The sequence below is a fragment of the Trichechus manatus genome, unplaced genomic scaffold, assembly GCF_000243295.1.
Source record: "Trichechus manatus latirostris isolate Lorelei unplaced genomic scaffold, TriManLat1.0 scaffold00184, whole genome shotgun sequence".
Taxonomy (NCBI): domain Eukaryota; kingdom Metazoa; phylum Chordata; class Mammalia; order Sirenia; family Trichechidae; genus Trichechus; species Trichechus manatus.
In genome coordinates, this window is record NW_004444120.1 from 3,761,199 (window position 1) to 3,826,076 (window position 64,878).

General features: G+C 39.7%; 2 protein-coding genes across 2 annotated transcripts; both read right to left on the reverse strand.

Moving 5' to 3' along the window:
• Positions 1-26,653: 26,653 nt before the first annotated feature.
• Positions 26,654-50,175, reverse strand: ERP27 (endoplasmic reticulum protein 27). The gene is made up of 7 exons (XM_023741596.1): positions 49,136-50,175; positions 48,652-48,752; positions 46,531-46,668; positions 34,335-34,451; positions 30,282-30,407; positions 28,277-28,474; positions 26,654-27,424 (listed from the first exon to the last, which is right to left on the reverse strand). The coding sequence occupies exons 1-7, from the start codon at positions 49,227-49,229 to the stop codon at positions 27,377-27,379; spliced, it is 822 nt and encodes a 273-aa protein (XP_023597364.1). The 5' UTR covers positions 49,230-50,175; the 3' UTR covers positions 26,654-27,376.
• A 116-nt stretch (positions 50,176-50,291) lies between these two features.
• On the reverse strand, positions 50,292-60,398 carry ARHGDIB (Rho GDP dissociation inhibitor beta). The gene is made up of 5 exons (XM_004387342.2): positions 59,444-60,398; positions 58,472-58,555; positions 56,208-56,284; positions 52,823-52,886; positions 50,292-50,989 (listed from the first exon to the last, which is right to left on the reverse strand). The coding sequence occupies exons 1-5, from the start codon at positions 59,619-59,621 to the stop codon at positions 50,790-50,792; spliced, it is 603 nt and encodes a 200-aa protein (XP_004387399.1). The 5' UTR covers positions 59,622-60,398; the 3' UTR covers positions 50,292-50,789.
• Between the last annotated feature and the right edge of the window lie 4,480 nt (positions 60,399-64,878).

Below are 64,878 nucleotides of genomic sequence, written 5' to 3' on the forward strand. Positions count from 1 at the left end.
CATTTGCACCACCCAGGGATAAAAAGAAAAAAAAAAACCGTTGCCGTTGAGTCAATTCTGACTCATCCTCCATAATTTTGTGCTTCAAGACTATTTCATCCTTGAAAAGTACAAACAAGGTAGAGAAATTATTATATAATCCTGTGTTTGAAGGAACACTCTGTCCTTAACATCATTTTGCAAGTGGTGCTTGCAGGACTGACTTGTGTTTGGATGGCCACCTCTGGTCCTGCTAAACACTAACAAAATGTCTTGCAAAAGCTCCACCTCAAATCACTGCCTGCCAGTAAGCTTGTCTGCTGTTATTTCCCCATTGGTGTCAAATAGCTTTATTCATTTAAATTGGACTTTGATATGCTTTGAAATTCTTGGACTAAGGCAATCTTTTCACCCAGAGTCTGGTCAGTGAGAGAAAAATCTCCTCTCATGGAAGAGATCTGAAGTTCTCCACAATTCCTCTCCTTTATTTTCATCATATAGGCATTGTAAACCCTGGAAATAGGATGGAATTAAGAAAAAGAAAAGCAAGTGAAGACACAAAGGAAATTTTCCAGGGTAATATTAGGGAGAGTATAGTGTGAGAGACATGGTTTCACAGACCAAGCTAAAAAGTGAACAGGCTGTGAAATAAGAGATTCTTTCCACATCTGATTTCTCCATGACAGAACTGTGATGGAAAAAAATTCACAGAAACATGGGTTGGGCTGACCTGTAGGAATTTAGCTCTGCCCTGCTTACTGGCATGTATTTAAGCTGTCCTATTACCAGTACTTGTTTGAACCTTGGTGGCCTTGCCCCTGACTTGGATTCTCCCAATTTAGCATTGTCTATGTTGCCTGTCTTTCACATAATGCTCCATTATTTATTTCCTGCCACTATGGAATTTTGAAAGAGAATTTTACTTTGTTGAGGGAATAAAAGGATTTTATAATGGGGGCTGTTTATTTTTGACAGATAAATGAGTAGGAGTAAGAATTGGATCCAACGGAAGGGAAGATAAACTGAAGGTAGCCAGATGTAATTTTTGGTTTTGTTTTGTTCTGAGAGAGCAATAGAAGGACAGGTGAAATGGATATGAGTGAGGGTGTGGGGGTAGTAGGCCTGAGCGTCTGACTTGAACACTTGTTTTTCTTGCTTCTCCACCAGACTGAGAGTTCTTTGAGGTTAGCCTCTGGATCTTATTCTTCCTGACTTGTACAACTGCCCATTGCTTACTGAATTAAGCCTATATCCCTCCTACAAGCATTCAAAATTCTCTGGTGACATAATGAGATGGTAGAAAAAAGCTTGGGTTTTGGTCACCAGAACTGAGTATGAATTCTGCTCAATCTGAACACTTATTGATCTCTGCCATTTCTCTAATCCTCATTTTCCTCATCTGAAAAATGGGGATGATAATGGCAATAGCACTGTTTTATTTATTTTTTTATTATTGTGCTTTAGGTGAAAGTTTACAGAACAAATTAGTTTCTCATTAAAGAATTGACACACAAATTGTTTTGTGACATTGGTTGCCAACTCCACGATGTGGCCACACTCTCTCTCCTCTTCTCCCCAGGTTCCCTGTTTCCATTCATTCAGTTTTCCTGTCCCTTCCTGCCTTCTTGTCTTTGCTTTTGGGCTGGTGAGCCCACTTAGTCTTGTATACATGATTGAACTATGAAGCATGTTCCTGACATGTGTTATTGTTGGCCTGGTAGACCTATGTAATCTTTGGCTGAAGGTTGAACCTCGGGAATGACTTCAATACTGAGTTAAAAGGGTGTCCAAGGGCCATGCTCTCGTGGTTTCTCCAGTCTGTCAGACCAGCAAGTCTGGCTTTTTTTTTTTTTTGGGGGGGGATTTGAATTTTGTTCTACATTTTTCTCCCGCTCTGTCTGGGACCTTCTACTGTAATCTGTGATCGTTAAGGTTGTGTGTCAACTTGGTTGATCCCTGTCACAGCCGTCGGTGGTGACAGCTGGCTATCATCTAATTGTTCTGGGCTCAGTCTGGTGGAGGCTGTGGTAGTTGTGGTCCGTTAGTCCTCTGGACTAATCTTTCCCTTGTGTTTTTGGTTTTCTTCATTCTCCTTTGCTCCAGCTGGGATGGGACCAGTAGATATTATATCTTAGATGGCCACTCACAGGCTTTTAAGACCCCAGACGCTACTCGCCACGGTAGGATGTGGAACATTTTCTTTATAAGCTATGTTATGCCAATTGAGCTAGATGTTCCCTGAGACCATGGTCTCCAGCCCTCAGCCCAGTAACTTGGTCCCTCAGGAAGTCTGGATGTGTTTGTGAAGCTTCTGTGACTTTTCCTTGGTGGAGTTGTGCTGACTTCCCTAGTATTGTGTACTGTCTTACCCTTCGAGTTAGTGTTTTTCCCCTCCTCACCTATTCCCTTGTGTTTTAGTTTTAAATATAATACATATCTTCTTCCTCTTTGAATTATAGACATTTCTGTTCTTCATCTTGCCACCCACTCTCTCCCTAGCCATAGATGGTACAATCACTCACTCGTCCCCCCCTCCTCCTTACCCCATACACATTTACCCACTAGACTCTTGATTCATTATCTAGGAAATTTTCATCTCTAAAAAGACTGCTCAATTTGCATATTGAGCTAAATATCTCTGGTATGGTCTCATAGTAACCCTATGGCACTATTTCATAGATCTTACCTCAGTATGTTACAAAATATTGAAATAGTCCACTTACATGACTGTGTCCTACACTGGGTTTTATACTCCTCAAGAGAAGTCAGGGATTATGTTTCATTTATCTTCATAGTCCCAGGACTTTACACAGTGCCTAGCTCATTCACGTTTCTCAAACTGAACTGCTCCGCAAACTTAGTGCATTGCAGGAACACCACAACAGTTCGATGAAGTAGTCTTTGACAATCCATGACAACAGTCTCATAACTTTCACTGCTGCAAATATCCCTCCCTTTTAATTGAAATGGAACCCTGGTGGCACAGCGGTTAAGTGCTACGGTGAGCTATGCTGCTAACCAAAAGGTCAGCAGTTTGAATCCACCAGCCACTCCTTGGAAACCCTATGGAGCAGTTCTACTGTGTCTTATGGGGTTGCTATGAGTTGGAATCGACTTGACAGCAATGGGTTTGGTTTTTTGCTTTGTTTTTTAACTAAAATATAAATTCAATTCCTTGTAAAAGTAGGACGCTGCTGAATTTTAAAATACTGATAATTACACAGTATACTCAAAGGAAGGAAAATATGCTATTTCTCTCATATTTTTTCAAACTTTGGCTTACGTAGGAATCCGACTATTAAATTAACTACTTACTCTCTTTATGAAATAGCAATATTCCTGAAAAGTTTCTAGATAATAACATAGTAAAATTAAATTATAACAAATACATGAAAAAGTTTACTCTCTGTTTTAAGGAAAATCATAGTGAAACCACTTGAATAGCAAGAATTCCTCTGGAGGAGTTAAAAAGAAATGTTTCCTTACTGTGTTTGGAATGTAAATTCTCCTCTTACATGTTTTTCTTTAAGTCTAGGCTTTCACGTATCTGCTAGAGTGGACTAGTGCCTGCAACATACAGTCGTATAAAGAAGCTGACTTTATGTAGAACACCTGACTTCTGTTGATTGGAGCATATAACAAGTTCAATGGAAAGAAAGCAAGAATATGCAGAAGCTTGCCAAAGGGACGTAATTAATTAATTTTATAATTATCTTTTCATGAAATTAATAGGAATAATTAATATTTATTAATTAAGTAGTGTTTCATTTCTTTTTTTTTCTGTATTTTTTTTCTTGGTCCACTAAAACAAGGCTTTCACCCATGCCAAATAGCTTAAAACAAAGCACAATTTAGTTTGAAAAGGAAAAATAATATGAGTGTATAATCTATAAGTAATACACAAAAAGTTAATTCATAAAAAAGCTTCTCCTCTCTCTATATCTGCCATTTTTTAAATTCTCTGAATATTTACTAACTTGTTAAAAAAAAGAAAATTTTATATAATTTTCCCTTTTCCCAGAAGCTGTGCTATATTTGTTGGAATGGATTTCAGTACTTTCTTCCCATCATCAGCTGACAATGACATATGACCTTTCTCATAAGGTCAGCAACCAGAGCTGGAAGATTTCTGGGGATAAGTGTTTTGAAGACAAAGATTCTTGGGAACAAGTAGAAACTCAGAAAGAGATATTGGCTGTTCTCGGGACTGGGGACCCGAGAGAAAAGCAATGTTTAAATACTTCATTTTTGCACCAGAAATAAATCAAATGGATAGTAGTACAAAAGTAAAAATGTTCCTGGAACAGCTGGGGATCAATTTTGACCATAGCTAATCTGGCAACTTTAACTTTCATTTCTCGGCCCCCACGTTTGATCTTCATTTTGTGCTTGGTACCTGGACTCACCGCTTCTGGAGCCAGGCAGAGTCCATCTGGCTGGGATGTAGGCTCAAAGATAACTGAAGAAACTGACTCACTGCCTTTCTTGCCAGAGTGTGTTTCTATTGCCCAGTAAGAAAGCAACAACATAGGCTGCCACGGATAGGTTTGGCAAGCCTGACTTTTAGGAATGGTTTCCATATGGCGTAAGATTAGGAAGAATTACTCAAGCGGAGGGCGGCTGGATAATCCTAACACATTTCATCTGTCCTGAAAGAAAAGATCAAGAAAAGGAAGGGGACCGAAACATTTCAGTGATTCGCTAAATTTACCCTCCCAAGGTAAATCTAGGTCCTCAGGTGGCATAAGGTGAGCTGGTGGTGCAGTGGTTAAGAGCTATGGCTGCTAACTAAAAGGCTGGCCATTCAGATCCTCCAGCCGCTCCTTGGAAACCCTATGAGGCAGTTCTGTTCTGTCCTATAGGGTCGCTATGAGTTGGAATCGACTCGATGGCAAGGGTTTTTTTGGGCTTTAGATGGCATAAATTGTTTGCACTTGGCTACTAGCCTAAAGACTGGCAGTTCAAACTCACCCAGAGGTACCATGGAAGAAAGGCCTGGCAATCTGCTTCTGTAAAGATCACAGCTAAGGAAACCCTATGGAGCAGTTCTGCTCTGTAACACATGAGGTCACCATGAGTTGGAACTGACGTGAAGGCAATGGGTTTGTTTGTTTTGTTTAAGATACATTTAGATCTGCCATGGCATATAGCCTATTACGTCCGTTATCTAGGACTGAAGTGCGGCTTTAGGGAAAGAATTCCCACTCACAGTGTACACTAAAAAAGTTTAATAATAAAACACACGAGTAAAAAAGAGGCAATTCTTACTACTCTTATATCAAAAATAGGCATCTTCAAACAGGGCAAGGAATCAACAGTATGCAAACAACCGAACAGATCTATAAGCAAATTCACATATGCATATGAATACAAGATATAGTTTAAAATATTACCTCAGCTATAGAGAATTTATTTTTAAAATAATCGTCTGGTAGGGGAATGGAGGCTCAGAGACATCAATTGACTTGTCCAAAGCAAACCCAATGGCTTGTGTGCCTTGAGCTTTACCTGGTAAAGAACTGCTTTCTGTGTGCGTATTGAAATGTCTGTGTATGTATCATTTGTACTAGATTACATATAATTCAGATTGGATTGCAGATATGTAAAGAGTGAAGACTGTGCTCAAATTATACTTTTATTTAATGTAACAATGGTATATTGCTTTGCAAGTAGTAAGCACTTAATTATTTATTGAATTGAATTATAAAAACAAAAGTTAATGTTATCAGTGAGTGACAGGGCATTTTCTAAGCATTATAATGATATTTCATTCATTTGCTCGTTTATTTTACAAGAGCTTATGAACTACCTACTGTATTCCAGTTACTGCGTTAATTAGAATTCGTATCTGTCCTAAAGAAACTTTCAGTCTATAGAGAGACAGGAAGACATATAAGCAAATAATTACAAACAGTGTGAGAAAGGCTTTAATCAGTTGTGTAGAAATATTATATTGTAGAAAAACCCTAATATAGTGGTAAGTTTAATGTAAAGGGCCAAACTTATCAATTAAAATACGGACTATCAGAATAGATTTGTCTTGTGGTCTCTAAGAGACACACTTAAGACAAAAACATACAGAAAGTTTTAAAATAAAAGGATGAAAAAATTGTACCATGCAAAAGTGAACCAAAGGAAAGTTGGAATAGCAATCTTGATATCTGACAAAACAGATGTCAAAGAAAAATGTCATAAAGGATAATGGAGTATATTTTATACTGGAGAAAATGATAATATAACAGAAAAACAGAACCATCATGAGCTTGCATGCACCTAACATTTCAACACATATGCAGCTAGCCTTGCAACCTGAGAATATATCAAGCAACACATTACAGAACTTCAGGGATAAATGAATAAATTTAAAAAACTGTGGAGATTTTAAAATCTTTCTTTGAAACTCAGTAACTCTACACCAAACAAAGAATACTCATTCATTCTCTACAACATGTTCAAAACTATTTTATATGAGGTCACAAGGAAGCTTCAATAATATCAAAGTGTCATACCAGAACCAAACCTGTTGCCATTGAGTTGACTCTGACTCATAGATCATATGCTACATTTTCTGAATATAATGAAATAAAATTAGGATTTAACATCAAAAGAATAACTAACAACTCCAAGGTGTTTGGAAATAAAATATTACCAAATAATCCCTAGGATAAGATGAAGTAAAGGATAAAAGGAAATAAAGAAGTAATTAGCTATAAATAATAATCAGAAAAATTTGTGGGAGCCGGCTAAATTAGTGCTGCGAGGGAAATGTATAACTTTACATACATATATCGGGAAACAAAAGAGTTTCAAAGCAAGTGAGCTAAGCATTCAACTCAAGAAGTTGGAAAAAAGAGCAGCATAAGAACTCAACAGAAGAAGGAAAGAAAGAATTACAATAATCAGTGAAATAGAGAACAAGATATAATATAGAAATTATGGAAACTTATTGTTTAAAAATTAATGAGCAATATCTCTGCAAACACAGAAGTATTAAACCCAAAATGGGCACAAGAAGAAATAGAAAATTTCAACAGATTGATAAACATTAAAGAAACTAAAATAGTAGACAAATACCTCTTCTCCAAAATCCCCCAAGTCCAGATGGCTTTACAGTTCAGACCTACAAATCTTTTGAGAAACAGTTCTTATTTTATACCAGCTGTCCCACAAAATTTTTAAAAAGTTAAGGGTGGTTAGCTCATTTTCTGTGACTAGTGAGCTCTTGATTTTTAAACCACATAAGAAGTACTGGAAAAAACCTAAATTATAGGCCTATTTCAATTATGAATGCAGATTCTAGAATCTTAAATAAAATATTAACTAAAAGAATCTGAAAATATATTAAAAATCATACATACTGATGAGGTGGGTTTATTCCAGGAATGGAATAATTTTTTAACATCAGAAAATCTATCAATTTATTCACCACATTCATAGATCAAAAGAAAAAAAATCATAGAATTATCTCCATTGATGCAGAAAAAGCATCGGATGATATACACCATCTTTTTGTTAGCTATTAAAAAAAAAAAGTCTTAACAAATTAGGAATAGAAGGGAAATCCCTTAAATTGGCAAAGGTTATATGCCAAAAACTTACAGCAAAGAAAAACTTCTGCTTAATGGAGACAGTTAAGATGTATTTTCTTTAAGACTAGGAATAAGAAAAGGATACCCACTATTAACTCTATTGTTTACCACAGGACAGAAGTCCTGACTGCTGTTATACAAAGAGAAAAGAAATAAAAGCTGTAAGGAAGGGAAGAGAAAAATAACCAACCAGTTTTGGAGACAATAGGATCTAAATAACCTTAAAAAATGATCACCCAATTAAAAAACCATTAAAATCATTTAGAGAGTTTAGCATAGTTGACTATACAAGACAAACTAGCAAAAACAGTACTATTTTTTTTTTTTTAAAACCAGCAATAACTAACTAGAGAATCTGATGAAAATAGGATACATTTCGCAATACCAACAAAATTATCAAGTGTCTTTAACAAAGAATGCACCGAATCTCTATGGAAAAAACTTTAAAACTTATCTTAATGGTTGGTAATATCTTTCATGCTTGTGGATAGGATGATTTTATATTATAAAGATATTCATTTTTCTGAAATCAACCTATAAATTCAATGAAATTCTAATAAAAATTCCAGGTTTAAATTTTGAAATGTCACAAAGATAATCTCTTAAATGCTTTGCTTTCCATTTTTCACATTTACGTCTTTAATATACCTGGAAATATTTTCATATGATGTGAGGAAGGGACTCATTTTATCTTTTTCCATATAGATAGCTAATTGTTCCAACACTTTAGGGGATAGTCCATTCTTTCCTTATTGATTTTCAACGACCTCAAGCTCCCATGTAAGAGATCCTCCATCGGTAACCATTACTAGTTAATGCTGGATCTTCTAATTTTATTCTTCATGTGTCTTAACATCTCTTTCATTTCTTCATCTCTTTGCTGAATTCTGGCTAGTATGCTAGAATCCTTCTTTGTATTCACTAATTTTCTGTTCTCGTTTTTTTACATCTGTTGATTCATCCTCATCTTTAGTAATTCTGGATATGAGCTTATCTTATCTGGGCCATTATTTGTGAGAATCCTAAACACCAGTTATTACATTATCTTTCCAGAGTTGTTACATCTTTTTGCAGGTGCCAAGGGGACAGAATTTTGTGTTAATTTATGAATTTGGTAGTTACTGGACTGCAAATGTAGTATGAATTCAGACTCCAAATCTATGTGAGGATGAGGCCTAACTTTATGATTTCTCATGGGCAACATTTTTTTCCCCACCTTGATACCAGCACACGCCCATGTAATCTCTCTGTGGTGGTGTGTGAATCTTTTTCTTGTCATTTATTAACTCATTTATTCAACAATGTGCATTGCATATTAACTGTGTGCCACACACTGTGATAGGCGCTATCTGCTTGTGATACAAGGATGCATCTGACACAGACGTCAAGAAGCTTAGAGCATACAATAGCTCAGTTCATCACACAAGTGTTGCGTAGCAAAATTGTAGGAACTCCTGCATCTGTGGGCATTAGAGTCTCCTCAGGAATTAGCCAGACCCCATCTGTGCTGGTCTAAGCAGACTGCACTGCATTCTTCAGATATAAGGACCAGGAGGTTCTCTTTGCTTGTTTGTTTCAACTCTTCTAACTGGAAAGAAAGAAATATCATGAATAACCTTGTTTTGTCTATGCTGCTCATTCTTCTAGCCTCTGAAGATCCCCATACTCAGCCTGGATCAGAATAATGGCCTCAACACTTTTCCTGGGTTACAGGTCTGCCCTGTGGGATTTCAAAGATTTAGGCTGCTTAGAATTCATAAAAATGGTGGAGAAAAAATTAGAGGCTTACTCTTCTTAAAAAAATCCAAACCAAACCCTTTGCCGTTGAGTCTGTTGCTGACTCACAGTGACCCTATAGAACAGTTTTTAAGGAGCAGCTGGTGGATTTGAACTGCCAACCTTTTGGTTAGCAGCCTAAGCTCTTAACCACTGTGCCACCAGGGCCCCAATTACTCTTCATAGAAGTGGTTAAATAGCTTCAGGAAAAAAAAGTCAATCAATTCCTTTTCTTCTCTGTCTACTAGATTTAGTTAGCTTCACTAAGCTTTGGTAATACCATAACGAAAATAATAATAGTCTTACAAAGATATATTCAACAACCGTTATTAAATTATGTAACAACACATCTCACAGTCACTTCCAATGACTAGTGCTCCCACTATAGCTACCTTTCTAGTTATGCATCTGTACTTCCCAATCATACATATTATTCTTAGACACTGACCACCCTCATACACTGATATTGATTTCCAATTGCAGACCTAATATCCTTCTTCTCTATGAGTCAGAATTGACTCAACGGCAACGGGTTTGGTTTGGTTTTTTGGGATACAAATTAACTTTTGGCAGAAGTTATTTCTCTTGAATTAGTTCATTTAAACATTTTTCATTTTAATATGACATTCACTTTCATTAATTCACTTTTCAAACCATATATATTTCTGGCTCCTACTATGTCCAGGCACTGTTCTAGGCACTGAAAACACAGAACTAAGAAAAGCAGGAAAAAACTCTTCCCTCATGGAGCTTAATTCTAGTAGATGGGACAAATAATAAGCTAATAGAGGCAAGTAAATAATTTGTATCAGATCGTGGTAATGCTAAGAAGAAATGGAAAGATTAGAGAAGTTATTCTGAGAGTCTATACCTGTTCTTTGTAATCTGCAGTCCACTTCCTCATATTTGAATGTTTTTTTGGATTAGTCCACCCTACTCACATCCAATGCATGTCCATCAGTGTGTTGTGCTATGCTAAAGAGCAAGATGGATAGATCTCTACCCTTCGGAACTAACAGTTTTGTGGAATGAGATATCATGAAAATACATGGTTATAAGCTTTGATAAATATTAAGAAGGAAATGTACAGAGAGTTAAGAAAGTACACGGACTTAGTTAAGCGTGTTAGGAAACAATTTCTTGAAGAAGGATGTTTGATATGCAAAATGAGATCTAAGCAGGAGTTAAATGAGTAAAAGGGGAAGGTAAGACTAGGAAGGGAAAGAGTCTAATTAGCTGAAGGGCCAGTAACAGCGTAAGCTGTAAGGTGCAACAAGGCTTGGAGTATCAAAAGGCACAAGATGAGGCTGAGCAATTAGGCAGAGCCTCATAAAAATGCAAATGATATGATTTTTTATTTTAAAGATAATGGGGAACTATTGAAAAATGTATTCAATCTGTTTGCTGAGCAAATAATCCGAGAAGCTGGACTTTATGAAGAAGAACGCAGCATCAGAATTGGAGAAAGACTCATGAACAATCTACAATATGCAGATGACACAACCTTGCTTGCTGAAGGTGAAGAGGACTTGAAGTATTTACTAAAGATCAAAGGCTACAGCCTTCAGTATGGGTTATACCTCCATAAAGAAAACAAAAATCCTCGCAACGGGAAGAATAAACAATATCAGGATAAATGGAGAAAAGATTGAAGTTGTCAAAGGTTTCATTTTACTTGAATCCACAATCAATGCCCATGGAAGTAGCAGTTAAGAAATCAAATGATGTATTTCATTGGGCAAATCTGCTGCAAAAGATGTTTTTAAGGTGTTAAAAAGCAAAGACGTCACTTTGAGGTCTAAGGTACGCCTGACCCAAGCCATGATATTTCACATGAGATGCATGTGAAAGCTGGACAATGAATAAGGAAGACTGAAGAATCGATACCTTTGAATTATGGTGTTGGCAAAGAATATTGAATATCCCATGGACTGCCAGAAGAATGAACAAATGTGTCTTGGAAGAAATACAGCCAGAATACTCCTTGGAAGCAAGGATGGAGAGACTTTGTCTCACGTATTTTGGACATACTATCAGGAGGGACCAGTCCCTGGAGAAGGACATCATGCTTGGTAAAGTGGAGGGTCAGTGAAAAAGAGGAAGACCCTCAATGAGATGGACTGACACACTGGCTGCAATGATGGGCTCAAGTATAACAACGATTGTGAGGATGGCACAGGACCAGGCATAGGGTCGCTATGAATCAGAACCGACTTGACGACATCTAACAACAATAACACTGAAAAACTTTAAACATCAGAAGAGAGACATATCAGGTTATGTTTTAAAAAGATGAGCCTGGCTGTGGAATGGAGAATAGATAGAAGATGGGCATGAGTTATGTAATACAGGGAGATCTGTTAGTAGCCCAGGTGAGAGGTGATGGTAGCTTAAAGTAAGATGATGTTGAAGAGGTAGAACAATGAAGAGAGATATGAGAATTATTGAGGAGGTAATGGTGAACAAATGAACGTAGGGGTAAAAGTCTGGTGTCAAGGGTGGCTCATTAGTTTCTGGATGGCATAATTGGTGTTAATCTAGAGGTAAGCATGGTTTACAAGGAGAAATGAAAGTGACTATGCTAAGTTAAGGTGTTTTTGTGGCATCTAGATATAAATATAGGGTTGGGGTTGGAGTTCAGTGTCTGAAACTCAGAGTAATGATCGAGACTGGAAATATAAATCTAGGAGTTATCAACCCATGGAAATAAAATGCTTACATTTATTTTCCAAAATAAATGGAAATGCACCTTTCCCTAAATAGATTCCCACTTATCCATAGAGCCAACTGTTTTGAACTCAGAGATAGATGAAAGGGAGGAGTCCTTAGAAGTAAGTGACTGTCATTTCCTTTTGCTCTTTTTTTTCACTCTTTCAATGAGTGATAATAATAAAACCAAACAATGTATTGTACAAAGTCAGTGAAACTGAGCTGTCTATATAGAGAGAACTTAAACCACGTGAGTTCATTGGGATGAATTGCACAAAGTAGGCGATCAATATATATTTGTTGTTTGACAAGTCACATTAAAAGTGTTACTAAATCACTTTCTTAACGATGGCTTATAATTGAGTTGCTCTAAGAAACATGACAGTGACCATAAATACTTTCAGACTTCTCTCTAAAGGACAAGAGAAAGCCCTTCCCATCTTGGAGAGGTTGACTTTGGCTCCAGAGTCAGTTCAGTGACCTGGTATAACCCCAGACCCAAAGTCTCAGCCTGTCCCTTAGCCTTTGGTGGGCCAGGGGCCTTCTCAGCTAATATAATCTGGCAAACACAAAATGTTTTATGAGACATGCAATGTGGAAAGAGCTCTGTAATTTTGCACAAGATTTTGCCAATGTTTTTAACCATTCACCTTCTCAAATGCTCTTCTTCAGGCAAAATTAATTTACAGGCATCTTGTATTTTCCATGTCCTCTGTTGAGACCAAGACGGACTTGGCACAAATCCTAGTTCTGATAGTCTATTGGGATCAGGCCGAGTAGTCATCTGGAGGGACCACAAATACACACAATTTAAGGGTCAAGGTCAAATATTGTCAAGGAAGGAATTCAAAAGATAGAACCAGAGGAACAATATTGTATGTTGGGTACTAGGGTAGAGTGTGAGGCTGTAGACAGGAAATATGGCAAGAGGTCAAGAATGAGATCAGCAGTAGGTCTCTGATCCTAGTGAAGGGATACAAGAATATGGAAGAAGTTCCAGAATGTAGCTCTGAATACAGCAAGGGTGTCAGGAATATTTGTAATGGGAGTGGGGGTCACCTCAGAGGCCTGTGTTTCCCCTGTTTCACACCACTCCTCTCCTTTGGAATGCTCTATCTCTCCCACTGCTTACCCAAATCCTCTCTATTGTCTGTGACCCAGCTCATGTCCTGTGTTTTGTGTGATCACTGATATAGTATTCAATTGGTCTGAAAACAATTTGCTTCAAAGCAAATTGTTCACTCTGACAATTTGGTCAATATTATAACCTATTTCATAATAAAAATACCAAATCATTGTAGTTTCTTTGTTTTGGGAGATAAATTTTCTAACCCTTTATGTGCCTTTAAACATTCTGTTCCCCTTTCCCTAGAAGTTTTAGAGAACTTTCCACTTCTTTTGTTTTTGAAAAATTTCTAATTGATTATCAGGAACCAATTACTCAAGAAGTTTTAGATGTGTAGTTCTAATTATTGTATTACGTATATATTGCTTATGCACCCACTTGAGGACTTGAGGCTAGGTTAGGAATCATATTTTACTTCTATTGCCTTATATATTTTTGTAAGGTTAATAATAATAATGATAGTAATAACAATACCTATTATTTATTAAGTGCCAATTATACTCTAGATGCTTCACCTATGTTATTTCTAATCTTCATAAAAACCCTCCCAGGTATGTGTGTTCTCTCCATTTTAGGCTTAGAAAGGATAGCCTGCTCAAGGAATCAGTAAACGATGGGGTTGAAATCAGAACTCAGATTTGAGCTCTCCACTACTCCAGCGTGCTTTGGAATGTCTGTTGATTTGATTAATCTGAATTGTTAGTTGCGTAGTTGTGATAATTAAGGTTGTGTGTCAACTTGGCTGGGCCGTGATTCTCAGAGGTTTGGCAGTTATTATGTAGTTTGACAGTCATATGATGATGTGTTCACTTCATGGTGAGATTTGATATAATGTGATCACCTCCATGATGGAATCTGCTGTGAGTAGCCAATCAGTTGAAAGGGAGTTTCCGTAGGGGTGTGGCCTACATCCAGTATAGGTGGACTTTCTGGCAAGGCTCACTGGCTTTTGCTTGCTCTGGGTTCTGCAGCTGACCCCTGTTTGTCTGACCTCCAGTTCTTTGGACTTGAGCTAGCAGCTCACCTACTGCTTTGCCTGCCGATCTTGGGATTTGTCTGTCTTCACAGCCTGTGAGCAAGAACCCTGACATGTGACCTGCTGACCTTGGGTTTGCCAGCCCTGGTGGCTATGTGAATCAGGAGAAGTCTCTATCCTGACCCACAGACTTGGGACATTTCAGCCTCTACAACCGTGTGAACCATTTCCTTGATATAAATCTCTCTAAATAGATATTTATATGCTTTATTGGTTTTGCTTTTCTAGAGAACACAGCCAGAGACAGTAGTCCACGTCCTCCAACTCCTAGGACTTTTGTGACTATTTCCAGAGAGAGACTACACAGAAGCCAACTTAGAGAGAGAAAGAGAGAAACTCACTGTGAAGAGGGAGGAGGCCTACATTTTGTGCCTCCTCATTTCATATGGGAAAAGTGCTAGTTTCTTTCTTCTTTTTTGTTTTCATCTTTTTTCTTTTTTATCTTCACTATTCTTGGCCGTAACCCTTGTTCATAAACACTCATTTATATACAAGAAAATCTAGGATTTCTTGTATCATACTTTAACCCTTCATCCCACCTCCCTAATGTAATTTCCCATCATTAAAATGCCTAGTCTAACCTACACTGCGTGGTTGAAAGTCAGGAAAGGTTGAAAGTCAGGAAAGCTGTGCGTCGGGGTTGTATCCTTTCACCATACTTACTCAGTCTGTATGTTGAGCAAATAATCTGAGAAGCTGGACTATATAAAGAAGAAAGGGGCATCAGGATGGGAGGCAGACTCATTAACAACCTGTGACATGTAGATGACACAACCTTGCTTGTTGAAAGTGAAGAGGACTTGAAGCACTTACTGATGAAGATCAAAGGCTACAGCCTTCAGTATGGATTACACCTCAACATCAAGAAAACAAAAATCCTCACAACTGGACCAATAAACAACATCATGATAAACAGAGAAAAGATTGACATTGTCAAGGATTTTATTTTACTTGGATCCACAATCAACACCCATGGAAGCAGCAGTCAAGAAATCAGACGACACATTGCACTGGGCAAATCTGCTGCAAAAGACCTCTTTAAAAGTGTTAAAAAGCAAAAGATGTCACTTTAAGGACTAAGGTGTGCCTGACCCAAGCCATGGTGTTTTCAATCACCTCATATGCATGTGACAGCTGAACAATGAATAAGGAGACTGAAGAAGAATTGAGGCCTTTCTATTGTGGTGTTGGCGAAGAATATTGAATATACCATGGACTGCCAAAATAATGAACAAATCTGTCTTGGAAGAAGTACAGCCAGAATGCTCCTTAGAAGTGAGGATGGCGAGATTTCTTCTCACATACTTTGGACATGTTATCAGGAGGAACCAGTCCCTGGAGAAGGACATCATGTTTGGTAAAGTAGGGGGGTCATCAAAAAAGAGGAAGACCCTCAACAAGATGGTTTGACACAGTGGCTGCAATGGGGGGCTCAGGCGTGGCAGCAATCCAAAAGGTGGCGTGGGACCGGGCAGTGTTTTATTCTGTTGTGCATGAGGTCGCTGTGGGCTGGGCCGACTTGGTGGCACCTAACAACACAACAGCCACCTGCACCTACAATATTTCATAGGCTCCTTAGGTGACTAGCTCAATTTTTAAAAAGTTAATTTATTCAGAGAGTGCTAATTTTATGGTATTCCTAGGGGGGAAAATATACCCTTTCTTAGAGAAAAAACCCAGTAAGTTCCAGCCAGTTAATTACTCGAAGGCAACCAAGCTAATTTTTTAAACTAAGAAGATAAGTCTCTTGAATTGCTCTTAATGCAGTTCTGAGGCTTAAGGTCCTGCTTGTGGTCCTCCATCTCTGTGCTTAAAAATTCCTCTATGCCCAGGAAGCTCCTATGCTTTCTGACTGGTCAGTTACCTGCCTGCACATTTTCAGATCGGCATGGACTAGATGGTGGAAAGAAACTACTGAAACAGGTTTTTGAGATCCCAGTATGTACTAGAAGTTTTTTTTTTTTTTTTTTAAGATCTTAGACAAATATATAAGTTGGAGCCCTGGTGGTGCAGTGGTTAAGCATTTGGCTGCTAACCAAAAGGTTGGCAGTTCAAATCTACCAGCTGCTTCTTGGAAACCCTATGGGGAAGTTCTACTCTGTCCTGTAGGATTGCTATGAGTTGGAATGACTGACAGCAATGGGTTTCTTTTGGTTTTATATAAGTTAATAGTGGTAATAAGATGTGACCACTGCTGTGTTAGTTAAACATGTACAATGTGCTAGAAGAGTCCAGAGGCCTGAGGAGGTTTCAGATACACCCATTTGAGTGGAGCTCTAATGGTTGATAAGAGGCTGCTAAGTGGAGGAGGTGGGATGGATACGCGAGTAGAATGAACATCTAGTACCTTAGCACAGACAAGAATAAAAAAAGAAAAAAGAAAAAAAAAATCAAATTTTGTCGAAGTGTGTGAATTCTGACCGCTTCAGGATATTCCTCAAGTATAATAACTGATACTTGCTCTGTGCCAGAGATATTCTAAGTGTTTAAGTTGTGTTATTCCATTTAATCCTCAAAATAAACCTATAAGGTTAGTTCTGTTATTATTCTCATTTTACTTTGTGGAATCCAAGGCACTAAGAAATTGAAGAACTTTCTTAAGTTCACACAGTTAGTATGTAGTAGAATCAGGCCATCTGCCCCGAGAGGCAGCGTGCCTCACCACCATGTTACATTGCCTTCTACCATGTTCTTCCAAGAGTTTGTTGAAGAACAAGAAGTGTCTATTCATGTGGCTTCCTTTTACAGGCATGTTCTTCCAAGTGTCTGTTGCGGAACAAGCAGTATTTATTCCTACATCTTCCTTTTGCAGGCAACCAATATACTTCACTAATCATAAACCGCTATATTTTAATACCATTTCACAAAATCCCCTGAGGAGAAAAGGGAACAGGCTGATCCAAAAGGGAAGGGGAACCCTAAAAGGTGGAAGGAAGAGGCCTGAAAACACACTTCACCCTGAATTTAGTTATAGAGCAGAATACCCTGTTGGGACAGGAAGTGATAAAGGCAACCATGCTTCATTAAATCTAGAAGGGCAGATTGTGCCAAAAATCGTGGAATGCATGATTCAGACAAAAATGTGTCTCATTCACTGAGATTAACGTGCCAACTTTTACAAAAGGAAGATCAAAGATCCTACCAGGGTTCAGGTAATTAGTTTTTGTAATGTTCAACTTATATTACTGTAAGCTGCCTTTAATAACTTCTTACGTTCTTGGCTTTATTGTTCATGAAGAGGTCAGGTGTCCCACATGGATATGGGGCAATAGTCACATATTGGAGCCCTGAATTCCAAGGGCTTTTGGGAGCAGATTGTGAGGAGAGAGTGAAAAGGAAGCTAAAAGTGAATGTTTATTTTTAATAAAAATAAAGCCCTAACTTCCTGAGCTAAAACCAGTCTAGACTTGTTTTTTCCATTTTACACGATGTTCACAACAGAATAAATTTATTAAAACCAGACAAACTGGGCGTTGAGTTTTGGCACAGAGAGTCAGACAGAAATAGAATCGGCTACTTTTGAGCTGAGTCTAATGACCGATTTACAAACCGGTGGTAAACTGAGGCTGCATTGGCCTTAACTGAACCAAAGTTATCTTCATTACGAGAAGACAATAGAGAGGCAAAATGTCAGGCCTGGTGCCTGGGACTTGACTGAGTCAGCCCATCAGTTTTGCTCTCCTTTTCTTTTAATTTTCAAAACTCAAAATTTCAGAGTTGGAAAGAACCCTTCAGATCATTTTTCCAGTCACCTTAATTTGTATGGAGGAAAATGAGACTCAGAGAAGTTAAATGTCCTCTCATTCACGTAATTAGTGGAATAATGTCTCACTAAATTAGGAGACCACCAGCAACAGCTGCCAGTGGAGTCGATTCCGACTCATGGTGCCTCCATGTGTGTCAGAGTAAACTGTGCTCCACAGGGTTTTCAATGGCTGATTTTTTCAGAAGTAGATCACCAGGCCTTTCTTCTGAGGCACCTCTGAATAACTCAAACTTCCAACCTTTTGGTTAGCAGCTGAGAGTGATAACCATTTGCACCACCCAGGTACTCCGATTATGAGACCACATCTTCTAAATGAGATCTAGTTTTAGCGCCTATGGGCTGGGAACATAAATGTGGAAACAATTCAATTCATACACACTTGAGCATAAACTAACAGCATCAGCTCTTTATAAACTGGTGGACTCTGTGTTTGGGGATTATCTGGTATTCTCCTCTCTCTTTTTTTTTTACTATAGGCTGCTTTTTGTAGTGCCGAAGCATCTAGACAGAGGTAGGGTGTGTTTGAGGAGCGCTTGTTCGTAGAAGCATCTTAGTGTAGTCCAAAGCCTACGTGTATTTTTATATTTCAGATGTTTTCCATTCCTCATCTCATTTTATTTCTATAATATACTTGTGAGGAGATAGAAATGTAAAAATAATTCTGTTTTACATGTGGAAATTGAAATACAATGATGTCCCTAAGATATCATGCTGAGTTTAATGGGGGAAGTCAGGATTAGAACTCAAATATCCTCCCTCTCATTTCAGTTTTCCTTACAACAAGCCACACTCTATCACTAATCCCCTCCTTTAACATGAATTAGAGAAGCTGTACAGTGAATGAAATACTGAATGGTACAGATACTTCTACGTTCATTTTTACAAAAAATGCTCCTAGTTAATTTCTTGCATGTTGCACTAATTTTGGAGAGAATATGGCATTTGGAATCATAACAGCTGTATCTTCTCTAGACTCCATTGTTTTAAAATTTAATTCTCCATGGTGAGACAAAAGAGATGATGGTTCAGTGGTAAAATTCTTACCTGTCATGAAGGAGACCTGTGTTTGATTCCTGGTCAATGCACCTCAAGGAAAGCTACCATCTGTCCGTAGAGTCTGATGTGTTGCTATGATGTTGAACAGATTTCAGCGGAACTTCCAGACTAAGATGGACTACGAAGAAAGGCCTGGTGATCTACTTCCAAAAAAACCAGTCAATGAGAGCTTGAAAGATCACAATGGTCCAATCCCTAACTGGTCATGGGGATGGTGCAGGACCAGGCAGAATTTTGTTCCTTTGTGCACGGGGCTTCCATGGGGGTGTGAGGGGGTAACTTGACGGCAGCTAACAACAGCAACGCGGGGCCCTGGTGGTGCAGTGGTTAAGAGTTGGGCTGCTAACCAAAAGGTTGGTAGTTCAAATCCACCAGCTGCTCCTTGGAGACGCTGTAGGGCAGTTCTACTCTGTCCTGTAGGGTCGCTATGAGTCGGAATCGACTCGACAGCAACAACAGACTAAAGAGACAGAGGTTTTACAGGCCTCCTTGTGATGAACAGTACCCCATGCCTGACTCCTCCAATGGCCAATCATTGTCCTATTTCTTATTAGAAATTAAACAAACCAAACCTATGACAGTCCTATAAATGCTGAGCCAAGAAGTAACTCTGGCAGAGGGGATAGCTGCTTGGAGTTCTGACTTTTCCCTTAAGTTTCTTCCTCTTCATCTAACTGTGGCCACTTTGCTCAGATCTTAGAGGTCAATCTCTTTATGGGGAAAAAAATAAAAGCTTTTATTGTGAGGAATTCCTGAGTGTTTGTTTAATGGGTGTGTCCCTTATAGAAACATGGTCAGGAATTTGTAGCGGTGCATGAGAAATTAATATGAGCTCCACAAATAAAACAGACTTTGCTGGGGTTTGGGTTCTATTCTGTTTTTGATGACTAAGGACTGTAACTGGGGGCCCTAATGATACGGTGGTTAAAGAGCCTGGTTGCTAACCAAAAGGTCAGATAATAACTAATATATGTCCTCTTCCAAAATTCATTCTTTCTAAGATCCTGCTTGATAATTATCAGTTTTCCTCCTTCATTCATCCATTATCCAACAACACAGCCCTTTTAAGTTTATTCCTAAAATTTTGGTCTCAGCTTGGAATTTGAAATCATTGTACCTAAAACCAGACATTTTGAGAACTATATGGAAATTGTGCTTTGTGAACTTGAGCTTTTTGGACAAGGCTATGCTAAGTTACTAAGTAGTAATCACATACCTTATTCTGTCCTATAGAGTCGCTGTGAGGCTGAATCTGCTCGACGGCAATGGGCTTTAATCACATAGGTCAGAATCACTTAGGTTGGAAAATGGTGACTTACTCCTTGGGAAAACCCTGATGAACTGGATGTGTCAGAATATTATGTAATTTAGCAAATTGGAAAATGAGAAGGTAGAAGGAACACTAGAGAATCAAAAGCTTATGACAGTTCTCAAACCATAGCCATTAGTAAATTGCCATTTTAACACTTGGGATGGCTTGGATAATTATAGCCACCCTTAACCTTACTGGCTACCATTCTTTTCCAATCACACACTGTCCTCAAAAGAACAATGATTCTCTGACTTTTCAGCTCTTACCTTACATACAAATCAACATCACATTATTGGCTACTACCATTCTTGCCTTTCACAGTCATGTAAATACCCTGCCCACAAACCACCTTGCCCTCCCATGAACACCTAACATTTCCACTTGTTGACTGACTTAGCCTCTTCCCTTCTTCAGCCCTGATATATTATTAGTGGTGTTAAGGGTAAAAAGCATGTGGAGTGAGCAGAATGAGTCAATCCAAGAGAGGCTGAAGGTCTAAGGAGTTAGATCACAAGTAATTATTTCCCATTTTCATTCTGTAGCATGTTTGCCAAAGTGTGGTGGAATGAGGTTTAAGTGGGCCACAAAGGAATATCCTTTGCGACCAATACGATTCTGATGATCATGGTGTAAAGGGTAGATTTGCAGGACAGAGCCAGAACTTCCAATATACTGGTCAAAGTGTCCCCACTTCCCTCCGGATGCTTCATTCCCTGACTGCTCTCCTTTGTGCTCAGCCCTGATATTATAAATCTATGTGCCTCAAACTCTGCCCCGTGTAGTGACCTGGAGCCACATCCTAGGAAGAGGAGGAGATGGAGAAGCAAGTAGAGACAGAGGCTATGAGTTGGTAGAAGAGTAGCAAAGGATGGATCACAAGGTTGGTAATTATTAGCAAGAAGGTACCACATGGGGTTGCCATGAGTTGGAATCAGCCGGACTGCAACTAACAATGACAACAGCCAGAGGAAATAAGGAGCAGCAAGTGGAGACAGGAAGGTAAGGCATCATCAACTTTGGACATAAAAGGAAAAGATAATTAACAACATATATTATAGACTCCGTGAAATGTAGATGGTATAAATAAACATTATGGTCAGAATTTAGACTTAAATCTAACATCGGTTTCTGTTCACTCACAAATTACTACCCACATCTTTGTTTTCTCTTTCTTGAACAATCATTATCATCATCGTCATTAAAATATTTGAATATCCACGAAGTAAATTAGAAATTCAGGTCATTCCTCAAATCCTCAGTGGACTTCATATTTGTCCTACATGGGGGAACCTGATGACTAAGGATGGGAAGAGGTAGAGTCAACATTGTGCTGTGTGTGATCTCATGTATTTCCCAGTATATCTTCATCTCATGATAGCTGCTCAATAAATTGTTGATGAAGGGATGAATGAGTGAATGACTTTGAGAATGAACACTCTTGTACTGCCCCTAGAAGTCTGTTCTAATCCTTTGTGTGAAGACAACATAATCATATGTTCTCCCCCAACCTCAACTCAAAGAGGGTGATGCATATTTTATTTGATAAAATAAATTCACTTTTTCCTCACCCTTTTGCATAGCATTGGTGTCATGATTACTATGATAACCCGAAAGAAGACACTGTCCTAGAGCCACGCATGTGTAGTGAATGCTGTGATGAGGTATACAGATTAACACCCCCCACCCCAAACACACACACTTTAGAACAGAAGCACTCTTCCCCTAGCTGTTCCGAGTGATGGCACCTGACAGTTCTCAGCTGTGTGCCGTCCACCCAGAGATGACTCTCTGCTGAAGCAAACTATACTGCCCAAGAACATGCCCCTTTCCTGGGTGCAGTCACATCAAATGATCAATGTAGGGGCATAAGGGCTGGTTCTCATTCCTAAATTCAGGATCGTTCTGCAGTGACACCTCAACACCAAATCTCCCATGGGATAATATGAGCCTTTGTTATGACTGCATCACAGCCCAACTTCTCCTTTTCCAGCCCTGGTATCTTCCTTCATTTCCCCACAGGGTTTGAACCCAAGAACACTTCCCAGTAAACTCCCTGCAAGGAAATTCAGTCTCAGAGTGTTCTTTCTGGAAAACATGACATGTGACATATTTGTTGACTTTAGAATTCTTACTTCACCACAGCTAGAATTATGTCATAACCAGCCTACTTTCTCTTCCTCAAGCCCAGGCTTACACTGTGTTACTATATTAAGATCAGAGGGCCTTACGTAGAAATTGAATGCTGCTATATAGGGTCACTGTGAGTCAGAATCGACTTGACCGCAATGAGTTTCATTTTTTATTAAGACTTAGTGCAATTGTTTAAATTATTAAACATTGAAGTTTGGATTCCATAAAACTTTTTGTAGCCCTTGACTTAGCTTAACCTCCTAACCCTTCACTTACCTCTACTCCTCCACTTCTAGTAGACTCAGATATTTCATTACTGAGTCCAGAAAAACAATGACCTTCGTTGCAGAAGGGAAAGAGAAGAGTGACATGTTGGCCTGTCTTAGAAATGATTTGAAGAAAGATGAATCTCCTTCAAATTTACGGAGATATGATTTTAAAATTCTTTTTTTTTTTCTTTGATTGCTAGAGTACTTTTCCTCCAAAGGTTCAAAGCTCAAAATAGGTCAGTGTTTAACTTCCTCTTTCTTCTACCCTCTAGGTCCCTCCATGGAAAAGTTCTGCAGTTAGGAGCATGAGTCAGATCCATTCCACTTCCTGTTTTACTCTTATCTGCTTAGAAACCAGATACTTTCAGAAGAGTGAAGTAGGACTGGTTCCAGACTCAACTGTAAAATTAAGTCTGTCTATGATGAGCCTCTTCCCTTTGCTGGTAGAATTTTTCCTTATGCGGCTCTTCCTCCCTCAACTCTGGGACTGCCTCAGCCCACTGTCAGCCTCCTGCCCATCCCTCTTCTCCTTTATACAGGCTTCCCTGCTGTGCTGCTCTCTGTCCATGGCCCAGAACTAGTCTGGTGGCTTCCTTATTGCCTGCTGTCTCTACTTCCCTGTTCTGCAGCTCGCCTAAGGCCGGGTTTACTCTGTTTTATTAGAAGACAACTTTTCCCTGGCACATCTGTAGTTGGTTAATAAGTATTTGAATGAATGAATGAGTAAATGAATACATAAACTGCTGTCTCATAATACCCCACTTTGCACCCACTCTACTCTATGTCCTCTACCCCCAAGGTATATGTATATTAAACAGGGTCATGATGAAGACAGCATGCTTTCCTATGTAGCATAATCCAACTAGGAGAGCTGGGAAAGGAACCCCATGATAGGTGGATGTTAGAGTTATCTCAAATACTTCTCCAACATCAGGTGTGGAGACCTCTCATGCAAGTTCATTTAAGAAAGACCCTGAAGGAAGCCCTTTCTTTTCCATAAATTACAAGATTTGAAGAAATGACTGTTATCCAGAGAAGACAGTATAGTATTATGTGGAACAAAGGTAATGACCAAAACCTGTTGCTGTTGAGTCGATTCCTAATCCTAGCTACCCTACAGGACATAGTAGAGATGCCCCATAGGGCTTCCAAGGCTGTAATCTTTACGGAAGCAGTCTGTCACTTCTGTCTCCTGCAGTGCGGCTGGTGGGTTCCAATCGGCCGACCTGTTGGTTAGCAGTGAAGTGCTTAACCCCTGTGCCACCAGAGCTCCTCAAGCCTTTACTTAATATTTATTATCGCCCTGGGTTCTTAAAGTATCCTATGAACTACTATTGTCACTGACTTGAAGTTCAAAGATAGAAAGTGGTGGTTTTCCCCAGGTCACAGAGCCACACACACAGAAGTGTTGCGGTTCAAACACTAACTTTCCTGTCATTCTTCGGAGTCCTTCCCTGTTTCCACTGCTTTTTATCACAGTCTTTCAAATCTGTCCATATCTTTTCCAAAGGTCTATTGCACAACATTACTGCTTAGTACCTTAAAGAAAAAGTATGGCAGTGTTGTCAGTGAGGGCCAATGAATGATTCCACAATGAAAAACAGCTGAAATGTATCTAGAAAGTACAAGAGTAATATAGCCCTGGGGAAAAATGGACAGTCTTCGGAAGAAATTACCCAAAGACAGAGAGAGTTTAGAAACTGTGGAATTTTGTAATCCTGGGTCTGATTTTTAGTGAATACATGAGAATCTTCAGAAATCTCTTCTTTCTGAGGAAGTTCCACTCATGTGATGATGAGTCCCCAAAACTACAAGGAACAGATTGGATGTGAAGAAGACAGGCTATAATATCTGGTGGTTCTTGGAGAGCCACAAACTGAGAAGGAATAATTCAATTCAATAACATAAACACATGAAACAACTAAATAAGCATACAAACCCAAAAAACCAAAAAACAAACTTGTTGACGTCTAGTCAAGTCTGACTCATAGTGACCCTACAGGACAGAATAGAACTACCCCATAGGGTTTCCAAGGAGTGGCTGGTGGATTCAAACTGCCAACCTTTTGGTTAGCAGCTGAGCTCTTAACCACTGTGCCACCAGGGCTCCAAGCATACAAAAGAGAATGTGTAATACTTTGCTACTGAATTTCATCAAGCAGCAAAATATACCGTGAAGATATTTAGATCTATGTGTTCAATGTGGACCATAGTCATTGAGGGGAACACTTCAAATACAATAATTGAAAAATTAATCCAATATTGAACAAAATATACAACCCCCTCCAAAAAAAAAAACAAGCCAGTTGCTGTTGAGCCAATTCTGACTCATGGTGACCCCATGTGTGTCAGAGTAGAACTATGTTCCATAGAGTTTTCAGTGGCTGATTTTTCAGAAGTAGATCGCTAGGCCTTTCTTCTGAATCATCACTGGGTGGACTCAAACTGCCAACTTTTTGCTTTGCAGCTGAAAGCCTTAACTGTTTGCACCACCCAAGTACTCCCCAAACAAAACATAGCTCATGGGCATTTATTCTTTGGCATTTGCCAAATCCTTACAATAGTTTGGGGGTCCTAATATTTTAAGCAAGAAAGGGGGAAAGTTGGAAAAGAGAGAAAAATAAAGAAATGAATCAAAGGACTTGGAAATAAAGAATTGATAAGGAAGTTGGATTGTGAGTATGGAGAAAAGAAAACTGGATAAGGGGGTTTAAGAGTAACCAACAAGGAGTTGAAGGTGTCTTTTGCCAGATAGTGACTGGCAGCTGTTAAGAATTTCCATAGAGGGTTGTTAATTGCCATTGAGTTGGCTCCAACCCAATGTATAACAGAATGAAACATGCTTGGTCCTGTGCCATCTTCCTGATTGTTGGTAATCAGACAATGTTCTGTGGTGGTCCCTAGGGTTTTCATTTTCAGAAGTAGATCACCAGGCCCTTCCTAGTCTGTCTGAGTCTGGAAGCTCCACTGATACCTGTCCACCACTGGTGATCCTACTCATATTTGAAATACCAGTGGCATAGTATGATAAACTGAGAGACAGCGGTGGTTCACAGAAGGTAGACGAGAAGAAACAAGCTTGCGTGGCTGGAAGACCTAGACTAGATATCAGGAAGAATTTCCTGACTGAGAATGTCAGAAACTCTGGCTTACATGACCAAATAAAGGCTTCTGGGATGTGCTTGCCCTAGCAATATTTTTCAGCCTCAAGCAAAAGGCTGTTTGGTGGTTTAGGGCGGCCCTGTGGATAGACTGCGTGACCCCTTAGAAGTTCAGCCTCATATTTCTGAAAGGTGTGCTGTACACTGCTGCTTTCAAAGCGTCATTGCCAGCAGCTGACTTCCAACTTCTAGGCTGTGGAGTTATCCCCACAGAAGAGAACAGCCATGCCTTTCATTCCGTTCTTCACTTGGACCAGTGCTTATGTGTACATCTGTGGTTTTTCAGCTCTTCAGCACTTAGGCACTTTTCTTCTGAGCCAAGAGCCTCCTGGGAACAATGTAGCATCTGTGTATTGACAGTAACAGCCTGTGGGCCAGAGACACTTGGCCAAACACTCCCTCTGTCCATTATGGGCTGGACTGCACACCTCATCTGCAATAATCCATGGCTTAGTCAACCCCAGCCCACCACAGCTCCCCAACTCCTACCCATTCCCCAAACTTTTACCTAAATCGATGCCTAAATATTTTGCTACGTTTATGCCAATCTCATGCAGGATGGCCTCTACCCACCTCCCATGCCACCCACAGAATAAACAATAACACATTAGTGGCATAAGGTGTAATACTAAACAGTGGGCATTGAAGGGTGAGGTACCTACTGCTTAGCTGGGCAGCTGAGTATTTACAAAAGGTTTGGCTGACAAAGAGATGCCAGGCCTTTCCTATAACATGATTGCCTTTTATTTATTATACGAGCTGTTGATTTACACAGGGAGTTGGGAATGCTAAATAAGCATGGAATTTGTACATGGTCTGTTTCTGCTGAGTTCAGAGTCTTGGAAACCTCATTTAACTTCTGGCAAAAAAGACTTAATTCCCAAATGCTGTTTAAAACCATTCTTTTGTTCTTGGTCCTGAGTCAGAGAGGGCATCTATGCTTGTGAGGTAAGGTAGAGCTTCAACCCTTCAGTCACCCCAAAAGAGCAGAGACTGTGTTGTGTGTAAGTCACAAAGGGTACAAATTCGGTGTTAAATGACAAGCCAGCACAATCTCTCTCTAAAAATGTGTCTCCTTTGTAGGTATCACAGTATTTATCTGAAAGCCTCCATCCAGTGATATTACAGATGAAACTACACAGTAGGAACGCTTATAAGAAAATTGGGTAGATAGTGAGAGATAAAGAAAATAAAAAAACAAAAGGAGAAGGAAAGCGCGCAAATGAGATTATAAGGAATAAAATGGGGCAGGGTGTGTGTGCGTGTGTGTGTGCATGTGAGTGTGTATGTGTGTACAAGTGTGTGTGCATGCATGTGAGTGTGTGTGTGCGTGTGTGTGTGTGAGCGTATGTGTGTGTGTGGTTGGAAGGCCTGATGATCCTGTTTAGTGTCTTTGAGGTTTGAGTTGCCCGTTTGTATTCAGCATAAAGTAGATATTTGGTAGTATGCAGAAGTGTCATGGAGAAATCAGAGTTCCACCTTTTGAGCCTTTTCTCCCGATTCATCATTTTCTCTCTGAAAAATATCACAACACTGAGAGTTAGATTTGGAGCTCACTCTCATTTCTGAGCTGAGATTAACAAACTAAAGTGTATGAGACTCCTAAATCCATCTTCAATTTTATCTCATTAACTCTTTTAGATGGAATTTGATTTTTCTCTCACTGATACCTTAAATGGAATGGTGGGAAAAAAAATTCATCTCCTTTGAATATGCAAAATCTTTCCAAAAATGCTTTTTCTAGTTCTATTCCTTGACTGTATCCTAATATACATCCTGACTCTGACCACCACAACCTCGTGTACCTTTGCTCTTAATCAAATCCAGTAGAGCCTAAACAATTCCTAATCAACAGGAAATAAAAGAGACATAAAAAAACAAACAAAAAAACAAACCAGTTGCTGTCAAGTGGGTTCCGACTCATGGTGACCTGTGTGCAGAGTAGAACTGTTTTCAAGCCTGTGGGCTTTCGGAAGCTGATTGCAAAGTCTTCCTTCCAAGGTATGTGCATGGGTTCAGACTGCCAATCTTTTGACTGGCAGCTGAGCACTTTACCATTTGCACCAACCCAACCCAACCCAACCAAACCTAACCTTTTGCCATTGAGTCCATTCTGACTCACACTGACCCTGTAGGACAGAGTAGAACTGTCCCCATTGGATTTCCTAGGCTGTAATCATTATGGAAGCAGACTGCCACATCTTTCTCCCGTGGAGCGGTTGGTGAGTTTGAACAGCTGACCTTTGGGTTAGCAGAGTGCTTTAACCACTGCACTACCAAGGCTCTTTTGCGCCACCCAGGGACTCCTAAAAGGGACAAAGAGAGGAAGAAAAGCTAGCTGGCTTTAATGTGTAGTCTCACACTTACCAATCGTTCCCCCCGTAGGAATCCATCACAGAAGTTTTGCACTTGCGCCTCTGAGACCTCTGTTATGGGCAATGTATCCCACTTATCGTCCACAGTCTGGTAAATCGCCAAGGCTGGCAACTGAGACTTCTTAAGTTTGAAAAATGATATCAGTTTCCCATTTCCCTTCACACTACTGTCCACCAGAATAAAAAGAATCTGCAGTTGGAGAAGGTTGAAAGAGAAAGATCTATTTGAGATCCTGGGGATAAAAAAAGATACTTGTAATCATTGCAGTTTAAATTGATCGAATTTATGATCTGTGTCACACAATTAAAATCTCAATTGAGTTGAAATCAATTTTATATTATTTTGCGTTGCTTTGATGTTTTATTCCCATTGGTTAAATTCATTTAATTTTGACAATATAGAATTGGAAGACTTTAGTGATTATCTAAGTGAAGAAGTCTAGCCTAAAGATTAAAAGCAGAGAACTAGTTTAAAATCCTGTCTCTAGCACTGTCTAGCTGTGTGACTTTAGGTACGTTACTCAACCTCCCTGAGACTCAGTATTATCATTAAGCTTATGTTGGGGGAGATTAAATGAGATGGTATATTTAATATTTTTAGCACAATTTTTGGCATATAAAAAATGAAACCAGTTGCCATTGAGTCTGTTCTGACTCATGGTGACCCCATGTGTGTCAGACTAGAACTGTGCTTCATAGGGTTTTCAATGACTGAGTTTTTTGGAAGTAGACTACAGGCCTTTTTTCTGAGGCACTCTGGGTGGACTCATACTTCCAACGTTTCATTCAGCAGCTAAACAGCGGACTCCTCTTGTCATAGAGTAAGTGATAAATGTTAACTATTTTATGTTAACTCAAACCTTCTACCCAAAGTAGTAATCTTTATAAATTCTGAGGATTGTTCACATTCGGTAGCACTCTGAATAATTCCAGCGTTCGAGAATCAACTACCAGCAAGGTAACTTATTTTATTATTTGACAGTTCTTATCATTACAGAGGTTGCTAATCCAATGCCATAGCCTTGAAGTGGTTGAAGTCTTACTGTTTAAGTGGTATCAAGCTAAATGACACAAAGTAGGGAAGAGGAAGAAATGAGGATTTATTGGACACCTAGTAGGCATTTGAGGACTAAGGTGCGCCTGACCCAAGCCATGATATTTTCAAGTGCCTTATATGCATGTGAAAGCTGGACAATGAATAAGGAAGACAGAAGAAGAACTGATGCCTTTGAATTATGGTATTGGTGAAGAACATTGAATATACCATGGACTGCCAGAAGAATGAACAAATGTGTCTTGAAAGAAGTACAGCCAGAATGCTCTTTAGAAGCAAGGATGGCAAGACTTCGTCCCATGTACTTTGGACATGTTATCAGGAGGGACCAGTCGCTGGAGAAGGACATCTTGCTTGGTAAAGTAGAAGGTCAACGAAAAAGAGGAAGACCCTTGATGAGATGGATTGACACAGTGTCTGCAACAACAGGCTTAAACGTAGCAATGATTGTGGGGATGGTACAGGACTGGGCAGTGTTTTGTTCTCTTGTACGTAGGGTCGCTATGAGTTGGAACCAACTCGACGGCACCTAACATCAACAAAAGTAGGCATGAGGCATGTGATAGGTGTTTTGTGTGATAAATAAGCTCAGAGGTCCAAAACTCCAAGAGATATAGCAAAGAGTAAATACATTGTGATTAATAGGTGATTTTTCTTTTCAGTATCTTTGGGTCTCTAATGTTTCTCCATCTATCAGTGAAGAAAAAAAGAAATGGACTCATCACTAAGGGAAGATATAATAATATAGGCCTTTAATAGCACAAAATATAACATCTATAATATCTTTAAGTTCAAATCAGAGTAATGTGATTTATTATGTTGCAGCTCTTATTTTGATATATCTTAACCATACTTGTTCTCTTTGTTCATCTCTGCTTCCCTGGTCCCATTTTCCTTTTTCTCATGTCCTTGTGGTGAGGAGTCAATCCCATCCCAGACTCACCTTCCCCTGGAAGAGCTTAGCTGCCTTCTGGTATCTGTGCATGTTCTCTTCATACCCTGGGGAGGCCTTGTTAATTATCAGGAGAAGATGAATCGGAATCAAGCTGTTGAATAGGCCAACCACAGACTGGCAAATTGAAATATGTTATCAGGAGAGAGGGAGAGAGAAGAAACTTTACTGACAATCCAGTGAATGGGTATACTGAAACATAAGTGAGAGTTGTCTACCCTTAACATGAATGGTAAGCAGCCTCCAAGATGGCACTCAGGAAGTCTCACTCTCTGGTTTTCTTATCATCCTTGCACACTGAACAGGGCTGATCTGAGAAACTAATAGGATATTGCAAAATAGGCGGAGTGTGACTAGGTAATCACACTAATAATAAAAGGTGACAAAAGATATTATGGCTTCTGCCTTGCTCTTTCTTGTATCACACACTCTGGGGAAAGTTAGTCCCAGTGTAGGGCCCTCAAGGAGCCCTATGGAGGGACCCATGTAGCGAAGCACTAAGGCATTCTACTACCAGCCAGCACCAACCTGCCAGCTACAGACAAGTGAGCCATCTTGCAAGCAGATCCTCCAACTCCAATCAAGTCTTCAGTTGTAGCCCTGGCCAACATCTTGACTGCAAATTCTTGAGAGGTTCTGGGCCAGAAGCACCAAGCTAAGCCACTCCTGAATTCTGACCCACAGAAAATATTTTAAGATGCTAAGGTTTAGAGTAATTTGTTATGCAGTGATTAATTACTTCACTCTTTTTCAACCCCCTCTTAGTATTGCAAGACCAATCTGATAGGCTTAAAATGTGGCCTTTGACTCCATATTACTAGTGTATACATTCTGAGTACTTACTATGTGCCAGGTACTGTTTTTAGCACTTTACATATAATTACTAATTTAACCATTAAAGACCCAGTTTTATAAAGTGAGGCACAGATAGGTTAGGTAACTCACCCAAAGTCACATGGGTAATAAATGGTGGACTGGGGTTCACACCTGGGCAGACTGGCTCAGAGCCTGTGTTCTTAACCACCATGAGGTACTGACTCCTATACAGCTGATGGCAAAACTTCCTTTGGTTGAACGAGCCTGCCTCAGTTCAGCAAAAAGGTGAATTCTTCAGGAGGCCAGAAGTATGGGCCCTTTTTTTCTGACTTAGAGACAGAAAGTTGTCAGTGACTGAGGGAGTAGGAGGGAGGCTGAGGGAACCAGAGAAGGAAAGGAGGGAAGGAGTAAACTATTGTGTTGGCTCCTACAGTCCACGTTCCTGAAATAGTGTTGCAAGTATTTCTATTTTAAACAAATCCTGTTCCTTTTCACCTCTCCCTTCTAAATACAGAAAGCATTGCTATACAAGTAGCATGTACACAGGAGGGAGTGATAGAGTGGGTTAATGACTCATCAGGTAGAGTCCCAGGATGGTGGAAAGGGGTACAACCAGGTAGGGTCCTTCCTGAAGCTACACACATCTCTGTAGGGATTCTCAGTCTCCAATGGCTGCAGGGGGCCGATATGTAGGCAAGGCAGCGGCCAGCTCTTTCCCATGGATTTCCCCTAGAGCTCTTAGATTTTTAATTTGGGAGACTGGCTGGTAAATAACTGATTCTTGTTTTACTAGATCCTATTACTTAATGTTAGAGCATGTATCCACCTGCCTAGAGAGTATAGATGGAGGGTAAAATTTCAGGAAGAGATAAGAAGTAGGAGCTAGGGAATCAAAAGGTACAATTCTCTTAGAAGAAGGGATTGGGCATAGCAAAGGGCTTAGTTTAATCCTGACAAAGCCTGTGTCTTCGTCCTGAAGCCAAGTACTGAGTGTGTGCGATAAAAGTGCGTAGCAGTCCAAGGACATGGCTATGGTTTTCTGCCCAGCTAGAGTAGTTTTGGTAGGCCACCAAATGAAAAAAAAAAAAAAAAAAAAAAAAAAACTTTTTTGGGGAGTTTAAAAAGTCACAATCAAGACTGAACTTGCTTCTATAAAGTAATTCTTACCTAATTTTCCCTTGATGTGATTTGCCTTCACTACTAATGTTGAAGTTAAAAAAAAAAAAAAATAGAAAACTCATTGCTCTGTAAGATAAGAAATGGACGAGGCATTAGGATGCAGGAAGGGTCAGTCCTTGCCCCTGTTTTTGGTGGCCTGGAGTACTCCAGGACATCAGAGCTATAAATCCAGGGATCATGAGATCATCCAGAATGAGATGGTCTAGAGAAGAATCCTGTCTGATGATTTACTGGCAACTTTCCAGAAGTGTATGTGGTAGTATCTCAGCAAAAGTGAAAATGGAGTCACTGCTCTATGGAGACAAACATGTTGGGAGAGTTGGACAGAATATTAGTCAACAGGAAAAGTGGTGCATTCTATTAGAGGCCATGTGGGCAGTGGAAAAACCACAGGGTTCAGTCAGACACAGGAGTCATAAAAAAACAAAAACAAAAAAAAGGTGGGGCGAGTGAATAGGGCTGTCTCTGAAGCTCAAATTGTTAATCGCCATATGGCCTTGAAGAAGTTAACTTTTTTGTACTTCTATTTCCTCTCTTATAAAATGAAAACAGACAATGTGAGCTAAAACATCCTCAGGCAAATTTTCTGCCTTAAATTATGCCTTCTGTACTTACTGTGTGACCTTGAATAAGTCGTTTGGATCTTGAGTGTTCTCTATAAAAGGGGTATAATAATTCCTCTCTTCTATCTCAAAAAATTGATGTGAGGATCAAATGAGAAAATGGGTGTGAATGTTCTTTGTATGTTCTAAATATCATGAAATGCATGTAAAGTGCTGTTTTTGGAGAACACACAGCATTTCTGAGCTGACGTGGATCACTAGAAACAAATACTCTCATCACTCTATGATCTATGTCAGGGAAAATAAAACTCAGGATATATAAGATAATTCTATAAACTGTAGAGTATTAGAGAGGCAGAAAACGATTGGGGTTGATGGCCCCTTCACCCAGGCACCCCAGTAAAAACTAGTTGCTCTCGAGTCAATTCTGACACACAATCCATGTGTGTCAGAGTGGAACTGTGCTCCGTAGGGGTTTCAATGGCTGACGTTTTAGAAGTAGAGTGGCAGGCCTTTCTTCTGAGGTGCCTCTGGGTGGACTTGAACCTACAGCGTTTTGGTTAGCAGCCGAGTGCACTAACTGTTTGCCCCACCCATGGACTCCTCACCCGGGCACCAAAACCAAAAAACCAAACTCGTTGCTGTTGAGTCCATTCTGACTCATACTGACCCTATAGGACAGAGTAGAACTGCCCCATAGGGTTTCCAAGGGAATTTGAACTGCCGACCTTTTGGTTAACAGCCAAGCTCTTAACCACTGCAACACCAGGGCTCCACCCAGGCACAGCAGCATGCAAAGCCAGAGGAAGGCAAAACTGGAAAGAAGGCTAAGACACCCTGAGGGGCTAGACATGTGCTAGTCAAGGTGTGGTTTGCAGGGAGAGCCAGGCCAGGATCTGCTTGCCACTGGTCCACAATGAGATGGGCACAGAAAATGGGAATAGGTATTTAGAAACTAATAGAAATTTGGCACTATCATGACATCCAAGTATGCGATCAGGGGGCTTGATTTTTAAAATTTGTGCAGTAATTTATTTTTGTTGCATTTTACAAAAGTGTCTGCCACCAATGTTTTAAAAATGGACCTTCAGCACAGATTGAAATCTAGTTTGAGAAGCCTGGTGTTGCTCTGGTCAAAACTGTCTTCACGGAGCACTCCCAGTCAGCAAAACCCCGAAGTTTTTGAATCAGTCTCCTTAACTTTTCACCCTGGTTCTCTTTCTTATTGGTCATGTGAGAGGCCATTTAATTTTCTGAGTCTCAGTTTCCTTCTTTGTTGAATAGGGACAGGTCTATCAATCTCAAAGGGCCACTGTAAACATGGTAACATAAACATTATGTTCCAGTGAGGTCTGCAATTCATGACAGTCACCGTCACTCCTGGTCAAAGAATCAGAACTCCAGGAGGACAGGATCTCCTCTATGAAGACAAGTGCCCTCCCTGACACACGGACCTCAGGGGCTAAAGACAGGGGCTGTTGTTTACCAGAGGGTTGTACTCTGTCACCAAGTGGAGGTTGTTGATCTCAATGAAACGGCTTAATTTGATGTCATCAATGCTTTCAATATCTTCGCTTGCTAAATTCAGTTGTTCATTATCCACCTGGGTAACACAAAAGAGAGAAAAAAAATCACTGTTTTGGCTTTATTCATTTATTGAAAATTATTGCCAGACTATCTACTACATGGAGCCCCAGTGGCACAGTGGTTAACAGCTATGTCTGCTAACCAAAAGGTCGGCAGTTTGAATCCACCAGCTGCTCCTTGGAAACTCTATGGGGCACTTCTACGCTGTCCTATAGGCTTGCTATGAGTCAGAATCGACTTGACGGCAACGGATTTGGTTTGGTTTTTTGTCTACTACGTGCCAGGCACCGACTAAAGCTCCATAGACAGAAAGTGTGTTCCTTGAGGAACACACTGTCCTGTGGGATATAGACAAGTAAACAGAAACATCCCACGTAGGGTGGCAGGTGTTGTCATGGGGGAATCACAGGCTAAAATGTCACCTAAGAAAGAGCAGAAGGGCTCCCAGGAGGAGGTAACTCCTAAAAAATGGCTAAGAGTTGGTCAGACGAATGAGGATGGGGAGTTTTAAATAAAGAGCAGTATTTGCTAAGGCAAAAGATATGAGTGAGACGTCACGTTTTGGAACCTACAATTAATTCACTAGACTACAGCAGAGGATGCTAAGCGTGGGTGATAGAGAAACAGGGTAGTGGGTTAAGTAGGGGTAAACTCTCAAAGAACCTTGAAGCAAAAGTAAGGAGACTGAACTCTTAACTTGAAGGCAAGGGGAGCTATTAAAATGATCAGATGTGCGATTTATTTATGTAATCTTTCAATGTGAAATAAAACACACATATAGAAAAAAAAAGCACAGACCAGAAAATGTAAGCATCATGCACCACCCAGGTAAAGAAATAGAATATTGCCACAACCCCAGAAGCCCCTTGTTCTCCCTTCTCATCAGTTTTCCTGTCTTACAGGGTAAAGATTTTCATCCTTTCTTTTTTGGCTTCACCACTGAAAGATGCATCCCTTATTGCTATAGTTAATTTTACTTGATATTCTAATATTATGTAAATGGAAAAAGCAGTATATTTTTGTCTATGTATCTCATTTCTTTTGCTTAACCTTGTGTTTGTAAGAATCATCCATGCTATTGCATATAGCTGTAGTTTTTCCTTTTTCTTTGCTATATAGTATTCCATGGTATGAATATAGCACAATTTATTTATTCATTCTATTATCGATAGACATTTAGTTTGTTTCCAGTTTCTTGTTATTAAAATAATGCTTCAGTGAACATTCTTATTCATGTGTCTTGGTACACGTATCTGTTGGGCATATGCTTAGGATTAGAATTTTTTGATCATAAGGTGGGTATATCTTCAACTTCAGTAATGCCAAACTATTTTCCAAAGTGGATAATAAATTTGTACTCCCACCAGTACAGTTTGAGAGGTCCCATTGCTCCACATCCTTGCCATCACCTGGTATTGTCAGTTTTTATTTCTACTCATTTTGGTGGATATGTGGTGATATCTCATTGTGGTTTTCATTGCATTTCCCTGATTGACCACCTGAATATGTTCTTTCATGAAGTGCCTATTCATGTCTCTTGCCCATTTTTCTATTGAGCTATCTTTTTCCAGCTGTCTTGCAGGTGTCTTTATACACTCCAGACACAAGCCCTTTGCTGGTTTTATATTGCGTATCTTTTCTTATGGGGCACTTACATTTTTGTGTGACTGCTCGTGAGCAGGAGGCAATTTCAATGTAGTCAAGGTGTTAATCTTTTCCTTTATGGCTAGTGCATGCTTTTTTTGTTTTTTTCCTTTGCTTACAAAAAACTTGGACTACTCCAAGGTCATAAAGATATTCTCTTACATTATCTTCCAGAAGTTTTATTATTTTGTCTTTCATCTTACATCCATAAGGAATTTATCATTCTTACTTATTAAAATGGATTTTTAAGAAGATTTTTTTAGCATTCACTCTTCTCTAACATATACATTAAAATCCATCCATTTCTGCCTAAGAAAGCTGTACATTCATCTATAGTTTTGATATGTAGAACTTCTATTATCATTCAGTTAAAATATTTTATAATGTTCATTGTTAATTTCTTGTTTAAACTATTGGCTACTTAGAAGTGTATATCTTAATTTTAAAAGCGAGATTTTCTAATTATTTTCTTGTTATGGATTTCTAGCTTAATTTCTATATTTTTAGTTATATCATTTGTCAACTTCTATATATGTTACATGTGTCCTTGAAAATTCTGTATACTCTGCAATTTTGAATACAGCATTCTGTGTATGTCTGTCAGATCTAGTTTGTTAATTTTATAGTTCAGATTTTCTATATTCTTGTTGTTATTTTATCAGCTTATTCTATCAAGGGAGGAGTGTTATAATGTCTTTATGATTATGGATTTGGCCATTTTTTTCTTACAATTCTGTCAGTTTTCTTATATATTCTGAGGGCATGTATTAGATAAATTTAGAATTGTCGACTCTTCCTGGTGAATTGACACTTTCATCACTATGAAGTGTCATTTTTTATGTCTAGGGATGCTTTTGTCTATAAGTCTGCTATCTCCAATATTAATATACTTACACCAGCTTTCCTTTGGAAGTATTTGCACGGAATATCTCCCTTTTTTTTTTTTTTTTAACTTATCTTTATATTTTGGTTGCTTCCTTTCTATGTTTTTATGTTTTAAATGTGTCCCTCCTAAAGAGTACATGTTTGTTGTATATTTTAATCTAATCTCCTAATCATTGTCTTTCAACTGGATGTTTTTGTAATGTAATTACCAATATATTTAATTAAATATGTAGTTTTCATTAATTCTATTTGTTCCCAATTCAATTTTCCTTCATTTCTGTCCTCCATTTTAGTTGATTGTATGCTTTGTATTATTCCTTCATTCCCTTTTTTGGATTAGAAATTGTTGTTGTTAGGTGCCATCGAGATGATTTTCAACTCCTAGCAACCCCATGTGACAGAGTAGAACAGCCCCACAGGGTTTTCTTGGCTTCAATCCTTATGGAAGCAGATTGCCATGTCTTTCTTCCCCCAAGCTCTTGGGTGGGTTTGAACTGCCAACATTTTGGTTAGCAGCCAAGTGCTTAACCGTTGTGCCACCAGGGCTTCTTGGATCAGAAATTACACGTAGACTTTTATTATTCTTTCGGGGATTATACACGCATTATGCGACACGCATTCTATACTTATCAGAATCTAATGTTACTTGGTTATTTTACCCTCTTCTTGGGCAATGCAAATATTAGAGTGTTTGATTCAGTTTACATCTGTTCTGACTCCATTCCCTGGCCCCCATGCTCTAGATTTATATGTGATTACTGTTGCGTGTTTTAATTCTAAATCTCACAAGATATTATTATTATGGTATTATATATTTCATATACATTTACAGGTGTAAACATATTTACGTTTTAGCATTTCTTCATTCCTTCCTGCACTCTTGGGCTTCTGAGATTTTTTCCCCCTTTGTCTAAAGAATGCCTTTTAGTATTTTCTTTAATATGAGTTAACTATGTTGGGTAACAAATTCTCTCAGTTTTGGTTTCTGGAACCGTCTAGATTATCAGGGCCAGCTCTTGAACAATGTTGTCTGTTTCCTCTAACTGGTTGCAGCACTTTTGAGATCTTTGGGCCACCAACGCCTAGATACTTCCTTAACACATTTCCCTGCATCTGCTATCTCACCAGGGTCCTCCCCAGTTGGGTCTTGCCTTGAATCAGAGCCACCTTCTCTCCACAAGGCCCTCCTACTTTCTCCATGTCTATTCAGCAAAATCAGAGATAAGTTTCATTTTAGTTTATATAGGAAGGAATTCAGGCAAAGGGAAATTAAAGTCTCTAAACAGTAAGAATCCAAAATTGCTCGTTATTGTGATTCTCATGATAAGTCCTATGGTCTGTTTTTCACTTCTTTTGTTTAAGATGGTCTCGCATTGGGTTAATTAAGAATAATGTGGACCTCCAAGCAGCCCAATGTGGCCCTTATGGTTAATTTAGTTAGTACTAGGTATATTTAATAGGTCACTAAGTGGTACAAACAACTTGCACTCCACTATTAACCTAAAGGTTGGTGGTTCGAACCCACCCAGCAGCGCTGGGAAAGAAAGGCCTAGCATTTTGCTTCCACAAATATAGCCATGAAAACTCTCTGGAGCAGTTCTGCTCAGAAACACATGGAGTTGCCATGAGTTGAAATTGACTCCATAGCCATGGTAAAGATGTATCTAGCCATTTGCTTATAACCTGTTTGTTCAAGAATTATTTATTGAGTCCCTGCTCTATGTTAAGTTCTGAGGCACAGAAGTGCTGACCCTCAGATGGCAATTGAAGCACGCTTCATTTTAAGAAGACTAGTTTCACAAAACTTAAATTTATGAAATAAATAAATGATGAGGTACAGAAAATCTTTGTGTTTCCAAAAAGGGTTTTGAAAAAGTACAGGATATTTTAAATTGTGAATTCTAACTTAGTATATGCACTTGTTTTAAAATTCACGAAGTTCTGAATAGGAAACAGGAACAGAAATATAAAAAAGACAAAGTATCAGGTGGAGTCCTTGCCCACCTCTCTACACTCGCCTCCAAATCAATTAAAAAAAAAAAAGTCCATAAATAAAATGGCCACAGAAAATTTAGTATTTGCAGTTTTTTAGAAACTTTATTGCTGCTAAATGCCTAGTTCGCCAGCTGGTTAGGTCTCCTTCACACTTTAGGCTTTGCTGTCGCAATCATCAAAATCATCGTTATTATAAACACAATCAGGGCCCTTTAAATATCTAATATATGTAAATACTTCCCGATTATTTTTCTAGAAGTTCGCAGGCCTGGAGCCTGTGCCTCCGCTGACATAGCTGTGCTGTAGACTAGGAGCCCCTACCTTCTCTGTTCTTTTCCAGGCAATCCCTCAAATTTCCCAGAACAGGGAGAACAGGAAATGGGAATTACTCCAGGTGTTTCTGGATTTAAGGAATGCAGCATGTTGGAGGCATAGGATGTTAGTGGTGATAACATTCTCTAAGAAGCAAAGGGCTTTTATAAAAACCACCTTCTACAGTCTCTACAGTTTGTTGTGATTCTTTTAATGATTATTTCATGGTTTCTTCAACAAATAAACTGTGGAATATTCATGTGCAGGGTTCCTGGAAGCAATATTTTAACAGGAAATCTCCTTCCTGTAAAGGGAGTTATTTGTAAAATGTTCTGGAAAGAAAATCTGGCTAGAACCAAGAGTTGAAGAAAGTTTTTTTAAAAAATATATTTTTCTAGTTTTTGGAAAGAACTTTACTTAAGATAGCGTATTATTTTTTTTCCCCAAGAAAAGAGGCACCAGAAAGAAAAACAGAGAAACAGTAAACCGAAAGAGTTGCCACCATAAGATATGATTTTGAGGTTTCCTCAAGAACATCTGAAGTGCGTTCTTTAATGTTTTAGACACTATATCATAACCAAGAGATCTAATCACTCTTTTCTGTGTATTAGTATTTCAGCAATATTCCATTAGAATTGCTATGAATTTCTGTAATTTACCTCCCAGATTTTCATAAAATTTATTAAAAGAGTCTCAGTTTGCACCATTGTTACAGTATTGAAATGTCTTGGGTGGCCCCATGACATAGTTTGTTAAACAAATGCCCCCATATCCCTAGGTTTATTTGTTTTTGAAAATTGCTTAACTAATCATATATTTGGTAAATATATACTTTCTTCTATAACAACATAATAACTTTAAATATAAAGTTGAGTAAATTGATAGTCTTACCTTTTGTATTTCCTATCGGTTTATTCTTACTCACAGATTCATTCTAATTCTCTTTGTCTAGCAGAGGGTATTTCTTGTAAGAGGTATGCAATAAATAACTGTTAAATCAACAAAAGAAATGTCTCTACTTTGTTTCCATTACTATCCAATTGGGTCAAAGTTAGGCTAGCTGTATATCTTAAAACAGAAACGATTGCGAAAACCTAAAGTAGGACAAACTTTCAAATAATATCTGAATTTCCACTTCAGGCCAGGCTCCTGGTTTATTGGATCCAGGACTCCATCTCTGCCAGGGAAACAAGAGTCACTGGACAACGTGGAGGGTCTCCCTGCCATCACACTCACAGAAGACCGGCTGTGTCCTCAAACCTGGCTAGGTATCCATAACCAATTTATTACAGTGCCACGACTTTTACTTAAATTCTTCCTGATTACGTTTATATTGTCAGTCTGCAGTATTTTTGAAGAGTGATGCATTACTTCACGTGTAGCATTTACTGGCCCTCTCATTGCTCCAACATTTCAAGCATTCAATAATATCAACTCATTTTAGTCCTATTTAGTTTTTTCACGTTATCAGTAACTCAGGTTATCAACAAATACATTCCTATAACTGAAAATTCTGTAAGTCTAAATTCTGAAATGTTTTTGCCCCAATACGCAATACCTAGATTAAATTTTGAGAAATAACCCTGAGGTTTGATTACATAGTGCCAGAGGGTTGGAGGGATAGTTTAGGAGAAAGCAGTCAAAAAAGAAAAGAAAAAAAAGTAGGTTTTATAATGACGGGACTTAGAGGAACTAGAATCTAGGAGTAAAAACCAAGATTTTCTTCAGGGTTAAGTGCTATAAAGGAGCCCTGGTGGCGCAATGGTTAAGCACTTGGTTGCTAACCGATAGGTGGGCAGTTTGAACCTACCAGCTGCTCTGCAGGAGAAAGATGTAGCAGTTGCTTTTGTAAAGATTACTGTCTTTTTAGCAAATAACATGCCCATGTAAAAATCATGGGCACATGTATATATAATGTGCACAGCACACCTAGAAAAATAATGCACATGGGGGTTGTGCTGTTAGCAAAACCCATATAAGGTGCGTTTGATTAGTGTAAGACTATGGTACAGTCTTAGAAACCCTATGGGGCAGTTTTACTCAGTCCTATAGGGTCGCTGTGAGTTGGAATTGACTCAACGGCAATGAGGTTAAGTGCTTTAAGCAGTCAAAGGAGTCTTGGTGGTGCAAGGGTTAAGCACTTGGCTGCTAAAAGAAAGGTGGAAGCTTTGACTCCACCAGAGGCTCCATGGGAGAAAAGACCTGGTGATCTGCTCCCATAAAGGTTACAGCCTGGGATACTCTAAGGGGCAGTTCTATTCTGTCCTACAGTGTAGCTGTGAGTTGGAATTGACTTGTCAACACATAACAAAGTAGAAAGTGTACGTTTTGTGTAAACAATGCTGATGTGAATCAGGCTTCTGTCACTGAACAGTTGTGAGACTTTGGGCAACTGAGTTGGTTTCATGAAACTTTAGTTTCCTTATTTGTAATAATAAATATTTTATCAGATTTTTGTGAGCATTAAATGGTAGAATATTATAAGACAACAGCATACTGTCTATCATAAACAAACAAAACCAAACAAAAGATAAATCTAAGATGAAATTAGCTACTAGAAAATTTACAGCAGATCCATGTTCCTCAGTGTAGAGTTGAATAGTCTATGAATCTAGACTTGGAGCTTACATCTTTTAAAAAAAAAAAACCCACAATGGATCATAGACCTAAATATAACATCAAAACTATACAACATCTAGAAGATAATGTAGGAGAAAATCTAGGTGGCCTTGGGTTTGGTGATGACGTTTTAGATACAACTCTAAAAACACAGTCCGTGAAAGAAAAAGCTGATAGGTTGTACTTCATTAATATTAATATTTACGCTGTGAAAGACCCTGTAAAGAGAATGAAAAGACAAACCACAGACTGGGAGATAATATTTGCTAAACACGTATCTGACAAAGGACTTGTATCAAAAATATACAAAGAACACTTAAAACTCAGGAATAAGAAAACAAACAACCCAATTACAACATGAGCAAAAGATCTGAATAGCCGCTTCACCGAAGCAAATATACAGATACCAAAAAGATGCATCACAGAAGATGCTCAGTATTATATGTTATTAGGGAATTGCAAATTAAAACAACGATGAGATACCACTACCCACTTATTAGAATAGCTAAAATCCGAAATACTGACACCACCAAATGCCAGCAAGTATTTGGAGCAACAGAACTCTCGTTCATTGCTGGTGGGAACTTAAAATGGTACAGCCACTTTGGAAGACAGTCTGAAGCTAAACATAGGTTTACGATACAATTCAGCCACCACACTCTAGGCATTTTCCCAAATGAGTTGAAAATGCATACCCACATAAAAACCTGCACACAAACATTTATAGCAGCTTTATTCATAACTGTCAAAAATTAGAAGCAATCCACACATCCTTCAATCAGTGAATGATTGGACAAATTGTGGTACATCAATACAATGAGTATTGTTCAGTGATACAAAGAAATGAGATATTAAACCATGAAAAGACAGGAAGGAACCTGAGATGTGTATTGCTAAGTGAAAGAAGCTAGTCTGAAAAAGCTACGTGCTGTATGATTTCAGCCCTATGACATTACGGCAAATGCAAAACTATAGAGACAATAAAAAGATAGTGGTTAGCAGGGTCAGGAATGGGGGCGGGATGAATACGGTGGAGCACAGGACATTTTTAGGGCAGTGAAACTATTCTGTATAATACTACAATGATGGACACATGACATGCATTTATCAAAACCCATAGGAGTGTGCAACACAAATTGTGAACCCTAATGTAAACGACAGGAGTCCTTGGGTGGTGCAAATGGTTAAGTAATTGACTACTGAACAAAAGGTTGGCAGTTTGAACCCACCCATAGGTGCCTCGGAAGAAAGGCCTGGTGATCTGCATCCGAAAGTTCACAGATTTGAAAACCCTGTGGAATGTAGTTCTACTTTGCCAAACATGGGGTTTGCCATGAATAGGAATCCACAGCAACCGGTTGATGTAAACTATAGACTTTAATTAATGATCATGTGTCAATATTGATTCCTCTATTGTAACAAGAGTACCACAGGAATGCAAGATGTTAATAACAGGAGGAAGAGTGTGCAGTGGGTGGGCTTATGTGGGAACTCTCTCTGCTTTCTGCACAATTTTCCTGTAAACCTAAAACTGTTTTAAAAAATAAAGTCTAATAAATATTGAGAAAAAAGTTGAATAGTTGATGTTCTCTGTTTAGGAGCAAACAAAAGTTATCCCAAACTCTTGAATAATAATCTTATTAAAATATTGGCTACATTTGTGAAAGTGTAAACTGAGAAAAAAATGTTTATCTGAAAGCTGGCAGGACATAAGTTGAGCTCCTTCTGTACCTGCCAGTAAAAAAAGGGCAGAAACCAGTGTTTGTCTTTGGTATGGCATGTAAACAATTGTGTCCACAGAGGTCTCAAGAGTTCATTCAGAGTAGGTCTGTCACCGGTGGCTTGCAAAAACCAAATGCTACAGAAGAGTGAGCAGGGCTGGGAAGTCATCAACAGGGCTTATAAAGAATCAATTGTAGGCAAAGCTAATGCTCCCACTAGAGGCTTTTAGGCCTGTAGAGATTTTGAAAGCAACAGCACTTGTTTTTCTTCCCCTTGTGTATTTTGGTAGTACCAAACCAAAAACCAAACCCACTGCGGTCGAGTTGACCTCGACTCATAGTGACCCTATAGGACAGAATAGAACTACCCCATAGGGTTTCCAAGGAATGGCTGGTGGACTCGAACTGCTGACTTTTTGGTTAGCAGCCGAGCTCTTAACCACTGTGCCACTAAGACTTTAATCAGGCCTTCATAAAATCTGTAAACAAGAAACCGGGAAAGAAGTACTTGTGGAGTTGTAGCTGATTAGAATGTTTACTTCAAACAGTTACGAAGTATTTCATGGCAACATGAAAGACTGAAAGATGTTAGCCTAACCTTCCGTATCTTTCTTACCAAAGCTTTGCATAGAAAGGTTTGATTACTCCTATTTCTCAATGGTAAAACACAAAGCTGAAACTGCTCTGCACGTGGGGAGAGAACTGAAGGGCTCTCATGTGCCCTCAGACATACTTTTGCAGATGAGTTAGTTCCCCAAATATTTTCTAAGTACCTTCCAAACGCCAGAGACAAGCTACAGGCTTTCAGAAGACGAAGATGAACAAGTCATGATTCCCGCTTTGAACAGCTCCTGATCTAACGCAGTCGTAGGTGAGAGAGACACATAAACACATGTTATGTGCTGTAAGGTGGTAAATGAAAAGAGATATGGAAGCACAGAGGAGTTTTTAGGCCAGTTTGGGGATTCTTCCAGGAATGCTCTCTGAACGATAAGATGCCTGAACTGGCTCACTGAAGTCTGAGGAGGAGTTAGCTGGGTGACGGCAGGTGAGGGGGGAAGTTGGGGGTGCTGGAATTCTAGAGAGGCAACAGGCTGGGCAAGATCAGGGAAGAGTGTCTGTCATTATAATGTGCACAACTGGGTACTGAGAGGGTAAAGCCCAGGGTGGGGTGGCTGGAAAAGGCCCTAGAGAAACAGGTAGTGGCTAGGTCATGAAAGACTTTATATGTAATATATAAATATCTTGGAAGACCAATATATTTAAGAGCATAAAAGAAGTTGGAGACATTGAGTATAAAACACACCTAAAACGGGTTTGAATGAGAAGTGAAAGAGAGAGAAAGGATGGAAGCTAGAAGGAAAGGGAGAGTCAATCCAGAAATCTTGAAAACTTTATTTTCTGCCTCAGTTTCTCATTTCCAGCAGACTTTTGACATACAGGTAGTGCCTGACTCATGATGTATTGAAGTTATGATGAACTGCACTTACAACCATCCGTTTTTTTTTTTATTTTTATGATTTGTGTATTTTTTTATGTATGTATTAAAATATATCTGTAAATATATACGTAATGTTTCCAACCTCCAAAGACAAATAAAGACTGGATATATAAAGATACTGATAATAAAAGGCAATAATAATGAAAAAAAAAGAGGTATTGGACTTAACGTTGGAACTGACTTAGGATGACGTCATCAGAGCGTAACTCCATCATAAGTCTGGGACTACCTGTATTTACTCTGATATTTCACCAACAGTATAAACTCAATAACTAACGAAAGCATCAGAAATCTCTTTTTCTGTAAATGGCCTCACTCTTTCTAGACATCCTGGCTTTAAACTTTGCCTCCTTTCCATAATTTTGATATCTACTTGTTGGAGGTCATGCCTTTCTTTTGACTTCTCCTCCTACCCTTAGTACTTCCCACATGGTCTATTTTCCCATCCTAACAAAAGTTCTCTCTACTTCGTGTCTTTTTACCTAACAACCATCCAGTGCATTGGTGCCAAAATAACCTTGCTAAAACATATTCCTGTTCATGCTACTCTCTGGCTTTTGGAGCTTCTAGTGCCAACTAAATTAAGTGCAAACCCATTAAGCTGGTATTCTAACTTCTCCACAATACGGTTCCAATCAAGCGTCCCTGTCTTATAGTAATTTCCGCCCAACACGTTCCCTGAGATCTGGTCAGACTGGCCTGATCATGGTTTCCTTATTAAGTTCTATTTTTTTTTCCCATCTTGGCCATGAATTCTCCTGCACTATGTCTAAATTTCATTTATTCTTTAAATCCCAGTTCAGTTGCCTCCTTCATAAAGTTTCGTTTATTTCAGCATTCCCACACTGCTTCTATCCTTTGATCCTTATCATAGTGATATTCTTTGTATGTTTACAGTTATGCATAAGGTCCTCATGAGTCACAGCCAACTCAGCAACAACTAACAACAGCTATATTTTAAGATCTGAGAGTGGAGCATATATTGAACATGTCTTTACTGTCACTATCTTGCGTAATGCACACAGCCAATGTTTGATACATGTAAGTAGACTTCCAACGTTAGGAAGGATATAAAATTTTAGAGCTGAAAATGATGTTATAGATGATATTGCCTGTTTTATTGTATAGATGAAAGAATTGAAGCTAAAAATGTTAAGTGACTTGCCCAAAGTCACATGCCTGGGAGGTGACAAAGCAGTGCTTCAAATCCCATCTGCTGACTCTCAGTCCAGCTCTCTCTCCATTTCATTACAGCACCTGTTTGGGAAGCTTGAGTTCAATCATCATCCTTGTCAACAATGTTCCTGAGTTTGGCATCATCGTTGGTGTCAGAGACAGAGTCCCTTTCAGTCTCTCGTTTGTGATTGCGCAACCTAAGGGAAAACCGAGCGAAGGCGCAAGATGCCCACCCACCTTACCAGACGAAAGAGGGAAATGGTGTTGCCGGAGATGTTGTAGTGAATCAGAACCTCAGAACTGGTGCTGACTCCAAAGGACACATCTTGGAATTTCTGTACCATGCTGTGAAATAGAGACACTGCTGGTATTTCCAAATCCTAAAAACCAGAGAAAAAATAAAAGAATGGAAGTTATTTTGGAGGGGAGAGATGCAGACATAGAAACAGAAGGGGGAAGAGAGATGTGCTCACCCATACCAGAAAGCACAGACTTGATTTAGTGTTCAGTGAAACACACTTCCATCTCAGAATGCAGGCTAAATTTGCAGGGGCATTGTTGAATTTTCCAGGCTGTGTGGATTAATAGGTAACTACTAAAATAGTGGCCAAATCTGGGACTCCCGTCTGACTTTAGCATAGAATTTGCAGCTCACCAGTAGCTGAGAGGGGCCTCAAAGTCAAGAGGCCTGGAGAATTGGACTGAGCTGTCACTGATATGCCTAAGGCAGCAGATTTTCTCAGAAGCAATTTGTAGAGGGATGAAGAAATGCAAAAATAAGAACTAGGGACTGTCAAAAAGGGCTATAAAAGGAAGGATAAACAAAATTAAGAAATGGAAGCTTAAAGTCTTATTAGCAAGGGTTTGTGTGGGATGCCTTCTATCATACATAAACCTGAGGTATTTCCTATGGACATACTGTTCATGCATTGCCCAGACTCAACAACCCAGCCTGTAGCAGGGAGCCGGGAAGCCACTTCTGAGTGGTGAGTTCAGTCCTTATGTAGCAGCCTGGCATCATTGTCCCTGCTGTAACAGGACCTTTGCACACAGCTCTAGGCAACAAGCAGGAGGGAACATATTCTTCCCTGACATCTCTCTAGGCTAAAGGAGAAGATATACTGAAAGAAAACAAGATGGCTAGCCTAGCATCAGAGTCCCTGGGTGGTGCAAATGGTTACCGCCCTTGGCTGCTAACAAAAGCTTTGAGATTTAAGTCCATCCAGAGGTGCCTCAGATGAAAGGCCTAGCTCTCTACTTCCGAAAAATCAGCCATTGAAAAACCATGTGGAACACAGTTCTACTCTGACACATATGGGATTACCAGGTGTCAGAAATGACAACTGTTAAAGAAGTCTTGCATCTGAGGTCAAGCAGATCTTGCTCGTCTAAAGGCAAGGACTGTGTGGAGTTCATTTGAGACTATGAACAATTGTTAATCAAGCCTTCTATTTTTTTATTTTTTTTTTGCTCTGTTCTTTCAAATGGAATTGTTCACAGATCAAATGATGGCATCTGGTGGCTATTTAAATTATTGCGGACTCGTCCTATCGCACTTTCTTGCCTTTCAGAGGGCAGTTGTTTTGTCTACAGCTCAGATCACTCATCACTGAAATATGTACTCTGTGTCTTCCTCCCCCACTTGCATCTCATAGCAGCTATTTCCAGCTGTGTACACAGAATCCAAGGTGGGGGGGGATGCTGAGTTGGAATTAATGAATGGAAACACACAAGGAATACAATGAGGGAATAGGGGCTTGATCAACTGAGAGAAGGACTGCCAGATGCTACCATCAGGGAAAGCAGAATATGAGGAAATGCTGCTCTGTCTTCCTAGTTGCCCTAATTAGCCAGACAGTCAGTCTGGAAGATGAAGGATAACACTTTCAATAAACAAAATATCATCATTGTTCAACATTTCAGAGCAGGCAAAGAGAAAAAAGAAAAAGGGACAATCTATTTGGGGAAGAACTTAGACAGGAGACTACTGGCTAACGCTCAAGGGGCTTTGGCACACTATGGAAAGTGTTGCCTGACTGATAAAAGTTGGCTCACTTGCCTGGCCCCTGCTTCAGCATATCCAGATATTGATTTAAGCTTCAAAATATCCACAGATGAGGAGACTCAAGTATCAGCCTCAGAGCTCTTGAAGAAAGCACAAAGAAGACATAACTCAGAAACTAAGAATGTCCTTAAATAGAGAGGACTTGACTGACAAGCCAAAAACAGGCTCTGTGCTGATGTACCTTTGACCAACTGCTTCTAATGCAGCATCGTCTGGTCAGTAAGTGACCGTCAAGGCTCCCTTGAGATAGAACGTTCTGGGTCTTTGGGGGACTGGCAAGTGGGGCATCTGGACAAACCTGAAAGAAGCCTATGACGGCTACTTCAGCAGCAGCAATGAATTCCACAGCAGCTGGGACATCTGTGAGCCACACGGGCTCTTGAGCAGCACTGGGGCCATCTAGAAAGAGAAAGAGAGTGAAGGAGAGGCAGAAGATGCCGGGGTGCTGAGGGGAAAAGAAACAGGTCTGAGTAATGAGGAGTCAATACCTTTCTCCCCCATCCTAAGGCCGAGGAGATCAGTTTCTAAGAGTGCTGATACCCCGCCAATGCTTCTGCCTTTTACTAACATATGGAAGGTGACTCCACCTTATGGCCTGTCTGTGAAGGATAATTCCAGTCTTCCCTCCTTTCCACTAGGCAACATAAGTCTTTACTCAGCATTTCCTGGAATATTTTCTCGTTTCGGAGGAAAAATATCCGGAGTACTGCCACCTTCCTCCCCTCCCCCTTCTCCTAACAGCACTCTCACCCAGCGATCACACAAGTGCTCTTTTCTTTTACCTGAGGATTCCTGAACGTCTGCAGCAACTTCTGGAGGCAGCCCACGTGTGAGGAGAAAGAAGAGAAACAGACATGTGGACTGGGTAGCTTCCATGTTCTCCTGCTCCTTTCTTCAAGCCTTGGACTTTGTGTTTGGGACTCAGGGCAGCCACTCTGTAGTTAATTGGCTGTGATGTTATTAGTGTTCTGGGAACTTTGCAGGTGGCTCTAGGGGGACCTTCAACTTCTGAGATAAAAGACCAAGTTCAGTGACAGGGCCTCAGAACATAACCAACCATATGCAAGTCGGGCCAGCTCATTTAGATAGAAAGCTTTCAAATATCATATGCCAAGTATTGATCTAAGCACTAGGGATACTAATATAACTATGATCTGATATAGCCTCTCTCAGCTTAGATTTTTAGTGGGAGAGACAGACAAATAAACAGATCATTTAACTATAAAATGTAAAGTCATAAAAAATAGAGAAACTCATAGGGTGCTATGAGAGAATGGACAAAAGGCATTTAGGACAATTGGGGGTTTAGTGAAGGATTTCTTCCTACAGGGGATGCCCAAGCAGAGTCCTGGGGAAATAAGATTTTTCCAGGTAACAAAAGGTGGAAGGGAGTTCCATGTAAAGAGCCAGCCAAAGCATAGAGATGCCAAGGTATGTGAGAGAATTCTTCGTGATTCAGCATTACAAAAAGGAAGGGAATGGTGAAAGTTGCCAGAAACTCACCCTGGGGCCAGATCACAACAGGCCTCATATGCCAAGCATACGAGTTTCAACTTAATTCTGTAGGTCATGGGAAACCTACTGAGAAGTCTTAAGCAGGAGAGAGACAACATGTGATTCGGCTCTCAGGTGCATATGGGAAATCCAAGACAAGATTCCTTGTAGGTAGTGGGGTATATAGGTTTCAAACTTAGGAGAAAACTCTCCATGATAATATTTTTTGTTTTAAAAAAAGAGATTTTCCACCATTCATATCCTGAATGCTCACTGCCCATTGCCCTGGAAAGGGGGATTGATTTGTTCTCAATGACGTAACTCCCTCTTCTACCGTGTTCCCTCCACTCCCAACCCCTCTAGGGGACTCATGAATGTGAACCATCCAGTTACCATGTTTGTTCGAAGGCAGAAAGCAGGGAAATGAAGATCTCAGTCAGAATATACAGCTTTTGTTTTATTCTTATTCTGTTGTGCTTTTTACAGTGTCTCCCACAAAAGGAGAGCCCCAACTGAAAGAGAACATGATTAGGGACCTTCCTTGAGCCAGCAGCAACCACAACAGAATGCAGGGATGGGAAGGAGCTACTGGAACCTTAGGCCAAAGGATTGTTAGTGAGTTGGTCCATTTCCTGGCCTCTGGTTGCTCAAACGGGAATAAGACAGGAGAACATTAAATGATTATGTTTTGAGATGGAGAACTTGGAAGATCTGACCCCAGTGGGGGATCAGAGGGAGTGGGCAGGGTTTAAGCTTGGGTTTTAAGCCTCTTGTACTAGGGACTGCTTTGTGAGACTGAATGGGATACGATACTTCAATAAGATAATATGGGGAGCATTGGGACAGAGCCCAGCTGTGAACAGTGAGAAGGGATGGGGGATAAACATGACTGAAAGGGTCCTTCTAGGTGGCAAAGGTGGGGAAAGGGGTGGGCAGATGGTCTCATTCTGTCCAGTCCTTCTTAATGGACAGGTTCCACTCCCAGGTAAGGTGGTTGTGCTTGTCGTCATCAGTGAAGAAGGACTTGGTGTGGTAGGTGCCCCGGGCCAGCAGGCCCTTCGGAGCCTCCTCAGCTGGAGTCAGGAACTCATATTCCTCAGGTCGAGGCCCATAGCTGCCAACCATAAATGCTGCTTTATCCACTAGGAAGAAAAAAAGCTCATTAGGGCAAGAGTCTGATAGAGGGAGAATTTGGAGTTCGGCTTATAGTGATCAAAGCCAAGAGCAATAATTTCCAAGGCTGGCTAAGCAACAGATTTACTTGGAGCATTTTTTTTTTTTAACTTAATTTTTTAAAAATTTTTATTGTGGTACCTTTTAATAATAGCTTACTTTTTTCTACTCCCAGTATGATTGAGTAATCTGCTGTGGGTACCAAGAATCTGTGTTTTAAAAAAGCACCACAACTGATTTTGAGTTCCAGGAAAATGGAGGACCCAATGTTCTAGATCAGTGGGGATCTAGGCTGTTGTTATTACAGATGTAGCGGTGTAAATGGTTAATGTGCTTGGCTGCTAACCTAAAGGTTTGTGGTTTGAGTTCTCCCAAAGGTACCTAGGAGAAAAGCCTGGCGATCTATTTCTGGAAAAAAAAATCAGCTATTGCAACCCTATGGAGCACAGTTCTATCTGATACACATGGGTTGCCATAAGTTGGAGTCAACTTGATGGCAACTGCTTTTTTTTTTAACAGGTTCTATCATTTAAAAAATCAAAACCAGTTGAGAACTGAGTTCCGGGTTCAGCTCTGCATCCACCTAAGTTACATAACCAAAAAGGGTCTTGATCTCGATCTTCTATCTACAAAGCTACTTTTTCATGTAGAAATCCGTGGGGAGAGGTAAAGTAACAGCTGACAATCAGGATGAGCAGAATTAATGGAGGGAAGAGTTGGATGGAAGGGGGAAATCAATAAGCCGGTAAAAGAAAAAAAGGTGAAAAACTGGGACAAATGATAAAAGTAGCCAACCCAATTTACCTATAAATGAGTACCTAGGATATATATTAAGAATAGTATGGGAATGGAAAGTAGAAACAAAGGGAGGGAGGTAGTGTATAGTTGGCCTTAATGCATTATTAACAAGTTTGAAGGAACTGCTGTACACGTCATCATACTCTTGCCTGAGGGAGGCAACATAGTCTCTGTGCTCAAAGGAAAATAGGAAATTAAACCATTTTTTCATGAGACCAGATACTGGGAAGGCCAGTTAAGATCTTTGAAGCCAACAATCTTCTCTGACACTTAAGTAATTGAGTGGCTCTCTATGTTATATAAAATTATCAGACAATTTTCTCCCTATCCTTTGTTTACTAATTTGGTAGAACTTGCCTATACATGACTGTTTCACAACTCTGGGGGAGCCTGTCAAGTAGAAAGGAAGTGTAAAAACACTCCCACCGCCTTCTCACCTCTCAATTCTCCCCGCCCATGCTAATGGAAGAAAACTGAAGGCAGGTTCCCATGGCACATACAGTTTAGGTGCTACTTGTAGAGAACAGCTGCAAATTAAGCAATGTTGTTATATTTGTTTCAATTAGCTTCTCCAATCCTAGGACAAGTAATTCTTTCTATGTCTTTGGTAAGAAATTGAGCACTGCTCTAAACTCCCATCCTTAACACACATAAGGCCTTTCCTGTCTTGGATTTCTCTGACTCTGAGATTTGTTACCTATAAAGTGCTCTTTAACTTTGGAAAGTATTTTTATGTTTTTACTTCATTTAAATTTATCTCTGTTACTCTTCCTCTTTATGAGTAATAAAATTGAATTCCAGAAGCTGAATGCCTAAGGTTAGTGGTTGATCCAAGTCTAAACTAGGTCTCCTGAATGTTGGCCTTGCATCTCTCCATTGATTTCTAGATCAGAGGTGTGTGTGTGCCCTTTCCTTGGATGGGAGTCTGAAGCTTTGAACAGATTAAACGTTTAAGTGTAAGTGAGAAACAGAGTTTGGGACAGTGCAAGTATTTGGTCCCTTACCTTTCATTCCAGTCCGGTAGGTGTGCTGAACGTATTTCAGGCCTGACACAATATCCTTGTTCACCTGTAGGAGAGAAGGGTCCAAATAGTTCAGGTTAGAGGGTCCTTCAATTTCCCGCATCTTCTGTGCCAATCCTACCTTGCTAGGTCTTCTCTGAGGTTGAAAGGACTGAAGATTTAGTTCAGAAGAAATGTTCCTGTAATCACTTAGTGTGGTGGTGAGGTAAAGATTACAGACAGGAGATCACAAGACCTCAATGTGGCTAATTTGATTTTAATAATAGGATACTGTGATATTTATTTTGGGGAAGGGGTGGTGGTTAATTAAAACCCGTCTCAATACTCCTCATAGTCTTTCTCCTTTTTTGTATGGTCTTGACTCCCCCTCCCCTATATTACTGGCCAGGAGACTGTCTTTGTCTTAGGAAAGGTTACAATGGTACCAGTGGAAAATGTTATGCAAATATCTGAAAACTATAACCTGGTAAATGATCCACCTAGCATATGAAAAACAAACAATGAGCAGAAAAGCCATAATGGAAAGTCAAGCCTAGAAGTTTGTGCCCGCAGAGTAATTGCGATCGGAGTCTCCAAGTGAGCAGATGGGCCACAGGATCATGTCCTTCCCCATGCATAAATAATGGGTGAAATCCACCTGTGTCTAGCAAGTACTTTGGATGCCTGTCATTTTCAGACGTTGTCTGAGATCCTGCCTCTTTCCTAAGTCTTTGAAAGAAAATTCAGTAGAACAGAATGAAAATATAGACATCCCAAACACTTTGTTTTTCCATGATTCATTTTTACCTGGGTTTGAACTGAGTTTTCTGTTAATTTGATATAGTGGTCAGGTCTACACAAACAAATTAAAGTGGAAATTGTATCGTTAGCTGGAGGACTTGGTTAACTGCTCACCAATATGAAGAATTAAAGAATCCTCCAGTAATTTCTCCCCAACAATAGTTATCCTTATCCCACCCCCTTTTTTTGACAGAATGATTAAACCAGGCTATTAGTGCTATAAGGTCGCCATGAATTGGAATCAACTCGATGGCAATGGGTTATTAGTGCTGTACTTTGTTTCGTTGGTAGCGAGGTGGCAGAGCACTGAACAGTGCCCGCTTAGATTCTAGACTGCTCCTTAGTAAAATCTGTAATCTAAGCTTATTAAAAGCACACAGAATGAAAACAGCTTCACTGAAGCAACTGTGATAACATGAAGACCAAACTGTCTAATTACTCTGAATCCCAGATGTAGTTTCTAAGAATAGGGAAAATGACTGTGTCTTTTTAGCAATCCCTAAGCTGGTCCCTTGGGCCTAGTGGGATATGTGGCCTGAAGGAAAAAAGACCCATGGACAAGAATTGTAACGAGGTGGCAATTAGGACTTCCAAACAAAGAGCCTCCCGTTTTTCTACTATTCAATAGAGGGTCTATTTAGTATCGTTACATTTGGGATGAATTTAAAAAGAAAAGGATGTATATTCACAGTATCCTCTTTCTTGGCTCCCTGCCCTTTCCCTGATTTCTCTCCTGCCCCAGGAGGAAGAAGCCTTAAAAATATGCATGAAGTGAGAGCTAGAGAAAGTGTGTGATACTACATTTCCTTGAGAAGCAGAAGAAAACTGGGAAGAGAATAAAGCAACCATCCCAGGCCAGGTTTGTGGAGAGAGTGCAGTGAAATTCGCTGGGAGAAAGAGAAGAATGCTAGAAGCAATGAGAGAGAGAGAGAGAGGTAAAGAGAGAGGACTTTAGGATGTGTTGCTGGGTGTTATAACTATATATTTTCTTGGGCATTTTTCAAAAACTGTCAGTAAAGATTTAAAAAGCTTTTCAATTATTTTCAATTTTTGTTCTGGCATTTCTTCTGACTTTACCTCCATGCTGGGTCAGGTCACAGGGTGGTTCAACTTGATGTGGGTTACACATAGAGAATGGTCTTTTTCCTGTTAGAAATAAGGCCAAACCCTCTGAAGTGGATGGCGCTGGAATGCCCCTCCCTTTGCCTTCCTCCCCAGTACCTGGATGTGTGTTGAGTAGCCTATGTTCCACGGCTTGCTTTCTCTTCTTAGTCACATTGCAAATTACCTGTCATGCTTCACTTGATACAAACTGGCTGACTAAATTGACAAATTAATGCAGTCGCACTAACTATTAATAACAGGCCTGATATGTAACCCGTTCTAGGCATATTTGGACACAGTGCCTTACTAAACCCTCGGGTGCTTCAGTAATAAATAATATGGCAGGATACAAGTAAGTGAACTAGATAGAGCACGGTGCCTAGTAGAGAGCAAACCAAAACCAAGCCTGTTGCCATGGAGTCAATTCCAACGCATAGCGACCCTATAGGACAGAGAACTGCCCCATAGGGTTTCCAAGGAGTGGCTGGTGGATTTGAACTGCCGACCTTTTGGTTAGCAGCCTAAGCTCTTAATCACTATGCTACCAGGGCAGGCATCAACAAATAGTTCCAGAATGACATTATTTTGAGGCATATTTCTATGCGGTGGGAAATGATTGTCCATGGACACCAAATCAAACCCTGTACCCAGGGGAAAGGAGGGCCCAGTGTACAAATAGAAAAGGCAGATGGGGTCTGTAGCCCAGGCTTCTGGAGAGTATGGCTAAGTGGGAGTGAGGGGCAACCAAGGCAAATACAAGTAATTAAGAGCAAACAGTGTATTTCTAATACTTTTTTTTCCAAGTCAAGGTTTTCTTTCTCCTTGATTTTGGCTATTCATTGGGATAGGTGATTATTCATTAGATGCCAGTTAATTTCCTATCTAGTTTTGCTCTTACTTGGTCACCGGCTCCACAGTTATAATTGTAATTTCCAGTCATTTACCAAAGACCACAGCTCCTGCATCTATATAATCACCCAAGAAGTAGAGCTAAGGCCCTACCTGTTCTATTTTTTTCCCCAATTAATTACTTCATTTGTCTGTGCGTTTCTCAACATATAGTCACTAAGTATCTTCCATTTGCAAGGTTCTGTGTGAAATATTGGAAAGAAGGGATATATAATCTCTCCCTACCTCAAGGAGCTTAGGCTGTACAAGGGAGAAATGATACAAATGGTGCAATACCAAGCAGCGGGTGCCTCTTGGATATGAGTATTAGTAGTTCATAGAGAGATGGATCCCACTGGCTTAAGTGGTCCATGTAGAGTTCAAGGAGAGTGTCCTGGCTGGGAAAGGACATGACCAAGGTGGTTCTATAACAGGTGGATCTCAGGGTTTGGGAGAGGACATGCCGGAACTGGGGGATGGGAGGATGGGGAGGTGGGACAAAAAGCGTGCTGATATGATAACGCAAATTTAGTCTGTAATTATAGGAAAAGAGTTCTATTTTATAAAAAGCAAACACACAGGGCAAGATACTTACTTTGAAGTGAATTTTGACTTTATATTCAACACCTTCCTTTAGCACAAAGGTTTCTTTTTTGAGGGCTTCAAGATCCCCTGTAGAAGTGGATTTAGAAAGAGTTTATTCTCCTCAGAAGCAGACACACAGGGAGACTAATGAAGCGTAAGCTCCAGAACCCTTTACTGGGCCCATCTGAGCAACATGGTCCTCGATTCAAAGTACTTGAGGTTAGTCCCTGAACACACACAAACTTGCAATGCTTCAAGCTGGACTCTTCCTTACAGCTCAGATACGAAAGGAATGCCATACTTTTTTTGTTTTTTAATTTTATGACAATCCTAAAAATATACAAGACATTATCGGTAATAAGTTACGAAGATGAAAGAATGTTTTCTAATTGTCAATTAAAAAAAAAAAAAAAAAAGAGCTTCAATCAACCGTACTCTAGGAAAGTCTAGATTATCTTTCTATTCTGTTACATATATGTGGTCAAGCGAAGAAGTGATTAAAGAATGTGCCACCCCTTCCCCCCAAAAAAGAAACGTAGGAAAACTATATAGGAGTGTCAGACACTTCTTTTTCTGGATCTGGTGGTGTTCGTGGCATTTTCTAGCTTTTAAAAATTATTTTGATTCCTTTTGTCATTAAAAATAAATATTCACTTTTATGCTTACTTTTTAGTCTGTATTTGCAATTTAGTATTTTTCTTAAGGAAGTTCACCCAAATTATAAAACCTTCAGGCTCCATAAAACCTGGATCTGTCCTTAATTTCTGTACTCTGTTGAGGGTAGTAATCACTCTCTGTTTATCTCTCCATGTGATCCTGTATAATTTGGCATTCCCCTGTTTTTGTGTGTGTGTGTGTGTGTGTGTGTGTGTGTGTTTTGCACAGCTGAGTGTGTGGTATTTCTTTGAATTTTGACTCTAATTCAACACCTTCCTTTAGCACAAAGATTTTTTCTTTTTGAGGGTTTCAAGATCCCCTGCACACAGCTGATACCAGCATATATACCTCTGTGATTCTGGGATTTACCTCACTGGCTTTTTTTGCCACAAGAAACCAAATTTGGGTTCCCGTCTTCTGGGACAGGGGCAAAGACTAAATTTTCCCCGTAATATTATCAGGCCCTTCTGAACAAAACAGACTTTCCTTAGTGCAAACTCAGACCTTGTCTTGAAAATTGACAGTTGCACCTGGTGCCATTACACAATTTCATGCAGGAAAAGGTCTGAGTCCTAGTGAGTGAGTTTCTCTTCTGGAGAGATGTTAGAATATGGGGTAGTTGAATCGGTGTGCTGTGTCTGCTCTGATGATTTCAGTTGAACAGGAAGTGTGTCTTCTCAGCCTCTGATTTCCTCCCTCCGACAAAAAAGCCCATATAAGGTAAGGAGTGAATGTGTCCAGTAGGAAGGGAACAACCTCGCTTGCTAAGCTGACTGTTCTCGAGTTCTACTTTGCTCTGTCTCACAAGAGTCCGGTATTTGAATATGGTAACAAAGTTTTTTTTTTTTTTTCTCTACAGGAGCTGGGCAGATGGTAAAATAAGTTGATCTTACCTTTGAAAATCCTCCGCCTCCTTGTTGTATGCCCATTTTTTCATTCTCCCTCAGATACCCACATTCCCCATAATTTCCATCTTCTCAATTTTTTTTCCATCTCCTCAAGACCTAACGCTCAGGAAAGGATTTGAACCCTAGTCACAGTAAGGTGAAAGTAAATAATAACATTCTAATTTGTACACTTTCAGTGGGGAAAGCTTCTTATAGAACAAGAATAAGAGCTTTAAGCTTAAAAAATAAAGATCTAACAGTGGAATTTCTAGTGATGTTCAGGAAGTCTTAGATTGTTACTTGACTTTATGTAAGTTCTGTGACTGATACAAGAGCAATAAGTTCTCTAATGTTTAGTTACATAAATATTAGAATTCCAGAAGCATACTGCTTGCTTCTTAATATTTCCATTAGCAGTCTTTTTATATTAATAGTAATTCTTCGGCTATCATGTGGATATCAAAAATCTGAAGTAAATACCATAGAAGTAAATACATCAAGTGCTTGCCCTGCACCCTCTTCTGTGAAATAGAAACAGAAGTGGGGCTCTTCATTAAGCGTGGTAAAATACTGTGTACTCTGAAAGGAATGATCTGTGAGCTGGTACCAGCATATATAGCACTGGGATTCACCTTACTAGGGTTTGCTTCTGCTGGGACAGGGCATAGAGACCAAGTTATCACTGCAATATCATCAGGCCTTGCTGAACAGAACAGATATGTCCACTTACCGGTGAGGTCCATTGTGATTGGTCCTGGGGCACTATCACACACCAGGGTTAGCCGGGTGACCGTAACATTGGGGGCAGTTGGGTCTGCAGGATTCAAAAGGGAATGTAAACACAGGGTACAGACATGTGTAGTGTGTGTGTGTGTGTGTTTCAAGAAGGAGAAAAAGAATATATAAAAAAGAAAGGTGATACCTCTATCTGGAATAGAAACAGAAATGTTGTTGTTGTGTGCCTTAGAGTCAATTCCAACTCATAGTGACCATATAGGACAGAGTAGAACTGCCCCATAGGGTTTCCTAGGCTGTAACCTTTACAGGAGCAGATTGTGAGGTCTTTTCTCCCATGGAGTAGCTAGTGGGTTCGAACCGACTACCTTTCAGTTCGCAGCCAAGTGCTTAACAATTTTGCCACCAGGGCTCGTTTGAAACAGAAATAGATGTGATTAATTCACCATGTTTGGTAATGACGGACTTATAAATTGTAGAGATGCCATTTGGTCTCAGGCACTTGTTGATCCATGTTAATTATCTACAGCAAGTATTTCCTGAGTGGCTATAGGTGAGCTACTCTGCTAGATGGGCACAATCCATTCATATCTTGGGGCCATGTCTTGCTCTGCCATTGTGTATGTGAACGAACTGAATGGTCAGTGAAGGAGTGAGAAGAAGAGAAGACAGAGAGAGAATGTGAGAGATTTTGGAGAGAGGGGACTACAATTATAACCGTCAGTCCAGAATTCTTTCTAAATTCTCTCTGTGTGTTATACCTGGCTATTTCAACGCTAACCTGTACCTTTCTACAAAGGATGCTTAATTATACAGTTTGGAAATTTATTGAGCATATGTGGATTATATCTCTCTCCTTAACACTGGGGGAAGTTGGTACTCTTTCCTTTGCACCCATTCCTGAGTGGCTGAAATTTATGCTTCCTCTGGGGCCCTCTACTATCTCCTGTTTCCCATACACACATACCTGCTACCACAGGACCATCCCCCAACAGTGTTTTCTTGTACTTGGCTAAACTTTCATCATCTTTGTCCATCTCTTGTAGCTCTTTCAGGGACTTCTGAGGTGGAGGCTTGTAATTGAGCTTGCCGTCCAGTTCATCAACATCCTCCTCCAGGTGTGGTTCTGGGTCATTTTCAGTCATCTTGATCTATTTCAGACAGAGAAGATAGTCCATTAGCCAAAAGCCAGTGGATGTGAAGGATGTTTCTGGAATCGCTGTTAGCACTATCTTTACTTTAATGGAGTTTCATAATCTTCAGTGATTTTCCCTAATTCAACCTCATTATTTTTCATGAAATAAGAATATAATGTATTCCAGTCATTTTCTGTATTGTGATGAGTATCTCCTATCACTGAGTAAAACTGACAAGAAAGAAATAACTAATTTGTGAATAATATAGTACAAGTGAAGCAACATAACACAAGCAGTTCCTGAACAATGAACCAATAGCCCCTATTTAAAGAGTTATAGAAATTGTCACAGTCTTTGAAATCCAGCCAGTCTTGCTAATGTCAAAGTTCTCAGCATGTACAATCCCAGTTATGATGGTTTAAAGAGAAAAAGCAAAGTACCTGCCAAAGGAATGGTTTGCTTCTTCCCATTAATTGAATCTTTCCCTGAACTCCTGCAACACCTAAAAGGCCACTCATGAGAAACTGTAGACCTCTATGATACCTGAATAAGGTGTCAGAATGGTCCACATCCAACATTGCTAATAGCTCCTTAAAGGCAGATAGTGAATTATATGTTTCTCTCGAATCCCCCACAACACTTAGCATAATTCAGTCACTAAAGTATTCATTGATTGATGTATTTGGACTGATCCAAGCCATGGTATTTTCAATTACCTCATATACATGTGAAAGCTGGACAATGAATAAGGAAGACTGAAGAAGAACTGATACCTTTGAATTATGGTTTTGGTGAAGAATATTGAATACACCATGGACTGCCAGAAGAAGGAACAAATCTGTCTTGGAAGAAGTACAGCCAGAATGCTCCTTAGAAGCAAGGATGGTGAGACTTCATTTCACACACTTTGGACATGTTATTAGGAGGGACCAGTCCCTGGTGAAGGACACCATGCTTTCTTGGTAAAGTAGAGGGTCAGCGAAAAAGAGAAAGACCCTCAGCGAGATGGATTGACACAATGGCTGCAACAATGGGCTCAAACATAGCAACAATTGTGAGGATGGCACAGGACTGGGCAGTGTTTCGTTCTGTTGTGCCTGGGGTGGCTATGAGCCAGAACCTACTCGACGGCACCTAACAACAACAACATACCTAAAGATCTTCTGTTCTTTTGATATGACACAAAATAGCAAAAACAAACAAAATAATCAAACCCTTTGCCATCGAGTCAACTCTGACTCATAGAGACCCTATAGGGCAGACTAGAACTGCCCTATAGTGTTTCCACAGAGTGAACGGTAGATTTGAACTGCTGACCTTTTCGTTAGCAGCCAAGCTCTTAACTGCTGTGCCACCAGGGCTCCCAAAATAGCAAAGAATGCTTTAAATTCCTCACTCTAGACAAAATCGTGAGGGAGAAGTTTAGTACCCTTCCATCTATCTCCCCTTTCTGGACCCACTTCCCTTTTGGTACTTCTCTCCCCTCGCCAGATTTGTAATGACCTTATGTTCCAAGGTTCCTCCTAGTCATTCCTTGGAGTCAGCTTTCTTCCATTCTCATCTACATTTACTTGTTATGTGTGAAAATACTGAGGGAAGATCTAATAAAATCATCCACACGAAAGTGTTAATGATTGAATAATAGATTCGTGAATTATTCCTTTTAGGGCACGTATAGTCAGAACTTTTCAGAGATGAAATGAACCTTAAAAACACAAAAAACAACCTGTTCCCGTTGAGATGATTCCAACTCATAGTGACCCTACAGGACAGAGTAGAACTGCCCCATAGAGTTTCCAAGGCTGTAATCTTTACGGAAGCAGACTGCCACATCTTCCTTCCGGAGAGCGGCTGGTGTGTTGGAACTGTTGACATTTTGGTTAGCAGAGGAGTGCTTAACTACTGCACCATCAGGGGTCCTTGCAATGAACCTTAGAGATGATATACTCCAATCTTTCATTTCTTTCACTGAGAAAATTGTGATCTAGGGGTTAAGACACTTGCCCAACTTCACACAGCTAGACGAGATGCAGTGTCCTAACCAAGAGGAAGACGTTTCTACTGGAAGAATTTCAGGCACAGTGGACGGTAAGAATGGAGATGTTTGATGAAGCAAGGAAGTATTTGGGCAAGGAGATCATTTTATGATTTCTCTCATTCTACCTCCAGTGTAACTCTGCCCTGCCTGGGGGTAAAGCCTTCATTGCTCCTAACTGATACAACTGTAAGGCAGTATCTATCACATCTCATCCTGAGTGACTCTGCAAACCTCTATACAGCATTCTACGAGTGACGATATCTCTGGCCAGAATCAAGTCATGCTTTAGAGCTGCAGTGTTGCTACCAATGACAACAGGAATAAAAATAATTTGGAAGTGAAGCCAAACAAGAGCAACTTTAAGAGAACCATGAAAAACAAAAAGGTATTCCTGGCTAATCAATCTTCTTTCAGCTAAATAACAAGCCAAACACTACGAGCCTTGCCCAACTCTGAAAACAGCATTGCAGGGCCCAGGTCTACTTCCTGTACAGGAAGGAAACATGTAGGATTGTTCCTGTGGCAACTCTTGCCTCAGCTGCAGAACCACCATCACTCAAAGCTGAGACTCCAGAGAACAACACAATAAACTCAGAGACTTATCCAACTCACATTCCAAACACCTCTTGGCCAAGTGAATAAACTGAATGGAAAAAAGAGAAGGATGCAGTGGGTGGATGTTGTAAGTTATGGATAGTTTAAAAACAACTATTAAGGGGTAAGTTAAGAGCAAACCAGATGTGAATAATCATCTGGTGATAATCCAGGAGCCTGACCAGATACCCAAAGTGGAAGCCACATAACAAACCCACAGACAGAGCATCAAGAAGGCTATCTACACATGAGGGCATCTAACCCCTATAGACAGGCCTTTCTGGAATCTATCACTTGGTTATAACAAGTCACTTGTTTGAAGCCTAGCCACCAGGTCATGATGTCACATCCAGTCACTAACTCAAGGTGATTTCAATAACCTATAGGGAATAGTGATTCTGCAGCATATAATCTTAATTCTGAAAAGAGAAAGAGAGGGGGGAAAGAGAGAGATTGAGAGAGAGAGAGAGAGATCTACTTAGTCTAGGACAGGATTTGCCTGTGTGTGACCGTTGGCAAGTCAATCTGTCAGCTAGGTCTTGGTCTTCTCATTGATAACTCTGAAGATTTATGTTAATTCTAAATTTCCCAGATTCATTGCAAACAAACACAATGAAGCACAAATTTATTTAAATACATTGAAGAGCAGAGAATAATGTGTGATTACCATCTGAAACTGTTTCACTCAAGAGGAGGAAATTCAGGACCTCATTAAATTCATTTGGTTTAATAATAGTATAAGAAAAAGAGATAGCAGGCCAGATGACCCAATCCCAGCTCACTGTGGAAAGATAATTAGAAAAAGGTGAACATGCAATAATATAGCAAATTATAAAGCAAATGAGGACTGGAAAAGCCATCCTCTGGGAAAACCCTTTAAAAACAAAATTAAGTTCACAAATATTTGGTCAGCATCTACAGTGTATGAGACACTGTGCCTTCTCACATACTGATGTTTAAATTAATCTCAAAAATGCGAAAGGGGGCTAGATGCTGGGCAATTTAACCACGCTAAAAAGGCCCAGCTTGTTTAATTGATGGGTCTTAACCTTTTTGGGAGTTGCAGTCTCTTTTAAAATCTGTTAAAAGCCACGGTCCTTCTCCCAAGGTAAAAATGAATAAGCCCATGAATTTCCGATACAGTCCCAAGGAGTCATGGCTCCCTGAAGTCCTTCATAGACTCTGTTGAGTTTCTAGATGAAGAACATGATGTAGAAATGGTAACTTCCTGAAATGTGAAGCAGAGATTTGCATGTTAACAAGGAGGCTTGCTGCTCCTTGAGGCCCAGCCAGATCCATGACACAATTTAACCTGAAACTAAGGATCCTGTCCATCAAACCCAAATGTTTGATAACTTGAAGTAGGAGAAGATATCAGGTAACATCTGTACCTGAGGGAGTGTGACCACAAAGCCTGATAGAGGAGCAAAGGTGCACAGCGAGCAGCTCTGTAGGAGAAGAATCTCGTGGTCAATTTATTTCATTTTGGATAGTTCTCTCTTTACTGAACTAGGAATCAGAACTCATGGGTTGTGGTTCTGGGTTTTCCACTGACTAGAAAATCTTTCAACCCCTATGGATCTTACTTTCCTCTTCTTAGGAGAGGGAGGAGATTAGAGCAGACCATCTCTAAAATGCTATCCCTTTCTAAGACCTCTATCTGTATATTTCTCCTGCAGTCTTGCATCAGCTAAGTTGCCAGACATTCAGTTATCTTGGTTCAGCTGTGTATATAAGATAACGGAGTCCCTGGGTGGTGCAGATGATGAACATGTTCTGTTGCTAAGAAAGGTTGGAGGCTCGAGTCTACCCAGAGGTGCCTTAGAAGAAAGACTGGGTGACCTATTTCCAAAAAATCAGCCATTGAAAACCCTACGGAGCACAATTCTACTCTGACACCACATGGGTTGCCATGAGTTGGGGTTGACTTGACTGCAAATGGTTTATTTTTTATATAAGAGACTATTTCTCTTTGTGTTTGATTATTTAAATTTTTTGTAAATTCCCAAAAGATGCTGCATTTTTAATTTCACAGTTTATTTCTGCATAACCTCAGATTCTCCCAAAAGCCCATCTGTGAATGGTTTATATAGTGACAGCGAATCTCCAAACTATACGAGCGTATTTAACTGCAAATGTCTTGAGTACTTATTCAGTTTTCTCTTTTTTATGCTCCCACTTCATGGCTGCTTGCTGAAGTGAGAATAGGAATTTTATGGAAATTCTGCAGACTATTTCTCAATCCCCTTATCTAGAAAACAACTAATTTTATTAGTGATGATAATAATTGTAATCGTTCTAATGCATAGTACTAAGTGCTTTCATGAGGGTTAGTTCATTGATTCCTCACAACAGCCTTATGAGGTGGGCATTATAGTCATTTTCTTTTCAAATAAGAAAACTAAAGCTCAGGTTAAGTAATTTGCCCAAGGAGACACGTGGTGTAAGAGACAGATTAATGTCTAAGCCCAGTTTGTCTGACTCCAAAGCCTGAGTTTGTAGCCACCATGCTGTTACTTCAGTCATCTTTATTAACAAGAAACAGTGGAATTATAGAGCTCATTAACCATCCTGGGAGTCTGCTGGGGGAACTTAGGCAGAGGCAGATGCTTCTCTGCAGGCTCTGCAGGGACA

Coding starts and splice junctions, on each gene's coding strand:
- ERP27 (XM_023741596.1), bottom strand. CDS start 49,229: ATGGAAGCTACCCAGTCCACATGTCTGTTTCTCTTCTTTCTCCTCACA. Junction 48,753..49,135: donor AGACGTTCAGGAATCCTCAG/GTAAAAGAAAAG, acceptor TTCTCTTTCTAG/ATGGCCCCAGTGCTGCTCAA. Junction 27,425..28,276: donor TCCTACGGGGGGAACGATTG/GTAAGTGTGAGA, acceptor GATATTTTTCAG/AGAGAAAATGATGAATCGGG.
- ARHGDIB (XM_004387342.2), bottom strand. CDS start 59,621: ATGACTGAAAATGACCCAGAACCACACCTGGAGGAGGATGTTGATGAA. Junction 56,285..58,471: donor AATCACAATGGACCTCACCG/GTAAGTGGACAT, acceptor CCACTTCTACAG/GGGATCTTGAAGCCCTCAAA. Junction 50,990..52,822: donor CTACCGGACTGGAATGAAAG/GTAAGGGACCAA, acceptor TTTTCTTCCTAG/TGGATAAAGCAGCATTTATG.